Genomic DNA, 72,089 nt, shown 5'->3' with positions numbered 1-72,089 from the left:
AAGAGAACCAGGTTCAAGTCAGAATATGTTGGTTAGTTATTTGCCACACATCCATTAATGTACTAGAGCTCACTAGTCAATGCAGAAGTAAATCAATCTTCTCCATCAAAATCTTGGATGATAAATACCTCCATCAAAGAAACAGCACCAATTGCAGCAGTAACAGCTGCTGAATATCCAAGCGGAGATAAGAATCCACCATTTCGTTCTTTCTCATATTTGATAGCTTCATAGTACACTCTCCTTCTGGAAATTATACCAAGAAGAAGGGCAGAACCAAATAGCACTTGAAATGAAGCTCCTTCACGTTTTTCAGCTTGGCGTAGCTTTGCATGTACCCTGCACCATAAAACTTCGGTATGAGATAGTTAATTTCTGAAGCCAAAACATGATGTAACTTAGTGAATAACCTCAGTAATTTTAGCAGGAACCAATAAAAAAGGTGTTAGAGTCTCAATTTTTGTTGTAATATGTACCCACTCTCTGCTCAAGCCTCGAGATAGGGATAAAATAAACCAAGTTCACGTTAAGAAAGAGACATACTCCTGAAAGTCATCCCGAGAAGTTCCTTCCAGATATCGCAAATATGCAGCCAAAGCATTCAACACAAGAGTTGCCCCACCCCCCACTAGGTTGCCTTGCTGTGTTATAAATGCTGATTTTTCTGGTCTCTTTCTTTGGGTAGTCTGGTAACTCAACATCGTCTGTTTGTTTTTTAGCAGTTCGGCTTGCCCTGGCTCCACAAATTTCCCTCTTATATTCTCCCTTTGCAACATATCTTTAGCAGAAAACTTCTTAACTGCAGTCCATTCTTTTCTCAACCTACCAGCAACAGTGTCATCATCCACAATTTTTTTCACCTCGTCTAGTGTTGGCAGATCACCTAGAGGAGAAGGAATTTTTTTTATATTTCTGGCTCAACATGTGCCAAAAAAATAATTTCAAGCGAAGTAGAAAAATCGACGAGATGTGATGCAACCTACCCCAGGACAAATTCATCTCGGGCAAAGATAATTTTGGGGGCAAAATCGGAGAACCGACGGTTAATTTTAACCTTTTGAAGTCAGCATATGAAGCCGGAAATTCTTTCACGCTCTGGGATCAATATATGAACCAACAAAATAATTTACATAAACTAATTGTATGCATGGAAAAAGTGGGGCCGGGCCAAACCAGAGGAAAGCCAAAAACCTTTGTATCATAAAATGGAGTGTTCCATGTCATAACTCCAGGGTTCCATTCATCACAAGATACAGAAGACAACGTTTTCTTAACAATATCCACCATTGTGCACAATCCATACTCCAACTCCTCTTCCATAAAGATGCTTGAAGCCTTGACCTGTTATAGTTCTTTGCAACAAATGCCAAAGAATAAGTAAAAGGACCCCTGAAATAGTTCCGTATTGATGGAAAGTCAAAATATCAGATCTCACAGAGTGAACTAAATGCGGTAACCACCTCTTCGACAAGATGTCTTATGACATTCTCTGCATTTCCAGTCCTAATCATCAGATTGGACCCCTGTTCCTTCAGCAATTTCCTCAAATCCTCCAAAGCAAAGAGCAGAAGTTCTAGCATTTCATCTGAAAATCCTGCATTTAAGTCCTAAAGTTAATTGAAGAAATACTACTGACACCTCACAGCTTCATCGTATCCCATCAAATTTGTAACTGGATAATGATATAGACAAAGAAAACATCATTCAGAGAAAACAGCCCGGGCAGTTTTACAAGCGTAAAGGTCTTGGCTATCTAATGGGAAGGTTCTACCCAAGATAAGAAAGGTGGTTCTCAGGGCTCCGAAAACATCGACATAGGAGCAGAAGGCCAGTCTACTGACGGTGGCCTCTAAATCTATTAAATTAACCTATCATGTTTCAGAGAAAACAACCCGTGAGTTTTGTAAAAATGCTGTTGGTGTACTACTTCTAGTGTGACTGGAATCAGAGTAACCCTGAAGTGTAGAGTCAAGTTAACAACCAGCCAGATATATCTGATTCAAGAAACAGGTTAATGCAATTGCACAGCCCCCCAACCCCCAGTTTATGCTGTTTCACGAATCACGAACCACTTTGTTATTTACATTTCCTTTTTTAAATTTCCATGCAGTTAACCCTCATCTTGGTATAACATGCGCATTACTTTTGACTTCACATCGCAACCAACTGTATCACGTTAGCATAATTCGGTCCTAAGTCTCCAAGCGTAGCATGAAAAAATTATTCCACTAAGAATATGTTCAGCTTCTAGTAATCAAGGTCAACATGAAGTAAAGAAAAGACAAAATTTTGCGTTAGCATTAACTCTGTCAAAATACTTCAAGTGCATTTATGTTCAAAGCAACTCATCACTTTCCAAATAAGGGAAAAAACAAGAAGAAGAATGTTACGGGAGAGAATGCGGCGATCAATGATGTAAAGAGGTACAACACAGCGATGCTTGGCAGCAGCGACTAGGCCAGCATGATCCTCAACTCGAAGGTCATGCTTGTACCACACAATGGCTGCACCATTTCTCTCCGCCGCACCGGACTCCGCTCCCATTCTCACGGCTGAGCCACAGAATCGCCACCTCCTTGCACAGGAAAATACGCGATTTTGGGATTCTGAAACGGGCAAAGCACGAGCGGGAAAGATAAGCTCCATGATGAAATTGTGGGTCTTGTTTGGGAATCGAATTCCATCAATTACAAGGGAAACGGGATTAGGGTTTATGATTTTATAAAAAGGGGATTAAAAAAATATCAAAGAATGGCAGAGATTGTGGTGGAGAAAGCAAGTTGATATTTTGTGCAAGTGAAGACTGAAGATGTTACTGCTCCGGCCATGCGACGTCGTACTTCAAATGAAAAGAAATTTTATTGCTTCATATAAACTAGCATCCAAGAACTAAAGTGTGTGATGTAATATATAAGTCTTACATATCTATCTATATATATATATATATATATATTAATATGGTTTATTTTTCACTATTATAAAAAAAGTGGTTAAGAAATAATATGAGGAAGAATGTGAGAAAGTGAGATAGTTATATGCTATATTTAGTGAATAATAGTAGAGGTAATTTGGTACAAACATTAAAATCACCAAAAATGGTTACTCTAACACCCTCCTGCATTATAATATTGTATAGATAATTATCAATAGAAATTTAATTTTTTTAAAACAAAAAAAAATTAACTCAAAAGTACCAACTAATCAATTACATCATGTTTTTTTTAAAAAAAAAAATACATCATGGTTATAATAACTCAAAAATTTTTGTAAAATTGTCTCAACCATCAATTTTGCAAAACGAGTGTCTTACTTGAGTCAACCAATAAAAAAGTATTATTTTTCGCGCCTAAAGTATTACATTGTATATAAGATTGACACGTTCCATGGATGAAAATTCATTAAACCGTCTCACAAAAGACTTACTAATTAATTAACTAAGGCACCGTTTGGCTCGAGTATAAATAATTCATGTATAACTTATCATATACAATCACTAGTTTTTTTCATCATATTATTTATTTATATATTAATTATTTATTTTACATCAATCAAATCATTAATAATTTATCTTATATCAATCAAATCATTAAATATAAATTACTATATTACCCCTATAAATAATATTATTCATATTTTATTTATTTTTAAAAGGACAAATAGTAATTTATCATTCTTATATAAAATTTAATCAATCAAATCAAATCAATTATAATCTATTAATCAAATCAATTACTTTATTTACTATCATTTTTTATTTATTTTTTATTACATTTTATTATTTATCCAGATATTAATTATCCTATCACACGAACCAAATAGTACCTAAGAAGAACAATATCATAATAAGAATAAAAATTCAACCTTTTCATTTATATCAGTGTCTTATACACCAACTAAAAAAAATCAGTGTCTTCTACACTTATAATATTCAAATTTAAAATAAAAATAATTAAATTTAAATCCTCAAACAGTTGATAAACGTGAAGAAGTGAGTTGTTTTAAAACTTTAAAATCAACGAGTTGCTAAAATTTGTAGCAAACTAATATGAAATAAACGGAATTAAGAGCCGTCAAAGTGGGCTGGATTCGTTGGGTTGGTTCGCTCCGCCCTGCTATATAAGCAGGTTAGATTGAAAAATTTTCAACCAGTCAAAATAATGGGCCGCCCCGCCCCGCCAAGCGGTGGTTGTGGTGGGTTGCGGGCCAACCCGCCTCAACCCACCAAATATAATTAAAACTTGGTGGGTCGGCCCACCCCGTACCACCAAATAAGCGAGTTGGGTTGATAATTTTTTAACTCACCTACATAGTGAGGCTCGTCCCGTCAACTAGTAGGTTTTGGTGGATCGTGATTTGGCACGTCCGTTGAATAGACTGATTGCATGTTTTATTTATTTTTGTCTTAATTGAGTTAGGGATTAAAGTTGAAATTTTAATTAAATGCACAAAAAATAGTTCTTATACCACTCATTCTTCTAATTAACTCAATAAATTAGAAAAATGTAATAGATTTTAGCCACTCATAAGGGTAACCGCAACTCTGAACTCAAAAACTCAACTTCATCGTGGGACCTACTATAACACATCATTCATATCTCAAAACAAAATTTTTATAACTTCTAAATTTTAATTTTAATTTTTTATCTAATTAATTAAAAAACAAATTATATTTATATAATATATATAATATATAAACAATTGCAAAAGGGGTGCGTTCCAACGACTAAATAAAATATTAAAAAAAATTAAATATAAAATGAAGGCTGAAGTTGGCGTTCAAATTGAGACGCCAACTTCAGCATCATACATTGAACTTGCAGGCTGCAACGCAGGCAACCTGCAGGTTCAACTTTTTTATATTTTTAAAATTAGCGTTGCAACCACTCTAATAGTAGTAGATTTTAGCGTGCCACACGACCCACACCCTAAATTCTCCCATTTCTATTATTCTCGCGCTCATTTACCAACATTACTCATGTTTCATAACCAGTTAACTATCTATTTATATTTCTTAAAACTAAATATAAAAAATATAATTGCATACATCATGTTTATGAAGTCCCGAAATTGTTAAACTTGTAACGTCTTGAAATATTGAATCCTCGTGATTTTAAATATTGAGTATGTGCATGATTGTTCGTGTGTTTTTTTTTTACCCCGCATGTTTACTAACGCAGATCATTATGCTTTCAGCGATAATAAATATCTAAAATATCCTCAAATTCCATTATATAGAAATCGTTGTCTTCTTCATTTGACAAATTTCTCTTTCTCGACTTGGAATCTTCGATCGAAGAATGATGTCTTGCAAAAAAAAAAAAAAAAAACCTACAAGATACAAGTAGCGAAGCAGGAGAAATTTCTACTTTACATAATTTTTAGAGTTTTTGTACTTAAAATTTTGACATCGCGGAAAGTTAATAGCTCGAGATTTTTCAGTGAGATTTCCAACGATCTTTAATTATGATTTGTTTTTTTAATTGTGATTTTTAAACTAAATTACAAATATCACGGGATGATGTATGAAATTGTCTTTACTATCTTATAAAACTTCAGTCACCTTTAAAAATCATTTTGGTATTTTTGATGTTACACATGTATATTTTCCATTTAACCCTTGACAATGAATTTAATTTTTATATGTAATTAACAAAAAATATGTTACAAATGGGTGAAAAACAAAAACGAATAAAAACTACTTTGCATCTCGAAATCTATCACGTAATTAATAACTACACTCACTTCTCCTATATTAAGACAAAGAATAATTAGTCCTCGTTTAACTTATAAAATAAATTTGTTGTCTAGGTGCTCGTGTTAACGAGAACATTCTTTAGAATGAAACTACGACACATACCATAAGGTATTTGTATTTGGTATCATTTAGTTTGAGTGATGAGATAAACAATACAAAAATAAGTAATATAATGTAATAAAAAATAGATAAAAAATGATAGTTAATATAATAAATGATTTAATTTATATATTATAGTTTATTTAATTTGATTGATTAAATTTTATATAAAAATGAGAAATTATAATTTTGTTTTTTTATAATTAATAAAATATGAATAATATTATTTATAAAAAGTAATATAATAATTTAAATTCAATGATTTGATTGATAAGAGATAAATAATTAATTATTTTAATAATGTAAGATCAATAATTAATAGAAGGACAAAAAATATGACAAAAAGAACGTGAGATTGGATTAGGTAAGTAATACATAAATTAATAATATCTCAAACCAAACGGTATCAATGGTCAATATGAAATGTGGAGTCTGTGGACCCCACGTAAAAAAAATATAGGGCTAATAATCCACATAAAACGAATGAAGATTGGCATGTTGTATTCAGACCTTCAGAACGTATCCAACTCATTTCAACTGTAGCTAGAGATGTCAACACGGACCAGCGGGACAGATCAACCTATAACTTGCAGCAACCATCATTAGGTAGGGCGAGTTAGCTCACTTTTTATGTGGGTTGAGAAAACTAGGAGTGCAAACGAACCGAATCGAGTCGAATAATAGTAAAAATTTAAGGCTCGAGCTCGGCTCGAATTAAGTAAGTTCGAGTTCGAGTTCTAGTTTAGCTCGAAATATTCGAAATTATTCGTGAACTATTCGAACTATTGCTCGGATATTATGGTTCGAAAAACTCGAAATGTCCAAAAATGTTAGAAATGTATATATATTTATTATATCATTATATTACATTAATAAAATATTAATTGGCTTGCGAACTATCAAACAAAATAATTTTGACTCGAGCTCGGCTCAAAAAAAAAAAGTTCACGCACTTTTGAATTTGGCTCGAGTTTGTTAAGTTCGAATAGAAATCTAATATTGCCAAAGTTGGCCTTAACTTGGTGTACAGCTATAGTAATATGCCAAATTTGATGTAGGAATGTAGCTATGTTATTTTTTAAAATAATTTTTTTTCCTGCCTTTAAGTTTAATAGTATGAAAGTGTAGTTTATAATTTAGGTACATGGGTTACTAACTTAGTTAATGATAATTTACATTATTTCATAATTTAAAATTTATGAAAATCTTATTGCATGGTTGATGGTCTAATACATGTACTATATTCTAGTATTCATAATCTTTAAAAATAAGTGCGTATTGGATTTATAAAAAAAAAAGAATTTGGAATTTGAATTGAAATTTCATTCGGTAAAATTTTAAAATATAACATTATAAATTGATAATATTTTTTTAGATAAATGATATTTTGTAAAATTTGCAAAGAATATTTGAAATTTACGAATAAGTTATATAAATATAATTTTAAAATTTTATCATAATTCTTAAAACTCAAATCATATGCAATCTTACGAAATCCGACTAATCTAATAAGAATTCTATTTAGTTGAAAAATACTATGAAGTTCCATCAAATTTCAATTTAATTTCGAAATCTTATTTTTATCAAACACTAAAATGATATTTGTAGTTCCAAATCCATCAAACATTGAAATCCTCGTACCAAACACAACGTTACTAAATTTGTTAGAAAAAATTTATAATCATTTATGTTTAAAGGTTGCAAATACTACCTATATCTATGTATGGTCTACCTATAACTTCTAGCACTTCCTGACTTATTTAAATGGAGCACAATCTAGAACCAGTTAGTATAGTTGCATTATTATTTTCAATTTAACTAACCATAAAAATAATCAAAAGATTTATTTAACAACTCCAATACAAAGATACGACGAATTGAGTGACATGGGGCCTTGTATTGTTTCAAAACTTCAAGCCTTGAAACAATTAAAATCACAAATCTCTATGCTATATTAAATCGAAACATGCCCCTCCACCGCTTATGTTAACCAACAAACTTTATGAAAGTTACTTTGGATTTCATTTTATTTTCTCAATAAATTTCTCAACACACATAAAAAAAACACACACAAATAAATCAATAGAAAGAAAGTATGAATTGTAGCAGAAAAAGCAAAAGAAGTGAAGTAAAAAGGAAAAGAAAAAGAAAAAAGAAAAAGAAAAAGAGCAATTTAATAATTGCGCATGTGGTAGGAAATGTGTCTAGTTAGTCAAAATTAATGACTAACGAGCCCAAAACCAGCTTTTAAAAAAATATTTAAATTTACGAATATATATATATATATATTTATAAATGACTTAAAAACGCGTGATTTTTTAGACACTACAAAATATTATACAAAAATTTCAAATTTGGTATGAAATATCAAATTTGAGGGTCGGCTTATGTTGGCAAACGGGGTACCCGTCTGCCAGGATCAATGGATTAGATCATCTTTGTAAATCAAATCGATTGATCTGCAAAGAGATCTGATATGTTCGATTTTTCTTCGGGTATCTGGACACTCGAAGGGCAGCATAGACAGGTTTCAATTCCAAATTCGGATCTAATTTAACAAAATGTTCGCATAACTTGCTCGATTAATTGGAAATTGGAATGTGATGATCTAAACGTAACTCCATCACAAATCAGAATCAACTCAAGTGTGACACCAAAATGTATGTCCGAATTTAAATTATAGCGGTCAAAACGGGCCGGCGGGACGTAGCAACCCACCAAAACTCGTCGATTGATGGGGCGGAGCGGGCTAGCCCACTATTTAGGCGGGTTGGAAAATTAGCAACCTAACCCACCTATTTGATAGTGCGGGACGGGTTAACCCATAAATTTTTAGTTATATACGGCGGATTAGTGCAGGTTGGCCCGCAACTCACCACAACCCACTACTTGATGGGTCGGATCGACCCACTATTTAGATGAATTAGAAATTTGTTAACTCAATCCGTTTATATAGCGGGGTGGATCAACCTGCGGACCCAACCTACTTTGACAACTCTAATTTAAATCACACATATTGATATTAGATTTTGCAACCGCTTAATTAAATGCACAAAATTATATATAAAAAATAACATCCATAATCCGATAATTTATTTGAACTTTACGGTGTGTGTTATGCTCCAAAATTGAAAATGAAATAAATTGACATTTCATGATGTATGTGTTTATTTTTTCATTTGGCATTTATATTAATTATATACATCAGCATATTTCACTCGAAAGGACTAAATAACATTTTTTTATTTAGGATCTTAGGGTTGTGCTTGGATGAAATGCTTTCAAATATATTTAAATATTTATTTGTTTAGATAAATAAGAGCATAAATTTCAAATCAACTCATTTCATGTTTATATAATATTTCATGTAAAATAAGATGACATTCAACTGAATAATGTTGTCATTTTGAATTTAATCTATTTATATAACTAATGTGTAAATAAATAATTCACGGGGTTGCGGTTATTCATGGTTATCGTGAAGGTAACGGCGTCGCACATTTCTTGGCTCACCTTGGATTTTCTTTTGGAAATCAGTTGGAATTTGTTTCGTTTGTTCCTTCGTGGTTGAAACCTCATGTTTTAAGGGACATGTCTGTTTAATTTATATTAGTGTTGTTTGGCTTTAAAAAAAAATCATTACATCCAATTGCAACCTAGACGAATTAGTTTTGACGTGAAAAAATATACATGTAATGTAAATGAAATAATGAGATTTGAGTTGAAAAATATTATTATTAATAATATTATGTTGAATATTGAATGTTGAATATTGAGTTGTAAAATGTGGAAAATTAGTGTGTGATGATGTAGATGATGATGTATTTATTTTTGGACTAATCTCAAATGTGGATCTATAAATAGGTCTTCATTTGTGATGAAAAATACTATTGAGTTGAGAGAAAAATATTATAAAGTGTAGAGTTTGATATATTTTGAGTTTTGGAGTATTTACTTTTTACCGTAAATTTTTACTTTTTCACAACACGTTATCAGCACGATCGCTCGAAGGTTCTCTATAAGTTCCGACGCTCCAAAATACAAAAAGAAGTCAAAAATAATCAACAAGTAAGAATATTCACTTTTACTGTTTATATATTTTTATTGTGTATAATATCATGTTATGAATTTCAAAAACTTGTTATAAATCCTGGGAGGATGTTAAGACGACATCCCACACTCCCGGTAAGGGATACGACACGTATAAAAGCCTCTAAGATTTTTAAACAATATAATCATATTTGTATAATTTCATGTTATTATATAAAAGGCTGTCTATGACACCGATCTTATAATAATGTGATATGATATATTATACCTAACTTTATACTAACTATATTAGTATAATTTCACAATATTATATAAAAAGCTGTCTACGACACCGACCTTATAATAATGTGATATGATATACATAATTATTTAATTATGATTATCATTATATGCATTGCATCATTATCACAAATTTTTATTCAACACATACTCGATTTTTTTTCTTTACCCCCAACGGTCACAAACGGCTAATTTTTGCCCTATAAATATGTTCACTCAAATTCATTTTCAATCACACCAAATTCACTCTTTCTCTCAAAATATTTTCTCCTCGGTTTTTTTTCGAAAAAGAAGAAGATGGAGTTTTTGACCTTTCTAAGGCTATTTTTCATAACGACTATGATCATCATGCTCACGAGTTTTGTACTCACCGGCGATTTTTCACCACAGATTTTTTATCTATTTATATACGCACTTGTAATTTTCGTCCTTCCATTATTTTGTATTATCATACTAATAGAAATTAACTAATAAAATGCATTGTTATTTTTCTAGTACCACCATGTCAAATTTGGCAAAGATTGAATTCGTTGCGCTCGATATCACTGGAAAAAATTATATGTCATGAACTCTCGATGTAGAGATGCATCTTGAGTCATTGGGTCTAAGTGATACCATCAAAGAAATCAATATATCAACCTCACAAAATAAAGCAAAGGCAATGATTTTCTTACGTCGACATTTTGATGAAGGGTTGAAATGTGAGTATCTCACAGAAAAAGACCCAATGATTTTATGAAAAGAGTTGAAAGAAAGATTTGAGCATATAAGGGAAGTGATACTTCCGACCCCCCGTGATGAATGAAATTCATTGAGAATCCAAGACTTTAAAAAAGTCAGTGATTATAATTCTGCGATGTATCGAATAGTCTCGCAATTAAAATTCTGTGAACTTGAAGTCACAGAGATGGAAATGCTTGAGAAAACATTTTCCACTTTTCACGCATCAAATATAACTCTACAGAAACAGTATAGAGTGCGTGGTTTTACGAGATATTCTGAACTCATTGCATGTCTTCTTGTGGCGGAAAATGACAACGAATTGTTAATAAGAAATCATCAATCCCGACCCACTGGATCAACGGCATTTCCTGAAACAAATGTCGTAATGAAAAATAAAAACCAAAATCAAAGACATATACCAGAATTTGGTCGTGGACGAGGTCGAGGAAATGGGCGTGGGCGTGGACGTGGACGTAAAAATTATCGCGGTCGTGGTCGTGGCCGTGGATATGAAAATAATCGAGATACTTATTTCAATAACTCATCTCAAAAGAACGTCACAAACCACCCACCAAAAAGGCAGCATGAAAATACGAGTGAAAATGAAAATCACTCAAAAAGATCTGAGAGTGTTTGTTATAGATGTGGCACTCCAGGACATTGGTCACATATTTTTTGAACCCCTGAGCACCTATGTAAGCTCTATAAAAAATCGACAAAGGAGAAAGGAAAAGAGACCAATTTTGTTGAAAATAGTGACCATTTAATTGGTTCAACTAGTTTCAATGCTGCAGATTTTTTGAATGATTTCGAAGACATTGATTAAAAGATTAGTGGGATTAGATTGTAACAAATTTGTATTTTTATACATTCTTGTATTATAAAGCATGTTATATTTTGCATTTGTATTGTACTTAATTTTTTTTTATTGCATTTTTGTGAAGTTTGATATGGAAAATGTTATGAGCAAACATGGAAATAATATCATGGAAATTTGCATACCGGATAGTGGTACAACACACACTATTATGCGAGATGAAAGATATTTCTTGGAAATAAAACCAATAAAAACAATGGTGAATACAATATCAGGTCCTGTAGACTTGATTGAAGGTTGTGGAAAATCACATTTTTTGTTACCTAATGGTACAAAATTTTTGATAAATGATGCTTTATATTCACCACAATCGAAAAGAAATTTGTTGAGTTTTAATGACATATATTCTCATGGATATGATACTGAGACGATAACTGATGGAAATCAGAAATATATGTGTCTTACCACATATAAATCAAGAAAGAAATATGTGGTTGAAAAATTATCAATGCTCCCTACTGGATTGCATTATACACATATAAGGTAAATCGAATCAAATATGGTGGTTAATAGTTCTTTAATATTAATCAATTTGCATGATCGATTGGGACGTCCTGGTTCAATAATGATGCGAAGAATTATTGAAAATACGCATGGTCATCCATTGAAAGACCAGAAGATCTTTCAGAATAATAAGTTTCAATGTAAATCATGTTCTCTTGGAAAATTTATTATAAGACCATCACCAGCTAAAATCCAAACAAAATCACCCATATTTCTTGAACGTATTCAGGGTGATATTTGTGGGCCAATTCATCCACCATGTGGACCATTTCGATATTTTATGGTATTGATCGATGTCTCTAGCAGATGGTCACATGTATGCTTATTGTCAACTCAAAATGTGGCATTTGCAAAACTAATGGCTCAAATAATAAAATTGCGAAATCAATTTCTCGATTATACAATCAAGAAAATAAGACTTGATAATGCTGGAGAATTTACTTCCCAAACTTTCAATGACTATTGTATGTCAATGGAAATTACTGTTGAACATCATGTTGCTCATGTTCATACACAGAATAGATTAGCCGAATCATTGATTAAACATCTACAACTGATTGCTAGACCAATGATTATGAGAACAAAACTCCCTATTTCTATATGTGGACATGCAATTTTACATGTTGCGGCATTAATTCGTATCAGACCAAGTGCATATCATAAATTCTCCCCATTGCAGCTTGCATTTGGTAAAGAACCAAATATTTCTCATCTGAGAATTTTTGGATGTATGGTGTATGTGCCTATTGCACCACCTTAACGATCAAAAATGGGTCCTCAAAAAAAATCGGTATTTATATTGGTTATGATAGCCCATCAATCATTCGATATCTTGAGCCTCGGACAGACGATGTGTTTACAGCACGTTTTGCTGATTGTCATTTTAATGAAAAAATCTTCCCAATGTTAGGAGGAGAAAAGAAACACATCGAAAAAGAAATCACATGGAATGTACTATCATTGTTACATTTGGATCCAAGGACCAAACAATGTGAGAAAGATGTACAACAAATTGTGCACTTGCAAAAAATTGCAAATCAAATGCCAGATGCATTTGCAGACACAAAAGGGGTAACAAAATCATATATACATGCTGTAAATGCCCCTGCTCGAATTGAAATTCCAAAGAAACAAATTGAAGACACTCATGATGTCATAAAACGTTTGAAGTGTGGAAGGTCAGTCGGTTCCAAGGATAAAAATCCTCGGAAATGAAAAGGCATAGAGAAACACGATGATCATAAAATAGAAAATGGTGTTCCAGAAAAAACACCTGATGATGAAAATGTTCTGTCAGAACCACAAACTGACGAGAATCGTGAAATCTCTATCAATTATATTAATACTGGAAAAATATGAAACCGAAAAGGTATAAAAGATATTGATGAGATATTTTCTTATAATGTGGCATGTGACATCATAAATGAAAACGATGATCATGAACCAAAGACCTTTGGTGAATGTAAAACTCGTCATGATTGGGCAAAATGGAAAGATGCCATCCAGGTTGAATTGGATTCGCTGAATAAACGTAATATTTTTGGACCTATAGTCCTCACACCTGAAGGTGTAAAACCTGTTGGATACAAATGGATTTTTATTCGAAAGCGAAATGAGAAAAATGAAATAGTCAGATATAAAGCTAGACTTGTTGCACAAGGTTTTTCTCAAAGGCCTGAAATTGATTATGAAGAAACGTATTTTCCTGTTATGGATGCAATTAAGTTTCGATATTTAATTAGTTTGGCAGTGTCTGAAAATTTGAAAATATGTCTTATGGATGTTGTTACAGCTTACTTATACGGATCACTTGATAGTGATATATACATGAAAATTCCCGAAGGATTTAAGATGCCTGAAGCACAAAGTTCAAAACCCAGCGAATTTTATTCTGTAAAATTGCAAAGATCATTATATGGGTTAAAGCAATCCGGCCGAATGTGGTATAATCGGCTAAGTGAGAACTTGATGAAAAAGGGATATGTAAATGATCCAATATGCCCTTGTGTTTTCATCAAGAAAACAACATTCGGATGTGTAATTATTGCTGTATATGTTGATGATTTAAACATCATTGGAACGAATTAAGAAATTCAAGAAGTTATGATGTACTTGAAGGAAGAATTCGAAATGAAGGATCTTGGAAAAACTAAGTATTGTTTGGGTTTGCAAATCGAACAACAAGAATATGAAATTTTTGTTCACCAGACAAATTATACAGAAAAGATCCTTAAACGTTTTAATATGGATAAATCAAATCCATTAAATACTCCAATGGTTGTAAGATCATTAAACATAGAAAAGGATCCATTCCGTTCATGTGAAGATGATGAAATTATTCTTGGTCCAGAAGTACCATATCTAAGTGTCATTGGTGCCCTTATGTATCTTGCAAATTGCACTAGACCTGATATATCTTTTGCTGTAAATTTATTGGCAAGATTTAGTTCATATCCAACAAAGAGGCACTGGAACGGAATTAAACATATATTTCGTTATCTACGAGGAACGACAGATTTGGGACTTTTGTACTCAAAAGACACCAATCAAAGTATCATTGGTATGCCGATGCTGGATATTTATCTGATCCACATAAGGCACGTTCCCAAACCGGATATGTATTTACTCGTGGAGGCACCGCAATTTCTTGACGTTCATAAAAACAAACACTCGTAACAACTTCATCAAATCACGCTGAGATTATTGCGCTACATGAAGCAAGCCGTGAATGTGTTTGGCTAAAATCAATGACACAACATATCCAAACTTCTTATGGATTATCAGTAGACAAGAAGCCTGTGACGTTGTATGAAGACAATGCTGCATGTATTGCTCAAATGAAAGAATGATACATCAAAAGTAACAGAACAAAACATATACCCCCAAAGTTCTTTGCCTACACTCAAGAGCTTGAGAAGAATAAAAATATTGATATCTGTTATATTCAATCAAGTGAGAACTCATCAGATCTCTTCACAAAGGCACTTCCCACGACGATATTCAGAAAGCATATATACAACATTGGGATGCGCAATCTGCGGAATATGTGAAGAATCACTCATGTTAACATGAGGGGGAGTTTACGTGGCTGCACTTTTTTTCCTTACTATGATTTTTATCCCACTGGGTTTTTCCTAGTAAGGTTTTTAACGAGCCAGTATAAAACACGTAATGAAGACAGTCATCATATCACGATCATCATCACAAGGGGGAGTGTTGAAAAATATTATTATTATTAATATTATGTTGAATATTGAATGTTGAATGTTGAATATTGAGTTGTAAAATGTGAAAAATTAGTGTGTGATGATGTAGATGATGATGTATTTATTTTTGGACTAATCTCAAATGTGGATCTATAAATAGGTCTTCATTTGTGATGAAAAATATAATTGAGTTGAGAGAAAAATATTATAAAGTGTAGAGTTTGATATATTTTGAGTTTTTGAGTATTTACTTTTTATCATAAATTTTTATTTTTTCACAACAATTTGAAAGATTTCTGTAACACATTAATTTTTATTTTTGGTTGATGAACTTTTTGTTTTTGTTTTTTTGTTTTTGTTTTTTGAAAACTTCTTTTGTTTTTTTAGATATATAGTTAATTTGAAAAAGTGTGTGTGTGTGTGTGTTTTTTGCTACACGACTACATCTAAAAAAAAATTGAAATGTAATTGTTTGATTTTTGTGGAGTAGTTTCTGAAAATTTATACACAAATACTCGATTAATAAAGAAGAAACTTGCGAATTGATTCATCTCGCAGTATATTCGTGACGAGTGGACCCCGACAGAATTATTGCACTTTGCAGCAAGTGGCCTTGCAGTATATTCGAAAAAAAATATCTAATTTCAAAGAAATTTCCCAGGTTAAATTTTTTTTGTGTTTTACTCAAAATTTTTTTTTTTTTAAAAGATCTCAATTTTAAAAAAAATTAGGTGATATTTATTCAATTCATGTAATAAAATTTATTAATTAATTGTTAAGTTATATAAATTATAATTATAAAAATGCAATGTATATTAATATTATCCTATTTTAAATGTATATTAGAATGGAAATAATATTTTTGGATCATGCTATCTCGTCTGTAGAACGAACACTTAATTTATATGATTGTAATTTGATTTAAATTTATTTTAAAAATAAATTAAAAAAATTGGGTCGGGTTAATGGAATACTTCCCAAAAAATGGGTGAGGCCCGAGAAAAGAAAGAAAAGCAACCTTGGGATGTGCTAATTGTCCTGCATAGAGTGGGGCAAAGGGGGGCTACTGATTTGACATTTTCGTACTTTTATTAATAAAATAATAAATAAATAAATGAAGTTGTTTATTTCGTTTTATTTTCTTTTACAAAATTGATAATCATCTTTTTAAAAAATAAATATAACATATTGTTTTAATATTAAATGGCTTTGTATATTTAAATTTCACTCCAGTTTTAAAAATTATTCGAGTCATATATATTACTTTGTTAGCTGTATATATTAATTGATGATAACATTTATAATGATTAATGAGTGTATCTATACTATTAATTAAAGTTAAATATCTTATCCTAACAAACTTTTGATGCATGTATATGCAACCAACTTTTGCTCTAGTTTATATCCATGTTATGGTTATGGTCATATGTAGGTAGAGGTCTATCAAACCTCTGTCGTACTCACGATTTTTATTATTAAAATAAACTTTTCATATGTTTGAAATTTTGTTTTTCATAATTTAATATTTTATAATCTTGTATATCCTGTTATTTCAATTTCAATCGATACGTTTTGATATTAATTTTTTCAAAAAATAAAAATAAAAATCGATCCTTCTTTCATTTCACATACCTAATATATGTCCTTCAATTTAATCTGTTTAAATATAAAATATTATGTATCTATATTAATCTTTGTAAAGATATTATAATAATTACTTAAAATCGTTATAAAATATGAAAATATTATATATGAATGACTACAATAATTGGTTCAATGTGCTTTCGCTTTCAAAAGACACTCTCGTTTTCCCTTTTTCAAAATTTTGAAACTACGTAGATTCCTCGACACTCCAAAAAATATAAATTTGGTTCAAAATTTCAAAATCAACGAACAGTTAATTATAAACTTAAAAAAAATAAAAAAAAATCCCACGCAGAAATTATTAAATATAATAATAAATACTAATAAAAACTAGTAATTAATTTACTGATCAAGTGCATTAGGGCCAGTGCAGTAATTGACCAGATGATTCCAAACCCATTGAACCAAGAACCGCCGTCGGATGCCGTTCATGTTGAACGTGGCACCATCTTCGCCGTTCAACATCTGTCCGGTGTAGGATCCTCCGCCTCCAGTTCCGTAAATACCCTCGCACAAATCGGCTATTTCCACCGGGAAAACCGGGTCCTCACCCGCATACCAGGCGTTGATAAACGGGTTGGTGGATAGCTCCGCCAGCTCATGGGCTATCACGCTAATCATACCGTCCACCCCTACGTCGTCGTTTGGAGGCTTCACCGCCTTCAGCGTCGGAATGTACGCCGGCACGGCGAATGGGTAGGCGCACACTCCGGGACAGAGCTTCGCGGAGTTTCCCACCCAGGCGTACGGCAGCGTGTAGCCGACGATCGAGGGGAAGGTGAAGTAATGAAAGCCGCAGACATTGTTGCAGAAATCCTGGACGTACACGTCACTCGACGTCAGCAGGAGGTAAACGCCGCTCTTGGGGTTGATCGGTAGCGGGCGGGTGGAGGCGGTGACGGCGGATTTTATCACCGATTGGACGGAGAGGCGCGTGAGAGATTTGCCGTGGGAGCAGAGCCGGTCGTTCTTCTCTTCTCCGAGGCGGACGTTCCGCGAGATGTTGGCTCCGGTCTGGTCAGTGTACATTCGGACGGTCTTCCACCAGCCGTAGACGGAGGGCGCGGTGGAGTCCTCGGCGGAGATGGAGGAGATGAACTCCCGGATGATTCGCTTCTGGGAGCTCTGCCAATTAGCGCCGTACCAGATGGGGTAGATTGTGATATTGGCGGTGAGGACGGGACCCATGTGGTATTTGAGCTGAACGAATTCCGATGAGCCCTCGTACTTTTTTGACCCAACGAAGAGAGAATCTGTGCTGTTGGGACGAATGCTGGGCCATGGGCGCCAACAGGTGGCGGGCCCGGCGAGGAAGAAGAAGAAGAGAATGAAGGATCTAAGAGACAACGCCGCCGCCGGGAGTGGTGGTGCCGGCGTCATTACAGATTGTGAGCGGTGGTAGCTAGTGCGGGAGCAGTGGGGTGTGGGAACTGTTATATAGTACCAGCTCTCGTATAACTCGGATTAATTTCCAGTGACCATTTTTCCAATTATATACAATATATATATATATATTTAATGTTTGGAAGTTACAAATTTATTTTTTCATCTAATTTACGTATTCGAAGCCTTGAGATGGTCACTTGCTTTTATTTTGGTGTACTATTTTAGAATACCCTTTTTCTTTTTATTTTATTTATTTGAATAGTTTTTATTTATTTATTTTTTACTCGTAAACTTTATTTTGCTTTTTATGTTGTGTTTTTAACGTTTGGGTTGTGGATTTTTTGGGTTTGAGGGATCTTTTTTCAGGGCAATAAAGAAAAAAGCTGGAGCATAAATATTATCTACACTTATTAATGATTTTTTAGAATCGTTTTACATCTTGCTATAAGCTTAAAAATACACGCAATACCTTACATAAAATTAAAATTTCTTAGAACAATTTGTTACGACTGGTCTCGAATTGGAAATATCATATCAAATTTAAAATATTAACCTCAAATAAATTGCAAGTAATTCGATATGTACATATTTTCAACAAGGAAAATGCTATGTGTACATAGTGTTGTACACATAGTCTTACACACAACTATTAAATATTATTTTTATCTCAAAATTTAAAATATTAACCTCAAATAAATTGCAAGTCATTCGATATGTGCATATTTTCAACAAAAGCTTGTATGAATTTTCGCATAGCATTAAATTGAATGCGACCCTTATTTGTTTGTTTTTTACTTGGCCCATTATTTTCCTTAAATGGTGAGAAATACTTAGCTTCCTAACTACACTTGTATTAGCTGATTGTCTTTTTTCCGTACTTGTCATATCTATTAATCTATATTTTCGAAGATTTCGCACTTCACTTATCATTTTATCATATATTACTTATCTTAGCTTTAAGACTCCATATCGATAATCAGTTTAAGTTAAGTGGTAAACTTCAACGCATCGGCGGACCGCGAATTCATAAATCACTATCAATGTGATTGATATTAACATTATTTTTTACATTAACAACTGATTGTCATGTGTATCAATTGTAATCGTGTTTCTAACTAAATAATATTTATAAAATTTTAAAAACATATAGAAACTTTAATCATGAAAATTAATTATTAATGTAACACGAAATGTTGCCCTATATTTTTTTTGAATAATGCTATAGGTACAACCAATATATCGTACAACGATATTTACAACAACTATGTCGTGATATTTTGCTATTATCTCGTGAGATTTTGATATGATATCGTGAGATTTTGCATTCAATGTATCGTGAAATTTGATAAATTAAAATTTTGTATTGAATTCTCTGTGGTATAAAAATTATTATACAAATATAGTTGTACATGTAGCATTGCTCATTTTTTTCCCACGAAATTAAATGCAAAAGCATTAAAAGTCACGTGATTACGGAAACATCTTTTGAGAAAACAATACCATAAAGTCACGTGATTATTTCATGGTGGTAAAGCCCCAGTTGGTTAAAAAAAGGTTCGTTAGTGTCTCGGGAAATATATGTTCTAAAAAGTATAAATAATAATAATAATAAAATAAATATCATAAATTTATTAATCCTTTATATGATATATTTTTCATAATTACCTTGTATATTTAAATTATATATAAATCTAAATATTTTTGAAACTATTGACGCGATCATAGTTATTTACGGTTGAGTCGATGTTACCCGCAGGATAGTGCCCTGCAGGTGACGTGGTGGTTCATGATTGGTTAAAATCAATGGGCCCTACGTGGGACCCACTAACTTTTACTAATCATGGGATTACACGTCACCCGCAGAGTAGTGCCCTGCGGACGGCATATACTAAGCCGTTATTTACACTGTGACCACAAAATTGACAAAAATCAAATTACGAACAAACATAGACGGACTCTAGAGATATCAAAATGGCTAGCAGGACATGATCGGCCAACTCATAACCCCTCGTAACCTATGATTATACGGGGCGACCTTCTTTTTAGACGAGTTGAGAAAATACCAACACAACTACTTATTTTAGGTAGCGAAACAGACCAAGTGACCAACTTCACCGAGTTATATGTTATTTGACGGGTTGACCCGCAACCCCTCATTACGCGGGCCGGGACCGTGGTTGGGAAATTGTCAACCCAATCAACTTATTTTACACGGCGAGCGGCTAACTCGATGAACTTAGTCAGTTTTGACACTTCTAACGAGTCAACGGGCCACGTTTGCATCGGTCTCCTTTCAACTTTTTCTAGTGGTAGTATGATATCCTTTAAATTTGCAATAACAATTTTTTTTTCTGAACGATTTTAGCTTTCCTGAATTGAATCTTCGGCTTCGTAACCAAAACTCGAGATCTATTGCCATATAATAAAAATTAATGATAATCTAAATTAGCATTGTACAAAATTTTATAATTTTTGTTTTACTTTATCAATGTTTCCTAAAATTATTGTTTGGAAAATTTTAAATAATTTATGGTGAAAAAACATATTAATCTTAACGCAAATTTTTTTTATGCATGCATGTACAGATTAATTTTATTTTAATTTACTGATTAAATTCGTGAATTTTAAAAAAAGAAATATAAATTTTAAAAATATAATTTGTGCATATAATATATCGACTGAGAAGAAGACGGCCCCGTCTCCATGGTCTCTCTCTGCTGTCGTATCCCGAATTGCAGCTGAAGTTTTTGGCGGGAAAAAAGCGAGAGAAAGGATAGGGGTAATTATGTAATTTCACTTCCTACAGACCGCTGTTCTTTACTTTGAAAAATTGAATAGCTGGTACGTGTGAACAACAAACTTTATGATATTTAATGTTACATAATTAATTGTGCGAATCGAATTCAACCAACAAAATATTACTTTGATCACAATAAAAATTATAAAATTACAATGAACTAATCAATATATAAACAATTGGTAAAATGCATAAATTTGGTTATAAGTTATAACATATTTCTTATACCTCTTGCATCAATATTTTTGTATACGTAATATATAATATATGTATCGAGAAAAATATGTTTCTTATGCATGACATTGGTAAAAAAATATTCTAATCTAGAAAATTTTAAATGAAATGAATATTTTGCGGAATAAATAAATTATCTTGCCAACGACATAGGTTTTTTTTTTTAAAACAGAAAACTCAAATTTAAAATAAAATATCAAGAGATAATTTTGCACATTGAAATATGTAGGAATTAATAGCTCTATTTTTGGTTACACAAAAACTCTTTAGACGATATTGTGTGTGAATTTTGTCAAATAAATCTTCTTTCTGTCTTAATTATAAAAAAATTATTTTTTATATCGAAAATATTTTCATTGTAAATATTTGTAGATCAAACTATATCAAAGATAAATTCATATAAGGACGTTTGACAAAAAACATTTTTTTTTTAATAAAGCGGATCGTTGCTCGGCAAATATATGGTCACTAAAACTTGAAAAAACAAATTCAAATAAAATAAATATTGATTAATACACATTATATTTGGTGAACAAAATATTTCGAGAGAAGGACGAAAGAAGAAGTAATTATAATTTATGAGAATATAAATAAATATAGGAAGTAAGTTAATCACGGAGTGAATGGCGCTGCCCCTCAATTATGCTGAGATGAGACAAATGGACCCACCTGCACAGCTCAGTGCGATAGTGATTTGTGGGCCCACTAATAAACCCAATCTAAAAGTCATAAGCTCTCCTTATTGGGCTCTCTACAATGGCCCACATGTCTCCTTACGCATTTTGTGTTCACTTTATGTGAGGAGTTGTTTTATCTTTGGCTGGACATGTGTCAGAATGAACCACGCGCGCAACGCAACCGGATGGTTTACCTCGTTTGGCACGCGCTACCAATCATTTTGGAGATAGAGCCGTCGAAATAGATTTGAGTTGATCAAATAGCGGACCGTCCCACCAAGTGATTGACTGTGGGCCAACTCGCTTCGACCAGCGTAATATAACAAAAAATTGAAGAGGTCCGTAAAGTTGGTTTGTCACAAAGGGTACAACCTAATAAATGGTTTGAGTCGATAAATTCTTGTCTCACTCAAATAGCTGATCAGCCTGTCTAGCACCGTCAAGGATGGGTTGATGTAGGTTGCAGGACGGCTCACCGAGCCAATCCGTTTTGTCAAGTCTAGGTGGTCTTCTTGAACCAAAGAAGCTGAGGTTTAAAAAAAACCCATCATTTCGTTTCACTACATGACATTTTTCCTAGAGGAGAAAGAGGTAGAGGGGAAGACACATTTTATGTTCGAGCGTGTGAGGGTGTGGGCCTCACCGCCTCACACTCTTGTTGTTGGCCAGCGACATTTTTTTTTAAATGATATTTTCTTATTTGGTGGGATAAAAAAAAAGTTTGTATTTTGTTTATGCTATGCGAAAATGTTTATAGAAGTCGTGAGTTTTTTACTTTCAGTGCGGTATATTAGGTCTCATGAAGTGTTTAAGGTTTATTGTTGTCGTCACCTTTTTACGCTAAATCTAAATGTCTTGAAGTATTTGAGGTCGTGGGATCCTTGTCTAAATATATTAACCATTTGTCCCCAAATGAATCGAGGCTTTCGGATCTCAACCGGCAATGCCCTTGTGTTAATATCGACTTATCCAAATCACGTTATATGTGTTTTTAAATTTATACAATTATAAGCTATAGGTTGATTACCATAATGTGAGAGTTTTATTAAGAGTCGTTTAGAAGCAGTAGATAATTTAGGAAAAATATTTATTTATTTTTTTTAAAAAAGAGCAATTTTGTGATTATGTTAGTGTTTGGATGGACTTCTAATTGCTTTAAAAAGCACTTAATTAAGCTATAATTAGGGCTTTTTTAGAAGCCCAAAAATGTGACTTTTTTAAGTGCTTTTATAATTTTTATTTCTACTATTAACCTTAACATCCAATATTTCATCCGGCACAAAATTTTTCTTCTTCTAATCTGCCGATCAAAAGTACCAAGAAAAAAACAAGGTAAATTCTATACTTCAATTTTTTTATATTCATTCATTCGAATTGTTGTTTTCGTTTTGATGTTTCTTGGATTTTCAATATTTATGAATAATTGTTATGATTTATCGATTTATTGTGTTATTCTTAATTTTATTATATTTTTAGATTGTTTATAAATTTAATATAAATATATATTAGTAAAAAAGCTCTACAAATAGTATTCATCCAAACACATTCATCAATTAAATAAGTGTTTTTCACTTGTTTACCCAAACACAAAAATACTACAACTTTTATTAAAAAAAACACTTTTAAAAGCAAATTTAAAAAAACATTTTTTAAAATAAAAATCTACTGTTCCCAAACGTGATCTAGTCATGACCTATAATAGACAACTAGACCCGGACGCACGCGATGCCTTCTATTGTTCATTTTTTAATTTGAAAATAAAAAAAGTAATAATAAACAGTCAATAAAAAAAATGACATTTTTGTAAATAAATATCTATAAAAGAACAAAAAAATATAGTGAAAGTGACATTTGTGTAATTAATAGTTATCAAAGAACAAAAAACATAAAGGAGGTCATACCAACGTACCAAATCCTCCCTCATATTTAATATAATAATAGTCATCTCAGCACACGTGTTGCGTGTATAATATAATATATATATATATATATATATATATATATATATATATATATATATATATATATAGATAAAACTTGTGGATCGAAAATCCAATTTTATAAAATAATTATGTATTTTTTTTATTTTTTTACGGTTGTTGAGTTTTTTTTAGTGGACAAGTTTTGTATAAATTTGCTTAAGAGAAGGGAAAAATGGGAAAGAATTTTTGGTATGTTCATTCCACACCAAAAACAGTTTTTCTAATACCCTCAACTATTATAAAATAGTAGAGATATAATATGTAATATAGAGAGAGAAGTTTTAAGCTGTCCAACAATTCCTGTCCACCTCGTCCGAACCACTAAAACTCGGTACTGGGTTTTAGTTGTGTCTTTTTATATTTTTCGCATCACTAAAATACGGCACCGGATTCTTGTGGTCGAGAACGAGTTGGACATCATTGGTAACAGCTGAAAATTTTTAAATATAGAAATATGTCGAAATATTAGTACGTGTGTTTTGTATATACTTCGAATATGAATTTTCGGATTGATATGATAAAAAGTATTTAAAACATATACTCTAAAACTGATCATCGTCGGACACATTTGAAACCATTGTCTATTTCAAAATAAGAAAAATATAATGTGGCACAATCAACCTTAAATTCACACGAAAATTATAATGAGACTTTCTTATGAATTAATTTAGTAAGATGTATCTCTGATTCTATCCGACTAATGAAAAATCATTAAATTTTATATTGATATTGACACATATCATGAATATAAATTTGTGACACTATATATCTCACAAGATACTTGTTTTTAAACGAATGAGTTTACAAAGTTTGTTATATTAAATCATTGATGCGGATTAAATCATATTTCAATATTTTTTTAAAAAAATAATCGCTAGTCTTTCATTTATATCCATATATTTGGATCCTTAATCCTTATGATAATTCAAAACTCATTAAGGATATAAAGTCATAAATAAATGACACACAAAGAAGTTAAAAATGGTATGTAATAAGCATGTTTGAAAACCAATTTTAGTTCAAATAACATTTTGTCAGTACATTTGTAATTGGTCTAACTTGCAATGTTATTTCAATCCAACTTTTAGTTCGAATTTAAAAATATACAAGCGATTGTAGGCCAACAATATAAGGGAGTGTTTGCAATAGATTGTGCTTTTGTAAAAGTAATTAATTTATATATTATAAAAAAGTTAAGAAAAATCAAAAGTTGGTAGTGTTTGGAAACAAATGTGAAAATCTAAAAATCAAAGTTTGGTAATGTTTGATAAATAAATGATTAGAGTGATTTTAACAATGACCTTCTTATTAGAATTACTTTTGGAGAATCATAATCACCACATGACTAGCTTTTGAATTTCAATTAAGTTAAGCATAAGCTAACACACAATCTAGGTTTCAGAAACATACAAAAATGATTTGTTTAAGCCAAAATCTAACAATCATATTTTTTAATGATTGCAAACACTCCATAAATCTCACAATCGAAAATTAAAACAGATTAAAGGATTATATAATAATTAGTCAATCAAAATATTGTATAAAAAATAAAAAAATAAAAAAATGTTATTCCGAGCTTGTCATGATAGATGATTTTACTCTCAATATGTTTTTTTTATAAGACGTTCACACAAACATTTATACAAAACAAAAGTTGGAAGTCACCATAAAATATATTTCCAAAAAAAAATAAAAAATAATCACCATAAATGGTTGCGCGTGGTTACACGCGCCACCACATTATTTTTTGGCTGAATATAATGTGGAATTCCATATATGTCAGAAATGGGCTTTTAATGTAAATAAATAATTGGGACGAATGGAATTGTGGGCTCAAATTAGGGTCACAGGGCGCAAATGGGCTAAGTCTACAATATTACACCGAAGACACACGAGCGAAAGATCTATAGAATTATTTAAAAAAAAACTTAAACGAACGTGCAGTTTAATAATTAAAAAAAAATTCGATAATAGAACGTGAATAACTTCTTTAAAATTCGTTTAATTTTAATTCGATAAAATTTTATTATTGAATAGAATAATGAAATCACATTCTACGTAAACAAAGAAAGAAAGAAAAATGATTTGAAATAAAATAGTGGACATAAAATTGATGTGAAGCAGAATTTAATGCCAATATTCTTCAATCAAAAATATTTTTTGAATATCTCCCTTAGCTCTGACATCAATGGTAGGAATAGACATTTACCCTACATCGTCATATATTTCAATCGCTCTCTCAAACATAATTATTGCTATAAAAATATATATATATATATATATATATATATATATATATATATATATATATATATATATATAAGTACAAAAGCGATTAGATGTTAGATAATCGCATAAATTAAACGAAATGTTTTGATGCTGCAAAAAAATTGAGAGACCTTACAAGTGTATGCAAGCACAGAGCTTGTTAACGGGCACGTGTATATTCCTTCTTATCCAAAATTTCCTCATTTGGAGGAAATAGTTGGGTTACTTGTACCAATTGGCCTCAATATAAATCCATAATTCATTATTTTTCAAATTATTATTATTTTTAATGTAAAAGCAAACAAGAGCATGATATATTTGAAACAATGATAAGTGATAACTATCAAATTTGTAAGTAATACCCGTATCATAGGATGTCAATAACCGATTAAGCCTCCATGATAGTGTGAATTTAAATATCCATTAATCTACCACGTTCTTTTTTGTATAATAGTTTTACACATGAATCTATAAATGGTTTCATTAGACACAAATCGCAATTATGCTATATTGTGTCATATAGTATATGCATAATACACGTTGTTAATCATAAAATTTAAGACATTGTTTGATTCGTAAGATGAGATGATTAAATGATATATATGTATAATATCACTATGAGTGATAATATATATATATATATATATATATATATATATATATATATATATATATAAAAGGTTTATATAGTGAAGTTACTACTTATACTTAGTATCTAGTGTTTTAGTCAACATGCAACTCCAAAGAGAACCTAAACATATCATATATATATATATATATACTGTCATTTTGTAAACCGACAAAGAGCTAGCCTCATCTCTCTATTTTGGAATCGATTATTATAAATTATAAAAAAATTTCAAAAAATTACACGCGTCGTATTGCATAGTAAAGACACATATATGATACGCACGCCCACACGCACACACATACTTATACGCGTCGTATTGCATAGTAAAAACACATATATGATACGCACGCCCACACGCACACACATACTTATATATTGATCCTTTGCCTTTATTGACGTCTTCAATTCCATCTCCTGATTTACCCAAAGAAGAATCGCAATTCCTTCATGAAATCGTATGTTAATCCCTGTGATTCCCTTGTGAACCTTTTTATAAACATTACATGCATGTTTATATGAGAGGTCTTAAAATCGTCTACCCCAACAATTGCATGTATGACACGTCCATTTATTTATTATAAATAAACTCCATATCCTAATTTTGCTTTTCAATTCGAAAATAATATAAATAATATTCACACTAACACATAAACACACACACACACACACACCCAATATATATATACACACACACGAAATTCATTTTGAGAAATACAAAGATAATCACAAAGCCATTTTTTTTTGCGCTCGTTTGCTCTTTACTCTCTTCGCATCATCAACCGCCGTCTCCTCAGCCACCTCCTCAGCCGCCGCCACCATTCTTCATTCTGAAATCTTGAATCGACACTTTGCCATGAAAGCTGACTTCCAATAACAAATCCAAGAAATCAGCACTGAAATTAAGATGGTAGACAGGCTCCCATCTCTTCACCGCAGATTGCCAAGATACTCTGTCAGGAAGTACGTTTCTTGGGCAACACTCTTCGCCGCATTAATCATCTTCTTGAGCACCCGCGGTTCGCGATTTTCGGGACATATCTCCGGCGAAATTCGAATCGGCAACCGTTGGGGTGGCCGGAAATGGGTAGAAAGGGTGAGAATGTCGGCCAAACCACTCCAAGAAACCGGCCATTTCACCGTCCTCGTGACCGGCGCCGCCGGGTTCATCGGATCCCACGTCTCCGCCGCGCTGAAGCTACGTGGAGACGGCGTCGTGGGACTCGACAACTTCAATCATTACTACGATCCTTCGCTCAAAAGAGCTCGCCAAGAAAGACTAGTCGACATGGGAATCTTCGTTGTAGAAGGAGACATCAACGATTCAAATCTGTTGAAAAGACTCTTGGAAACAGTGGAATTCACGCACGTCATGCATCTGGCTGCTCAAGCTGGGGTTCGTTATGGCTTGGAGAATCCAACCTCGTACATCCACAGCAATGTCGCTGGATTCGTGGCCATTCTCGAAGCCTGCAAATCAGCGAATCCTCAACCGGCGATCATCTGGGCTTCATCAAGTTCGGTTTATGGGCTAAATTCCAAGAAACCATTCGCAGAAACCGATAGGACGGATCAACCCGCGAGCTTATACGCGGCGACAAAGAAATCCGGGGAAGAAATCGCACACGCGTATAACCATATCTACGGCCTTTCTATTACTGGACTCAGATTCTTCACAGTTTATGGACCATGGGGGCGTCCGGACATGGCTTACTTCTTCTTCACAAAGGACATACTAGAAAGGACTCCCATAACAATATTCGAAGGGCGGAATCAAGAAACTGTGGCAAGAGATTTCACCTACATTGATGATATAGTAAAGGGTTGTTTGGCTGCATTGGATACTGCAGAAAAGAGTACAGGGAGCGGAGGGAAGAAGAAGGGGAAGGCACAACTACGCGTGTTTAATCTCGGGAACACGTCTCCAGTTACTGTCAAGAAGCTAGTTCGGACATTGGAGAGATTGTTGAAGGTTAAGGCAAAGAAGAAGGTTCAGCCATTGCCGGTAAACGGCGACATTTCGTTCACACATGCTGATATCAGTTATGCCAGGAGGGAGCTTGGGTATAGACCGAAAACGGATTTGGAGTCGGGGCTGAAGAAGTTTGTTGATTGGTACCTGGAATATTATGATTCTGGGTACGGGAAGGAGCTGCATTCTTGATGATTTTTGGAAGAATTAGTTGTAGATACTCGATGGTACAGATTTTACCTCACTTGGAATGTTATGTGGCTGCATCAGTTTCTTCCCTTTAAGAATGTTTTTGTTTGTGTATTGGTAAAGAAACAAGAATGCAATTACTGGGGGAATTTGATAGGACACTTATAATAAAGATTTGGGTTTTATACATGATCTCGTGTTACAATAATTGATTTAACTTTCGCAATGCATTTCATATCAATAATACCGTTTAAAAAGGATTTCGTGTCATTGAGATAAATTCAACATAGAAAATTGAAGTCATTCAAGTTAATGACTGATGATAGGAATTACTATTATTATTAAAGATGAAATCCCTAAAGTATCTTCTCGCCTTTTCAGGAATTGCTAGTTTTTTTTGCTATAAATAGAATTCTTCAAGTCAATTTTGATCATAATTTCTGTTGTAAAGTGTTGATAAAGAAAACAGAAAGAATAAAGGGGAACATACAAAGATAACCGGTAACTTAACACGAGCTATTATTCGCATTTTCGATATTATCAGCTAGGTTCCTCGGACGTGTTTAAAGAAAAACAAGACGAGTGATTTCAACATTAGAGCAATTATTCGACATTTTCCAAGTTTAGAAAACTTACAAAGCGAGGAATTCGATATCCCGACAATTTGTGCACCAAAGTTCATTACTCATAAGCTAGAAACTATTCAAGACAAATTGGGAAATTATCACATTCCATGTCATCAATAGTTGGACATCCAAAATTGAAATAGTGAAAAAAAGAAACCATGCTACATATCTTAAGTCGTCATACCCAAACATGGTTTAAAGTTTTTAAAATCTGAACGAATAAACCAGTACTGATTGCATGTATTAAAAACAGAATTGGCAAAATGGTACAGGCCATGGGAGGTGTCTAAGAATCAGCAATGGTAACCTCAACCTCTACACCAGGTTCGATGGTTATTGAGGTGATCTGCTTAACAACATCTGGGGAGCTGAAAAGGTCGATTACTCGCTTGTGAACCCGGAGCTCAAATCTATCCCATGTATTGGTACCTAAGTAACAATATTCAGATAGGAAAAGATATCAAAACAGTACATCAGTTTCGGGAAATATATGTTGAAGTAACTAAATGGCAATGTATTGAAAGAGTAAAATATCAAACAAACAGTCTACATCATACAAATGGTTCAATATTTCTTGGCTGCCCAGACCCAGTGAAGATATTTACATTTTACGAATACACAAAAATTGAATAAATCAACTTATGTTCCTTTGGAAAAAGTGAGACAATAAAACCTTCCTGCAAACTATTGTAGAAATAACATCTTGGAACATAGTTTAACCATATTTTAATAACAAACTATTTCAATATCATGAATACAAAAAAGAAATACCCACATAAAAGAATTTGAAAAGATTAAACTCTTGTGAAAAATTTAATACCTTCACCACATGGAGACTTCCTAGTTGTGATATGAAGAACCTTGGTGGGCATTCTAACAGGTCCCTTGACCCGGAGCTTTTTGTCCTTGGCGCCGCGCACCAAATCAGCACAAACTGTTACACGAGGCTCAAGTCAACAATACTGAAACTAACACCGGAAAGCCACATAATCTTTTCTCAGTCCTAGAGCCAACTAAAATCAGTAATACTCATATAATCACACAGTATAAAACTCCCAGCGAGAAAACAAAATGTTTTTCACTTCCGTGACATAGCAAGGTAAGAATTAGAAAGAACATTCTGTAAATAAAAATTATGTATGCAGGTTGCTCAGCTAATGTAAAACCAATTCTTTTCTTGATCAACAAGAAGCACACACAATAACACAATAATACAAACATAATACACCAATGCCATTCAAATAGCAACATTACAGCGTCTACCTCGATCAACTCCACGTCAATAACAATTTTCATCCCAAAATAGAGCATACGACACATTGTCTCACGTAATTTTCTAAAGAAAGTTTTTTTTTTAATCTGATTTCATCTTTCCCACCATAATCATTACTTTTATTCAAGTTATCATTACCCAAAATTCTCTGTTATTAAAAGCTCGAGTGCTTTTCTTTGTGCCTTAGATATAGAGAGAATAAATGATAAATCCAAGGTGAAAAGCAAGATAGGAGTATTTCCTTTTCACCATCAACCTTGAAAGTATTTTATTACAATCATTTACTAATTTGAAGGGTATATATTTAGTTATATGCATGAAATTTTCTCAAAATATTTACATCACATCATATTATCCTTTAAAACAACCTTTAGCTTTTCATAATTATGATCACATTACATTTCGATAATATTATAGGCATAACAAAGCATAGCAAACATCATGGTACATCATCGACCAAACAAATCCTCACAACACATGATATGATATCCAATCTAGTCTAAAGTAACAAAATATATCATTCAGAGAATAAACACATTCTCCAAAAACACTTACACACACCGGCAAACACTGCTAAATTGCATGCTTTAACGTTAACAACGAAAAAACAAATTAATTTTAAGAACAAAACACGTCACACAAAAAGAATAACCAATTAAAACTGATGTGTTCAATAGGAAAAAAGGTCACAATACAACACGCTACCATACAAAACGTTTGAGAATAGACAGTATACCTTTCTCCAGATTCTTCACGTTTTTGGAAGACAGGGTGATACGGATCCTGTGAATCTGCTCCAGAGGCTCTTCCAGCCCTGGCTTCGTCGGTTTCATAGCTGCGTACGCCATGTTTTCGCCGATTAAAACCTGTGCAGATACAGACACGAGAAAAAAAAAACATATCAATTTACATTATTACAAACGAAATCACAAATTCAACTCAATGATAGAATAAATCAAAGTTTGTTGAAGCGATTGCAGCTCAGAGATCACCTGATGGGGAAAACCGAAGCTCGAGACGGCGGCGAAGCTGAGAAATCCGAAGAGTTTTAGGTGGCAACAGTTTGGTTCCTTTATAAAAGCTAGGGTTTAGGCGAAATGGACCGAATGGGCCTAGACCATTCACATTTGTTTTAATTGAGGAGCGTTGTGCCCAACCCAATTTACTGTCATTTCGAGGCCTACCCTTGACATTCCAGTTATTAAACATGTTATTTTTATTATTTATTATTATTATATATTTTCCAGCATTTCTTTTTCTTTTCTTTTTTTTTTTTCTTTTGGTAGAATTTCATGAGTTGAATATACTTAAATATATGTTGTACCAAACAATAAAAGATATAAGCGATGTAAAAACTAATCAATTTTAATTGAATTTAGTAATTTAAATAATGAACATAGGTATCAATATATATATATTATTTTGAAGAAGTGTTTTAATTTTTTTTTGTTGCCAAACGTGGGAAATTATTTTTGAAACAAAGATAATATGCACACATTTGAAGTCCCAAGTACATCTAAACATCAAACCACATCTTTTGATGGCATAATCGTAAGCAGAAATATGGGTGGAATAGGGTCGGGACCCGTCCCATAAACCCTCTACTCAACTCTTGTCCTGAAAAGAATCGGGAAATTTTTTTTCTCCCGATCCCGTACCCGAAACATTTCGGGACCCGAATGTTTGGGATCCCGTCGAGTAGGGAGAGAAAATCCCGAATTTTTTTTTTCATGTTAACGATTTCGTTCAAAAAATAAAAAAAAAATGTGATAATTTTATTAAATATACTATTTAGAAACTTATATTTATAAATAAAAATAAATATTCAACTTAAAACATATAATATTAAAATATTTCGGATAATGTTTCAAAGTTTTGTTAAGAGAAAAAATATAACGGATAATTATTAATAAAATGTTCGGATACAATTACTAAATAAATTTTGTTAAATAGATTGTCAAATTAATCTCATGAGTCTTGTTCTACATATTTGTTATAATTAGATAATTGTAAATATGAATTAATTAAATTATTAATTTATTTTTTAAAAAAAAAACACAAAAATAAAATGACATTTCGTGATTTTACAATTTGATTGTCTCAACAATAAAAATTATGCGAATTAAATCCACAATTAAGTGAATTAAATCCACAATTAAGTGTTATATGAGTTGAAACCTAATACTATTTAACTTATTATATTATTTCGAAACGGGTCAGAAATCTCGTCGGGATAGGGTTTTATTCCCGATCCCGCTCCCGATATTAATCGGGATGGAAAAAATCCCGAAAGTTCGGGTTGAGATTTTTTCGGGACGGGAATGGGATTCGGGAAGGGTCGGGATTTCGGGAATTTTTGCCACCCCTAAACAAAAAGACGTTTATATAAATATTTGTCAACTTTTAACGTCTCTGAAACTTGAACTAATGCAAATGGTTTTCTCAAAATCTAGATCATAAAAATAATGATACACCATTGTTTCTGTTTTCAACGTTATACAATAATTAAAAAAAAAAAAAGGATCTAAGATGAAAGGTAGGAGATCAATGATGGCCATTTTTATCACTTTGTTCCGATTCCTCTGCATCCTCAAACCGGTGATCGTTTATCTGAAGCTGCACGTAATAAGTTAAACATTGAATTATACATCAGTGTGCCGCACATGCAATATTTCTCGAAAGAACGCACCCCTACAGGATGAGTATGAATTACACGATTCCATGACAATTATGTGCATAGCTTACGAAAGAAATCATCCACATATAGTTTCTGTGAGATGCGCAGACAGTAATTTAATTTAGAGGCGTGTAATTATGCCAAAGAAGGATTTGTGTAGTAATGCAAAAAAACAACATGCTATCCCATATCCTTGTACCTTTTAGAGTGATAACTATGAAAGTAGTAAATTGGTAATCCCAAATTTGAAAGTATTTTCCATGCTGCATCAACTCAACATTATATATACCTGAACGACAGAATGGGATAAATCGTCATTTCCATTAGCTCCAATTGTGTGTGTTGAATTGTGGGAGATATGCCATTCAGAATCCTCATCTTCTGCACTCATAAAGCAAGAACGGGTTAAAAGCACAAAAAGATTCAAACTAAAAAATTTAACAAGGGCGTTTGAATATATCATATATGCGCACCTGAACCGTCATTTTCCAACTGATCAGCACTGAAATTCCAGTTGTGTCCTTCATCGTCTTCATCTGAAAGCACAAAAAAAAATTAGCAAACTTTCGTAAGAACAATATTTTCTTAGCTTTGTTCCAAGAGACGATAGATCACCTTCAATGGGGTCAGGATTCAGCTCAGCACATTCACAGAATATCGCGAACAATGTATCTACTGTTTAATATGTTGACAGAAGATTATTATCCGCCAGATAGAAAAACGTGTGTACAACATTAAAAGGGATTGCATACTTCTCCTTAAGAGACAAGAAACCGGCCAAACATACCTTGGTTAGGATCCGAGGGCACGAGTCTCATCTCAGTAATCTTTGATAAATCTAAATCATCGTTACTCTCGGAATCTGAATTGTCCATCTCATCATCCTCCGCTCCAGTCTCAATCTTCACAAGTAATAGCAAATTATAATGCATCATAATGATTACATTGATTGTTTCTTACTAAAAAAATGATTACATTGAGCATAATTATAATGCATCATAAAGTACATTGAGGATTGGAGTGTAAATGTACAAGCATGCAAAGAAAGTGAAGAACAAAAACATGGCTTCAATTCTAGTCCGGACGCTGGTGATTTTAGCCTTCAGGTGAGGAAAAACGGAAATTACGATGCCTCGTGATAATATGCAGTACAAGACCACAACTTATTGATTCAAAGAAAATACATTGTTTTAACTGCTGACAGTTTTCTACATAAGACACGTATTACCCGGCACAATTTAGTCATGGGAAAATATTCATGTGCAGTCCACAAGTAATTACAAGCTTAAGAACTACTTTCAAGGATGCATCTGGACAGAAATTAATAAACGAATTATACACATATCATATCGTATATTATACTGAAGTAGGATGCCTTAAAACTACCTTTTGATCTAATATTAACTAAATAACCGCTACCATATTGTTTACCTTCACTCTCAATCCAACCAGTTTTTTGCATTTTGCACTCAAAAAAATAATATTACTTTAATGCTAGAAAACTATTAAATTAGTCGGTTTTCAAACATGATTAGCACCTAATTCAACATCCATGTGTTTTATCGTGGCATTCTCACAACCCAAGTCACAAGTATAAAAATATCCACTATAGCATTATATGATGCCTGGAATCAAAAATTGCCCACACCCTGATTTTCATGCATTTCTCTTCATATCTGAAAAAATTCATGCTCTTGGAAATGAGAGAGAAATAAATGGTAATTGAACTGTAGATGTCTTATGATATTTACAGCTCTAATGGATAGCAATGTATCTGCTGTGCTGATAAGTGATATCATACAGCAAATTAAATTTCTAATGTAAATGATAAAGTCTCAAGAACAAGGGAAAAACAAAAACAAAAAAAAACAAAGGCCAAAACGTTAATTTAGACATTCATTGACCCACTAAACCGATGGTCACGAGCGCATAGTGAAGTCCCTATTTTTAAAAAAGAGATGCACTGGAAAGCACATTAATCCAATAAACATGTAATGTAAGTATGAAGTATCCCACAAAACAGAAACTCAACAGAGACAATAAATTCTCGAACAAACATACAAAATCAACAAATGGCGAGCTCGATTGGGGAAAACATGTTTACCTGAGCATAAATACAAGGAGAAGGGTAAGCCTCTGGGTCTCTCGATACCGCATGAAGAGACACCGACACGATGTCCACAGCGTAACCTTTAGCCATGTTCGTGTCACTCAACCAAACAACTTGCCTTCGCCCAAGCAACAAAAAACAATCACACAAACAGAAACTAAAATTTCGGAATCTTGCATAAAAAAAAAAAAAAGAAAAGAATTGAACACGCAAATGAATCATACTTAGTGGAGATGTAGAGAGTGCCGGGGAACTCAGGAGGTCGGTCGCCGAGAACGATAGAGACTCCAGGCTGCATGTGCATCAGTTCCTCGCCATTGTCTCCGTCAAAAACTGGTTGATTGGCGTCTCCGCCGGCTCTTTCAGTCACTAAACGAAGCCCCGAGGCCATCCAATTTCCGGTGTCTGATTCTCTTAGCTGGATTTGGAGTGGTTGCAAGAGGAATTAGGGTTTATTCGGGGTTTTAAGTTTTGCCAATGAGGAAATATATTTATTTATTAAATTGGTCTCTAGATCATTATTATTATTATTATCATTATCATTTTATTATTATTTTTTTTGGACTTCGTGCTGCTGCTGCTGTCCTAATTTCTTAATTTAATTTTAGCTCAAAATCAATTCAATTGGTATATTTTTGAAACGATAATAATAAGTCGAGTAACATCAGTCCCAAAATTGAGTATTGACTAGAGTCGGCCTCCCAATCCATGTCTTAAAAGGAAAAAAGAAAAAAAAAAGTATCGAAAAATTATATTAGTATTTGTATTTTATCGAGCTAACATAAAGGCCAAAGAAAACTCTGCGTGATTCCAGTCAGGGTGAGCATTCGCTCGTGCGGTTGAATTTCGAATAACCGAACCGAAATTTGTTTGCATAATCAAACCGACGGATTTATGTAAAAATCGAACCGAATAAAAACTAACCGATTTTTTTAAAAAAATAAAAGAAAACCAGAAACTTTATATCTAAAATATTACACTTGAGCAGCATCAAGAGCGTTCAATTGTTATCACAAATCTCATACTTAGGCCTTAGCATGAAAATAAGTCATTGTTTACGAGCAAAAGCACAAGAGTTTTTGTAGTTTCAAATTAGCATCGTAATATTATATTATTGCAAACAGAGCGAAATTAATGGGGTATAGTGAACTCACAGTAGAAATTCGACTTTTTGGGAGATGAACAATAAAGCTACCACAGAAGTGTCACGACCACGAACACGAACACGAACACGACGATGACCAACGATTAGCGCAGCAGCCGCAGAGGGATGAATGAGAGAAGAGAATGCAGATGGATGAACCGTGAACGCAACAATTTAGGGATTGATGTTTCTGGGCTGTGGGCTTTTTGGTGTTAGAATTTTTCAAGCCCATCACCCTTATTTAAATCTATATAAAAAAATATATATTTACCGTGAAATTTCGTCTCCTTTCTTCTCTTTTAACCGATTTTTTAAAACCAAAAAACCGAAAATTGAACCGATTTCTTTTGAAATAAAAACCGTATTTCCATATCAAATCGGTTCAGTACGTTAATGCAGTTAGAGGTGAGCATAATTTGGTTAAAACTTAAAACCGATCGAACCGAAAAATTCGGTTTATTTGGTTCGGAGTTCTCGGTTTTTCGGCCGGTTTTGGTTTTATATTTTATTGAATTCGGTTATTCGGTTCGGTTTGCGGCTTTAGTTCCCCAAATAACCACATAAACCGAACCGGCCGGATTGTAGTTAAAACAATATATTTATAGATATTGGGCCATACAAATTACAATTGGGCCTAAAGACCTCAGTTTTCTTACTGGGCATAATAGTTTTAAACGAGAGTCAAGCCGGTATTTTAATTAGTTTATTTGAATTAGGGATTTTTTGGAACTCATTAATCGCCGCTTTCTTCCTTACCCTGAAATAGCCGATTTCTTCCTTAGTCCTTACCGGTAGGCGAAATTGTATGTTTGTTGAAAACATATGTCAACCTCCTCGCTCGTGATTGCATTTCAAATTGTTAATCATATACATATTTTGATTTATTTATTCTCCGTAATGCATTGTATGCATGCCAAAATTTTAATATTAACCTTTTTTATATTTTGGGTTTTACTTTTTAATTTTAAATTCATGATTATTTTAATCAATTAGTTTTTTTTTTCTTTGTTTATGTACTAATATTTGCATTTGCTTAAAATCAATTTAATTCATTACTTAAACCGCATATAACCGGCTAATCAAATCGGACCTTATTACAAAAAAAATCGGACCGAACCGTAATAACATGGTTTGATTTCGGACCAGAGATTTTTAAAACCGAAATCGAAAAAACCGACCAAACCGGCCGATGCCCACTCATAAATGCAGTTAACCAAATTAACGCTCTACCGGTTATAAAAGTTTGAAAGAGAAATTATTTATTTTATTATATCTACTATTTTATAATATAGTAAAATGTATTTTATTACATGAACTATTGGAAAAATTTTATATTGGTACACGAACTATTGAAAATGACTTAATTGATACATGATCTAATTAAAATGTCAATTTTATCCTTAATATGAATTAATATTATATTGATTAATTTTAAAATATCATATTTATTAAAAATTAATTATATATATAATGATAAACAACTGTCAAGTCAAATCAACAAATATTGCAATATATTGATATGATAAAAATATATATCACCAGAGTCTGTTGATCTTGTGTTTAAATGATTGAAACAAAAATGATCACTATTTTAGTTTTTCAAATTTTGGTATAAAAATTTTCAACATTATATATTAGATCATTAAAAAACAAATCTCATAGAAATAATATCTCATTGTCTAGTTCTAATAACCCAAAATTTCTCCACTTGATTTAATAATTTGTAAGTTTATATTATTTACTCGCATTTGAATTAAATATAAATAAATAAATATTTATTTAATTATATTTATCGTTATTAAATATATCTTAGTCCTGAATATAATTTATTTATTGATTTTTTTGTTTTATTAATATATATTTTATATCAATTTTTTAAATGGATAATTATTTACATAGATTGCAAAAAACACCATTTTATTATATATTATTAATATTTTAAAAATATAAATAATTTATTAATGAGTACAATATAAATATATTATAAAAATATTAAGATACTCATTTCTTATAATTTTTAAATTAATATAAATTTTAATTGACAATCAATAAAAATTACTTTAAAAATAAAATGTGCACTTAGTTGAATTTATTATTAAAAATAATTGAACTTAAAATCATTACTAAAGGATAAATTAGACTTTTTAGTTGAATCATGTATCAATTTAACCATTTTCACTAGTTCGTGTATCAATTTGACATTTTACATATATTTTATGTAACAAAATATATTTTACTCTTTTATAATAGTTGAGCATGCTAGAAAAACTGTAGGCTAATTATTTTATTATCTTTCTCATTTTACCCCTCTTTTCTCTGGTTAACTATCCACTTTCCCCACTACAAGAGGTAGAGGACACCATCTTTTTTTTTTTTTTTTAATCATTCTACCTAGGGGTGCAAACGAACCGAACGTGTTCGTGAGCTTTACGAGCCCGCTCGATAAATATTTGATTCGTATTCGAGCTTATCGAACTCGAGCCGAATTCGAACATGTTCGAACTTTTTTTCGAATCGAGCTCGAGCCGAAATTACTATGTTCGATAGTTCGCGAATAGTTCGCGAGTCTTAATATTTAATTAATATAATATAATTATATAATAATATATATACATTTCGAGCTTTCGAACCATAATATCCGAATAGTTCACGAATAGGTTCGAATATTTCGAACCGAACTCGAACTTCATTTCGAGCCGAACTCGAGCCAAAATATTTGAAATTATCGAACTTCGAATCGAGCTCGAACTCGAATATACTCTTATCGAGCCGAATTCGAACCTTAAAATTTTACCATTATTCGGCTCGATTCGGTTCATTTGCACCCCTATTATTCTACCCCTTTTTCTCATTTCTTTTTTCATATGTAGGCTAACTATTCATTTTCCCCATTAAATATAATTTTTGTCATCAACTTCTCTCATAAAATCATATTTGTTATTGTGCACTTCTCCGCTAAATATAACTTCTCTAATCTAAAATATAACTTCTCACATAAAATCATGTTGATTGTACACACACAAGGCGAATGCATCATTTTACTAGTATTTATAAAAATTCCAGTTTAAGTAAATTGTCATTTATTAATTAATTTTATTATTAAATTATATATAATATACAAACATATTAGACCGATTAAATTCCATGTTTCCAACATATATTTTTAAAATGGCGGCCTAATTTCGTATTATAAAAACCATTAAGTAGAAAAACAAGGTGATAATTTTTTCGTCAAAGTTCAAACACCATTAAGTTAAATAATAAATACTCGGTGCATTGGCTCGTACATATCCAAAACAAACTTAAACACGACAAAAAAACCGAAAGATTCAAAATTGTCATTAATCTTGAAGTTAAACATAATACCATTGACCATTGTCAAACGAAACAACTCGACCTATAAGAACACATCGTGCCATTTGCCCCAGCATATATCCTGGCTGAAGTTGTAACCATCTCGAATTTTCGCCCAAGCCACTCCAGGCGACCACCTGATTTATGCGACAAGTGTGCTTGCTGTGGTTGACTCGCTGCATCATAGAGTTTCATCGATAATTTGCAAAAAAATTAGAAAAAAACTACATAACGAAGAAGACATACTAGGAAATGCAAATAGTTGAGCAGAAAGAGAAATACAACTTTGTCAAGAATCATCTCAGGCACGCAGAAACCTCTGGAACTCATACTACTTCAACATAGCAATGGCAGTTGGCAAATATACGTGTGTGCACAAATAGAACAGAACAAATCTACAGTCCTTCACTTGTTGAGTTTCACACAAAGCTTGCTATTTACAAGTAACCGCAAAATATATGATATCTATTACATAATGAATTAATGAATACTTTCCAATTCACTTTTCCTCTAAAGTTTCAACAGCACTAAAAGTATTGACTAGCTTTGCTTAACTAGCTCTCCACGCAAAAATATTTTCCTGTATCTGAAAAAAACAGCTTAATAATTCTAGATTGCCAGTCACAGCACAAGGCTTTGCATAAAAAGATAATATAAGGTAATGCCACAGTCACAAGTCACAACACAATTACACAAGCCTTGCATAAAAAATCAATCTACCACATCGCTCATAGCACTTAAACCAGTCCACGACCCACAATATGCAGAAAACAAACATGTCAACCACAATAAATTCCTTTAATCAGTTACTGAGTAAGCCGTGACACAATTTATTAAGTCGAAAGCAGATTAAAATATATCGCAATCACAATCTGCCGCCCAAAACTAGTCTTGAAATTAACAGACAAACATCAGTTTCATACAAACTCCAATAAAATGGAAGAAATTATACAAATGACCTACTGTTTCCAGAAAAGCAGTGATAGATTCAAGGATTATTCTTTTAGAATAATAATAACCTCCAATGGCTTCAGAATTACACAAACAATACACAATAATATTTCTAGTAAATTACTGCATCGAAAAGCAACACAGAGATAAGGGTATGGGCATATTACTATTTCCAGACGGGCGGTAGCTTCTTGGTCTTCTTGTAGTATCGAGCAAGGCGATGAATCCTGCTCTCCACCAAAATCAACCTGAATTTGGAATCCTTATCCTTCCTGTTCCTCTCCAGATGCTTCCTGATTGCCACCGCCTTCTTAATCAAGTGGTACAAATCCTCTGGAATCTCCGGAGCAAGACCTATACGTTATCGATCAACCAAACTCATCGGTAAATGAACCACCATTTTATTCAGAAGATGATCAATTCTCGCAGACAAGCAGTTAAAATTAAATAATACCGTGGGCCTTGAGAATACGAAGGATCTTGCTGCCAGTGACGCTCTTCACCTGAGCAATACCATTAGAATCACGAAGAATCACACCAATCTGAGAAGGCGTCATTCCTTTCTTCGCAAATTTACAGATATTATCTTCAACCTTTGAATGAACCGATAAACAAACACATCCAGTTAATTCACAAAATGAACAGGCTTGTAATGGGCACGAATGTGACATTATAATTAAACCCTTTTTTTTTAACAAACTCACATCTTGCGAGGAGATTTTGAGCCAGCTGGGAGGAGTTCTCTTGTATGGAAGAGCTGAAGCGGAGATACCCTTACTGAAATCAAATAAAAAGTCGGAAAAAACCTAAACAAAGCGTGGTTCTCACAAAAAAAAATAGCAGGCTTATATCAGTGAATCGAAATAAAAGAGAGAAAGCTGGGAGAAGAATACCCGCGGCTGTGCATACGACCCATTGTGGCGGAGGAGACGGCGGCGACGCTGCAGCGTTCACTAAAGAAAATTCGGTTGCCTCTGAACTTAACAAAACGCCTACATTGCAGACGATTAGGGTTTTATCACTAAGTGAAACGGGCCGATACTATCTATAAATGGGCCATAAAAAAAGGCCTGGTCCAAAATAACTAATCCTAAGATCCATAATTCGGAATTCCACCACTTGCATAAAGATTAGGCTCTTACTGCGATGTCTGATGAAATGGCTCGGCCCATTTAGTTATTTAGACATGGTCAATTTTTTTTTAATTTTGAAACCCACGTTTTTAGTGTAAATTTCAATACAGTTGAAGAAATAATAATAAAAAAAGGTCGACCAAGTTTAAATAACTAAATATCTTGTTTGGGCTCATGATTTGGATACAAATGTCGTAATGTAAACGAAAATAAAGAAACGCCGTCAAGAATAAGCATAGAGGAAAATCTTTAGTACCGTAAGATAAAAGACTAAACTGATTTGATATTAAAATCATGGCTTGGTTTCTTTGGTAGCTCAGCTTAATTTTATAAAATAAAAATATATGATATGTTGGTGTTTCGTCAAGAAAATTTATGGGTTTTCTCAAAATATAAATGCATCAATGAAATCCGCGGAATATTAGATTTCAACCTTTTGGATTTACTATAAAATAAAAGTTGTTTGCAGTAAAAGCAGGATGCTTTGGTGCTCTTTGTTCATTATATATCTAACGTAGCAACAACTTGCAACATCGTACCTGAAACGACCCTAACTCTATAATAAATAAATATGCGGAAATTTTTTTTTTTTTTTTTTTATACTACTAAATAAAATATATGTACATATATGCCCATACATATATGCACTAAATAAAATGCTTAAAATAAAAGGCATTCTTTAAATTAAATAAATATCTGAGTCAACCCTATAATTTAAAATATACTGCATAAATAAAATAAATAAAAATTGTGTGCATGCACTAAAAATACTTAATAAAATATTCAAACATCTCAACCCATAAAAATATTAAAAATGTATCATAACATCATGCACGGTGACTCAGAAGCTGTCACGGTCACGGGGCTACTGCAGCACGGCTCATACATCCTCACCCCCGGTAGGAGTAACCTGTTCCTCTACGTACTCACCTGCACCATATCAGTGTAGTGAGCCTAGAGGCCCAACATGCATACTAACAAGGGTTTAAAATAATTTAAATTAATTTAATACTAATACATACATATACATGAATGAGCATGCTTAAAAATTACTTAACATAAATTACATAATTAAACATACATAACATACATAATATCATACATACATAAGTTGTTGAGCATTTATTTTCTGAACATCGAATGGTCCTATCCGTAAGTGTAACCCATAGTGCGACTGATCAGTCTAAGAAACCATCGTACGAGGCTGGTGGCGAACCACCCATACATAAATGGCAGAAAACTGCCCATACATAAATGGCAGAAAACTGCCCATACATAAATGGCCACACTACTTCAATTTCCACCTAAAATATTTTATTTGCTCAACCATAGAAATTAAATCATAGCATAAAAATTGATTTCATGAATGCATGTACTTAAATAAATTGTGTGTCCTTCATTTATATTTAATTTATTTTCTAATATCATATAAATATTCAAATAACTTTTCATGCATAAAAATAATTAAATATAAACTCAGGACACATGCAAATTTCTCATGGTTTGATACAGCTGCTGGCCCTAGACATGCAAGCCCATTAACTTAAGACTTGGCCCATAAATCAACCAAAGCCCATTAAGACTAAATTAGGCCCAATAACACTGTCCCTGGCCCAATGGGCCCAAAAGCCCAATAATAGGCCCAATAACTTTCATGGGCTCCCAAGCCCATAAAAATTTCTGGCCAACTTAAAAACTTAAATAAAATTATTAAAAGCCCAAAAATAACTAAAATAACCCAAAATAATTTAATGGAACCCAAATAAATTAAATGGTACTAATTAAATTTTTTGGGAGTTTAATTAGTCCATTTAATTCCTAATTAACTTAAAGACTTAAAAATAAAAATACCCGAGCCCAAATAAAATAACCCGGACCCGGACCCACTTAACTTAACCCATATTATTTTAGACCCGACCCGGACCACTTGACCCGACCCGGACCCACCATAAACCCTAGAACCCGAACCTAGCCTATCTTTCCCCTTCTCGGCCGCTCGAGCAGCAGGCCCTCCCGGCCTGCTGCAGCCCAGCTCCGGCCGCCGTGGCCGGAGCCCCGCCGGCAAGACCTCCCCAGGGTCCTGCCGGTTCGAACCCCCCCTGGTCCGAACCCCATGCTGCCTAGCCAAGGAAGCCGACGCCGCCTTCCACCAAGCCCTAAGCTGTGCAGAAAATCGGGCAGACATGGTTCAGTCTGAACCAGGCCGAACCTAGCCCCTTCCAGTCCATGTCCGACCCCACCCTTCGATCCTAGGGACCCCAAGGTACCCCTCTAACCGTGGACCAGCAGCCCACCTAGCCATGGACATGAAAACGTGAGCATGCAAACACCAATGTCAAAATCGAGAGCAATTTTGGAGGAAAAATCGAAAAGCTTGTTGTCAAAAATATCGATTCTGATGATACACACCCACACACATACATACACTGATATAGGTTTGAAAAGTGAAGAAAATCATGCCTTAATACCGTAGAAGACGATTAGCACACGCGTAGGACGTTTCCGGGACGACGGGGCGACGACGGGATGCCTTGGCTTGCTTGGAACCTTCGAAAAATGGCTATGGAGTCTTGAAGGTTGCTAGGTCGAAGATGATGAAGACTTTCTGTGAGAGTGGCGGCTGATGGGGGTGGGAAGATCGGCTAAGGGGTTTGGGTAGAATAGGTTTAAATTTTAGGTTAATTAGAATATAGGTTAAATAATTAAATAAAAAGGTTTTAAAATAATTAAAATACAACTTAACTCTTAAATAAACATTTAAAAATCTGATCACCTAAATAAAATCTCGAAATAATAATTTAGGGAAATTTTAAAAATACTAAAAAGTCAATATTTTGACTAATTTTGGATAAAAATGACCCCTAAAATTAAATAAAATTAAAAACCTAAAATTTTGAGATAATAAAACTCAAAATAATATTTTAAGGCTCCAAAAAGGCTCATAAAATAATTTGGCTAGAAAGTCGTCATCTCGTCCGTCCACGGTCCCGTCTACGCGATTAAATAATAAAAATACTAAAAATCATAAAAACCACTAATTATGGGTTAAATTCTAAAAAAATAAATTAAATCATGCATAAATAATTCACATAATTATTTAACCCATAAATCATAAATTTAAATAATTAAATATCCTAATTATGCAGGCGGATTTATGTAATTAAAAATACCGGGTGTTACAATTCTCCCCCCCCTTAAATTAAATTTCGTCCTCGAAATTAAAGTACTTACCCGAACATCTCCGGGTAGCGAGTCCTCATATCCTCCTCGGTCTCCCAAGTAGCTTCCTCCTCCGAGTGATTCAGCCACTGGACTCTGACCATCGGTATGACCCGCGTCCTAAGCCTCCGCTCCTCTCTAGCCAAGATTCGCACTGGTCTCTCCTCGTATACAAGATCTGGTGGCAACTGTAAGGGCTCGAAATCCAACACATGCGACGGATTGGAGACATATCTCCGAAGCATGGATACATGGAAAACGTTGTGCACTGCCGCTAGCCCTGGAGGTAGAGCTAAACGATAGGCCAACGTGCCAACTCGCTCCAAGATCTCGAATGACCCTATATATCTCGGATTAAGCTTGCCACTCCGTCCAAAACGCGCTACTCCCTTCATAGGTGACACCTTCAGAAATACGTGATCACCGACTGCGAACTCCAAATCGCGTCGTCTGGCATCTGCATAACTCTTCTGCCGACTCTGCGCAGTCCTCATCCTATCTCGAATCTGCGTCACGATGTCAGCTGTCTGCTGCACAATCTCTGGACCCAACAAAATCCTCTCACCAACCTCATCCCAATGCACAGGAGATCTGCATCTCCTTCCATAAAGTGCTGCATAAGGAGCCATACCTATAGACGACTGAAAGCTGTTGTTATAGGTAAACTCCACTAATGGCAGTCTAGTCTCCCAAGATCCTCGAAAATCGATGACACAAGCTCTCAAAAGATCCTCGAGAACCTGGATCACTCTCTCGGACTGACCATCTGTCTGGGGATGAAATGCTGTACTGAACAAAAGTCTAGTCCCCAAAGCTGTGTGCAGACTCTTCCAAAACGCTGAGGTGAACCTCGGATCCCTGTCTGACACGATAGACACTGGTATGCCATGCAGTCTAACAATCTCTCTGACGTAAAGCTCTGCATACTGTGTCAAAGTGTAAGTAGTTCTTACCGGCAAGAAATGAGCTGACTTGGTGAGTCTATCCACAATCACCCAAATCGCTGTACACCCTCTGGTACTCCTCGGTAAGCCAACCACAAAGTCCATCGTAATATTCTCCCACTTCCATTCCGGAATAGGGAGAGGTCTAAGAAGTCCTGCTGGACGCTGATGCTCTGCTTTGACTTGCTGACAAGTCAAGCACTCTGACACCACTCTCCCGATGTCACTCTTCATCCCGGGCCACCAATATGATAACTGTAAGTCTCGGTACATCTTCGTACTTCCGGGGTGAATGGAGTACGGAGATGCATGAGCCTCTGCTAGAATCTCGGCTCTCAACTGATCAACGTTCGGTACCCACATCCTCCCACGGTACTGAACGATGCCATCCTCCACTGTATACAAGAGACTACCTCTGGCCTCATCTCTCTGTCTCCATCGCTGTAGCTCCTCATCAGTGGACTGTCCCTCTCTAATCCGATCTCGCAGAACTGGCTGCACCGTCAACACTGACAAGCTCGGTGCATGGCCACTCGGATAGCACTCCAAACCAAATCTCTGAATCTCGGTCTGTAGTGGTAACTGCACAGTCAAACATGATACCACTGACGACTTCCGACTCAAAGCATCTGCCACTACATTAGCCTTACCCGGATGATAGCTAATGTCACAATCATAATCCTTAACAAGCTCAAGCCATTTGCGCTGCCTCATGTTCAACTCCTTCTGGGTGAAGAAGTACTTGAGGCTCTTGTGGTCGGTGAAAATCTTGCACTTCTCGCCGTAAAGATAGTGCCTCCAGATTTTCAACGCAAATACCACTGCTGCAAGCTCCAAATCATGCGTCGGATAGTTCTGCTCATGAATCTTCAACTGTCGCGACGCATATGCGATAACTCTGCCACTCTGCATAAGTACTGCGCCCAAACCAAGCTTGGACGCGTCGGTGTACACCACTAACTCCTCATGTGGCACTGTCATAGCTAACACAGGTGCTGAAGTAAGTGCATCCTTCAGCTGATCAAAACTCCTCTGACAATCTGGACTCCAACTATACTTCGCGTTCTTCTTGGTTAAGGAAGTCAAGGGTACTGCAATAGAGGAAAAACCCTTGATGAACTTCCTATAGTATCCTGCTAAACCCAAGAAGCTACGAATCTCCGAAGCATTATTTGGAATCCCCCAATCCTTCACTGCCTGCACCTTGGACTGATCCACTGCAATCCCATCTCTAGAAATAATGTGGCCTAAAAACGCCACCTGCTCCAACCAAAACTCACACTTACTGAACTTTGCAAACAGTCGATGCTCCCTCAAAGTCTGCAAGGCTGTATGCAAATGCTGTGTATGCTCCTCAATGCTCCTCGAGTATATCAATATGTCATCAATAAATACAATGACAAACTGATCTAGATACGGCTGGAAGACACGATGCATGAGATCCATAAAAACTGCTGGAGCATTGGTCAACCCAAAGGGCATCACCAAAAACTCATAGTGTCCATACCGTGTCCTAAAGGCAGTCTTAGACACGTCTGAATCTCTGACTCTCAGCTGATGGTAACCAGATCGCAGATCGATCTTGGAGAATACCGAAGCTCCCTGCAACTGATCGAATAAATCCTCTATCCTCGGTAGTGGATACTTATTCTTCACTGTGACTCTGTTGAGCTCTCGGTAGTCAATGCACAATCTCATGCTGCCGTCCTTCTTCTTCACAAACAACACTGGAGCTCCCCATGGAGAAAAACTAGGGCGAACAAAGCCCTTCTCCAACAGCTCCTGAATCTGCTCCTTCAACTCTCTCATCTCTGTAGGAGCAAGTCGATACGGTGCCTTAGAGATAGGCACAGTATCCGGCAACAACTCAATACTGAACTCCACCTCCCTCACTGGTGGAACTCCTGCAACATCGTCAGGAAAAACATCTGGATAGTCACGTACCACCTCTATATCTGATAACGATCTGCTAGAAACATCTGAGGTAGTGACCACACTAGCCAGAAAACCCTGACATCCACTGCGCAACAGTTTCCTCGCACGAACAAGTGATATCATCTGAGGAATACTGCTAGACTGAGATGCAAAGAAAGTAAACATCTCACCTTCTGCTGGCTTCACTGATACTGTCCTACGTCGGAAATCAATCGAAGCTCCATTAACTGATAGCCAGTCCATACCCAAAATCAAGTCAAACTCAGTCAATGGAAGAACCACTAGATCTGCTCGAATGGAGTGTCCCTGCAGCTCCAATGCCAGATCCCTGATGACACTAGTGGTAGTGATAATCTGTCCGGATGGCATGGTAACATCGTAACCACTGTCTACAACCTCTGGTGTAATGCCTATCCGTCTGATAAAATCCCGGGAGATAAACGAATGCGTGGCTCCTGAATCTAGCAACGCATACGTGGAGTTGCCTCCAACTAGAATTCTCCCTGCACGCAGAAATTCCCAACAATTCATCCCACTACGCTCCCAAGGTTAAAACACTACAATCCTTAATTCTAATCACAAAGAAACAAAATTCTTATTCTAGGATGCTGATAATTAAACTCATGAAACAGGCATTCAGATATGATCGCAATTAAACATAAGCAAAGAATTGAAAAAGTTCTATGGGTTAGATATACCGGTGATCAAGGAGGTATCTGGATCTGCCTCCTCAGCCTGCATCACGTAAACTCGCCCACTGACATTCTGCCTCTGCGGGCAGTTGGCAATCTGATGCCCTGGCTCCTTGCAGCGATAGCAAACTCCTGCTCCCAAAAGACACTGCCCGGAATGCATCTTCTGGCACTTCGGACACATTGGATATCTCCCTGGAGTAGGGGCCCCGCCCCTAGTCTGCTGCTGTGGCTTCCCCTGAGGCCTCTGCTGATTCGGGCCCTTAGATGGCCCTGTAGACTGCTTCTTCGCAGGTGGCTGCGAAGGTGGTCGCTGATACCCTGTCTGCACAAACTGCCTCTTACCCTGCTGCTCTCTCTGTATCTCCCTCCGTCCCTCCTCGGAACGCAAGGCCCTGCTGACTGCAGACTCATATGTGAAGACGTCTGCCATACGCACGTCGTGCCTGATCTCAGCCTTCAGGCCCTCCACAAACTGACGCAGCTTCTCATGCGGGCTCTCAGCAATCATGGGCACAAAACGACAGCCCCTCTCAAACTGGCTCACATACTCCAACACAGACCTGTCCCCCTGACGGAGACTCATGAACTCACGGATCATGCGGCTGCGCACGTCCTCAGTGAAATACTTGGCGTAGAAGATACGCCTGAACTCAGCCCACGTCAGTGTAGGTAGATGGACTCCTCTGACTGCACCCTCCCACCAAAGGGCTGCATCGCCTCGCATCATATACGTAGCACAGCTCACCCTGTCGGCGTCTGTGATCCCCATATAGTCGAAGATGGACTCAAGAGAGCGAATCCATCCCTCAGCCACCAACGGATCGGTGGTCCCCAAGAACTCCTTAGGCCCCTTCTTCTGGAACCTCTCTGCGACGTCCTCCTCGTGGGAGAGTCTGGGACGGGCTGCCTGCTGCTCCAGCAAGGCAGTAATACCCGCCATCATCGTGGCACTGGCCTGCTCCAGTGCTGTCATGGGGTGCTGCTGAGGTGGCGGTGGAGGTGGAGGTGGATGTGGAGGTCTCCCACGTCGGTTCACTTGTCTGGGAGGCATTCTGCACCACCACATATTTATTTACGTAAATCGCCATGCATAACTAAGTGTTTAAAATTAAGGCTAACTTTAAATTCTAGAAATTAAATCATACTATAAACATTAAAACTTACAGACCGGTAGCGTGGATTTCTGAGCTAGCATAGCAGTAGTGACCCCTCCAAGGACCGTGCTCTGATACCAACTGAAACGACCCTAACTCTATAATAAATAAATATGCGGAATTTTTTTTTTTTTTTTTTTTATACTACTAAATAAAATATATGTACATATATGCCCATACATATATGCACTAAATAAAATGCTTAAAATAAAATGCATTCTTTAAATTAAATAAATATCTGAGTCAACCCTATAATTTAAAATATACTGCATAAATAAAATAAATAAAAATTGTGTGCATGCACTAAAAATACTTAATAAAATATTCAAACATCTCAACCCATAAAAATATTAAAAATGTATCATAACATCATGCACGGTGACTCAGAAGCTGTCACGGTCACGGGGCTACTGCAGCACGGCTCATACATCCTCACCCCCGGTAGGAGTAACCTGTTCCTCTACGTACTCACCTGCACCATATCAGTGTAGTGAGCCTAGAGGCCCAACATGCATACTAACAAGGGTTTAAAATAATTTAAATCAATTTAATACTAATACATACATATACATGAATGAGCATGCTTAAAAATTACTTAACATAAATTACATAATTAAACATACATAACATACATAATATCATACATACATAAGTTGTTGAGCATTTATTTTCTGAACATCGAATGGTCCTATCCGTAAGTGTAACCCATAGTGCGACTGATCAGTCTAAGAAACCATCGTACGAGGCTGGTGGCGAACCACCCATACATAAATGGCAGAAAACTGCCCATACATAAATGGCAGAAAACTGCCCATACATAAATGGCCACACTACTTCAATTTCCACCTAAAATATTTTATTTGCTCAACCATAGACATTAAATCATAGCATAAAAATTGATTTCATGAATGCATGTACTTAAATAAATTGTGTGTCCTTCATTTATATTTAATTTATTTTCTAATATCATATAAATATTCAAATAACTTTTCATGCATAAAAATAATTAAATATAAACTCAGGACACATGCAAATTTCTCATGGTTTGATACAGCTGCTGGCCCTAGACATGCAAGCCCATTAACTTAAGACTTGGCCCATAAATCAACCAAAGCCCATTAAGACTAAATTAGGCCCAATAACACTGTCCCTGGCCCAATGGGCCCAAAAGCCCAATAATAGGCCCAATAACTTTCATGGGCTCCCAAGCCCATAAAAATTTCTGGCCAACTTAAAAACTTAAATAAAAATTATTAAAAGCCCAAAAATAACTAAAATAACCCAAAATAATTTAATGGAACCCAAATAAATTAAATGGTACTAATTAAATTTTTTGGGAGTTTAATTAGTCCATTTAATTCCTAATTAACTTAAAGACTTAAAAATAAAAATACCCGAGCCCAAATAAAATAACCCGGACCCGGACCCACTTAACTTAACCCATATTATTTTAGACCCGACCCGGACCACTTGACCCGACCCGGACCCACCATAAACCCTAGAACCCGAACCAAGCCTATCTTTCCCCTTCTCGGCCGCTCGAGCAGCAGGCCCTCCCGGCCTGCTGCAGCCCAGCTCCGGCCGCCGTGGCCGGAGCCCCGCCGGCAGGACCTCCCCAGGGTCCTGCCGGTTCGAACCCCCCCCTGGTCCGAACCCCATGCTGCCTAGCCAAGGAAGCCGACGCCGCCTTCCACCAAGCCCTAAGCTGTGCAGAAAATCGGGCAGACATGGTTCAGTCTGAACCAGGCCGAACCTAGCCCCTTCCAGTCCATGTCCGACCCCACCCTTCGATCCTAGGGACCCCAAGGTACCCCTCTAACCGTGGACCAGCAGCCCACCTAGCCATGGACATGAAAACGTGAGCATGCAAACACCAATGTCAAAACCGAGAGCAATTTTGGAGGAAAAATCGAAAAGCTTGTTGTCAAAAATATCGATTCTGATGATACACACCCACACACATACATACACTGATATAGGTTTGAAAAGTGAAGAAAATCATGCCTTAATACCGTAGAAGACGATTAGCACACGCGTAGGACGTTTCCGGGACGACGGGGCGACGACGGGATGCCTTGGCTTGCTTGGAACCTTCGAAAAATGGCTATGGAGTCTTGAAGGTTGCTAGGTCGAAGATGATGAAGACTTTCTGTGAGAGTGGCGGCTGATGGGGGTGGGAAGATCGGCTAAGGGGTTTGGGTAGAATAGGTTTAAATTTTAGGTTAATTAGAATATAGGTTAAATAATTAAATAAAAAGGTTTTAAAATAATTAAAATACAACTTAACTCTTAAATAAACATTTAAAAATCTGATCACCTAAATAAAATCTCGAAATAATAATTTAGGGGAATTTTAAAAATACTAAAAAGTCAATATTTTGACTAATTTTGGATAAAAATGACCCCTAAAATTAAATAAAATTAAATACCTAAAATTTTGAGATAATAAAACTCAAAATAATATTTTAAGGCTCCAAAAAGGCTCATAAAATAATTTGGCTAGAAAGTCGTCATCTCGTCCGTCCACGGTCCCGTCTACGCGATTAAATAATAAAAATACTAAAAATCATAAAAACCACTAATTATGGGTTAAATGCTAAAAAAATAAATTAAATCATGCATAAATAATTCACATAATTATTTAACCCATAAATCATAAATTTAAATAATTAAATATCCTAATTATGCAGGCGGATTTATGTAATTAAAAATACCGGGTGTTACAGTACCGAACTTTGTTGAACACATATATAATAATCCCACATGAATGTATCTCAATGTGTAACACCCGGAAATTTTAATACGTAAATTCGCATGCATAATTAGGGAAAATAATTATTTAAAAATTTATATTTGGGTTAAATGACATTTATGTGTTATTATGTGAATTATATGCATGATTTAAATTTATTTTATCATTTAACCCGCAGTTATGATATTTTTTTGGATTTTTGAGAATATTTATTATTTTGATCGCGTAGACGGGACTGTGGACGGACGAGATACCAATATTTTTTAGCCAAAAATATTTTATGAGTTTTATGAGGCTTAAAATATTATTTTAATGTATTTTGTCAAGAAAATTTTAGTATTTAGTTATATATTTATTTAATAATTGATTTTTGGCCAAAATAAGTCATTTTATTGACTTTTATTAATATTTAAAAATCCCTCAAGTCTTAATTTCGGGATAATGGTTTTTAGTATCAGATTATTATTATTTTTAAGAGTTTTAAAGATTTTGCTTAAGGTATAATATCTTTATTTTGAGTAATATCTACTATTAATATATTATCTACCCAAAATTTAAACCTAAAACACTCCCTAATCTATTCCAAACCCCATCAGCCATCTCCCTCCCCCATTCTCACGATCCAAAAACCCCCAAGATCCCATAGACGTTCCTTCAAGAAATTTAGAAGTTTGGTCGCTCGTTCTTCGTCCCGGTGCTCCCGCAATCGCGTGTTATTCAAGGAAAATTACGAAAGGCATGTTTAATTCTTTTCTCAACACCATATAAGCTATTATTTTGGTTTTTATAGCAGAAAGTTTGTGGTATATATGTTTGTTGTTCAGACTTATATGCAGATGGTATTTTTCTTTCCTTTTTCTCACGTTTTACTTGATCTTTCATGAGTATGATCACGTTTTTTATGCATGGTAAAGGTCCAGGCGGCTAATCCACATCTGAGGGCATGTCTTAGGGTCCTTGTGGTTGAGTGGTCCTGTTGGTTTTGTCCATGGATGGTCTGAAACGAAGCACTTCTCCTCTAGTGCACCAGATCGCGCAGATTTGGGTTCTGAGGGAGAAGGCTTCGTTCTCCCTCCTCAGTACATGGTTTGGGGTGAGGTCTAAAGGGTTTGAACCCCCTAGATGTTGGCTAGGATTGAGAAGTGGTTTCACGGAAAAATATGGCCGGAGTAGGGAGAACGATCGAATTTACGGCAGCCGCTCAGGGCTGGGCGCGAGCTGGGGGACAGCCTATTGCAAGGCTTCGTTCTCCTTCCTCGGACCACCGTTTGGGCTGATTCTTGTCTTGTTTGAACTGCCTAGGAGTAGGTTAGATGTGTGTGGTAATACTTCGGCCAGTGGTGGCCGGAGTTGGCCGGCCAATCGCCGGAAGTAACTGCTGCTCGCCCAGCCGAGAAGAGAAGGAGTGGGGTGATCGGGTTTGGGGTTTGGGGGGTTGCTGGGTCGGGTTATGGGTCAGGGTTGAGTGCTGGGTCGGGTCAAGTAGTCATGGGTCGGGTTAAGTCGGTCCGGGTCCGGGTTAGGTGGGCCGGGCTTGAGTATTTTAATTTTTAAATGTTTAATGTTTTAATTGGTTTTTGGGCCAATTAATTAGAAATAAAATTATTTAGACCTCCAAATAATTTTATTTGAGCCTTAAATAATTTATTTAAGTTAGCACAATGATTTTTATGGGCTTGGGAGTCCATGAGAATTTTTGGGCCAGTCTATAGTTTTATTGGGCTTAAGTTAAGTAATTGGGCTTAAATATTTTATTTAGGTCAAGTTAAGTTTAATTAAGTTATTTGGGCTAAAATATGATTATTGGATTTTATTTAAGTTTAATGGGCTTAGAGTGAGTGATCAGCAGTCTGGACCAACCCATGAAAATAAACTAAGTCCGGAATATATATTTAATTATTTTTATGCATGAAGTCTATTTTAAGTAAAAGTATATTTATTATTAAAATTAATTAAATATATATTACGGAAATATTTTAAGTGCATGCATACATGAAATATTTTATGATGTGTTTATGATTAAGAATTGAGCATGAAAAATATTTTTATGGAAATTGAAGTGATGTGACAGCATAGAAGTGGTTTTACCACTGACACAGAGGTAGTTCTACTACCGGCATAGAAGTGGTTTTACCACTGGCACAGAGGTAGTTTACTACCAGCATAGAGGTGGATTTATCCACCGCCACGTACGATGGTTCTTTAGACTGATCAGTCGGCACAGTTATTAGTCACATTCATGGATATGACCATACTCAGTTTTTATGTTTATGACATGCTCAATTATGTTATGTATGATGAAAAAAGTTATGTTATGTTTAAGATTTATGATTCAGCATTTATGTTATGAAAAATGTTTCCATGCATGCTCATGTACATGTATATGTATTAGTATCTACGTGATGCATTATTTTTAACCTTGTTATAAAGGATTAGACATGTTGAGCCCCTAGGCTCACTACGCTTATATGGTGCAGGTGAGCATGATGACTTTTATGTAGCTCCTATCGGTGGTGAGGACGTATGAGCTCACGGAGCAGTGGACCCCGTGACCGTCGCAGTTATTTAGTCTATTATGATGGAATTTTGAAACATGTTTTATTTTAATATTATTCCGCATATGAGATTTTTCAGCAGCATTGTTTATCATTTTAAATTGATGCATGAAACATTTTTAAGGATTTATTTATTTATTTAATATTTTTCAGGTTATTTAAGAAATATATGTTATTTTTATATACATATATGTATGGGCGTATATGTATAGTATTATTAAAAAAAAAAAAAAAGTTTTTCCGCATTTTATTAGTAGTAGGTGTTTCAAATGGTATCAGAGCCGACCTCTCTTAGTACGGTATGGTTCGGGGACGAACCAAGCGGAAGCTGGTGGGCATGTGACGCCCGGGGCTGAAGAGGCAGAGAGTGATCGCCGGTGCCAAGAGGTTGCACGGACAATGAGCGGCTCCTGGTAGGCTTCTAGGCGGAGGGAGACATGAATGAACTGATCCCATGCCGGAATGAGAGGGATTCTGAGACTGTGTAGGTATGGGACTACATGGTTGAGGAGGGTTTAAAAGATTTCATATGTACTATTCATATCAAGAAGGTGCATCTTCTTTTCGGAAGCTCATCACATAAGAACTCCAAAGTTAAGCGTGCTTGACTTGGGGCAATTATAGGATGGGTGATCCCCTGGGAAGTTTCTCAGGGTGCGTGTGAGTGAGGACATAAGCACGCTGAAAAGACCGTCTTGATACAGTGGGGTGTTACACAATGACACTTCTAATACCGGATCGATGTATTTGTTGTTTTGCCATAGCTTCCATTTAGCCTGAAACCAGACAATTCAGAGCTAAAATTTTGTATTTTCTGGAGGTGAACTAACATACGGTGAAGGGACTTGAATGGAAATATATTATATAACTCACATGGCCAATAAGAATAAAATACTCTATATCAGAAACGTAAAACCCATTTGTAGAATCTCAAGCAATACAAAACTCCAAATGCAAAAACATCGATCGGACTAATTAAATGGAAAAAGTCATTACGTAGTGTTTGAGAAAAGTTATAACAAACACTTCTCACCTTTTTTTTTTTATAAAATTTCTACCTAAATTCTTTAGGCACATATTATAAGAAGTAATTCTCAAATTTTTCTTTAACTTGAAAAATTTTCATCACGGTCTAGTATTGGTTTTTAGGGGAAAAAATTTCATCAGTTTGTATCTCTTGCAACAGACTCCATGAATATGAGTCCTCCCAAGATTTAGACTTGATGCATGTTGTTTCACTTACTAAGTGTCAACGTGATTTTTTTAAGTGTTTCAAAATATCTTTATCTATATATAAAATTTCAAATATATATATATTTAAATTTTTTAGACAATAATTTCACTCCTAATAAAAAAATATATGAAAAAAAATATTAATTTAAAAATAAAAAAATAATGTCTGGATAATTATTCAAATTTCAAACTATAAAAACACGCTACGGTTCGTGGGCTTAGTACATGCCGCTCGCAGGACAGTACCCTACAGATAGCGTCGACTCAACCCGGCTCGTGATTGCTGTGAAGATAATTTATCCAATATTTTGGAATTTGTAAAATATGGCAAATGATGGAGAATAATTCTTGTTAAATGGAAGGCAGTGAGACTTATAATTCATAAGCATGAATCGGAACCAGAAGTTTCAAAAGCAAAACAATAGCAAAAAAAATGATTGTGGAGTCTGTCAGACAACCGCAAGACCACCTCGACCCACAGAGTAGATCGAGAACGATCCTCTACTGATCCAATGGCTCAGATGGGACATGGACTTGTTAATCACGCTCTGATCTTGCGGTCATAACTCATCCACCAGACTTGGTTTCCTGTCTCCTTAGAACTCAAGGACACAGAGGTACGAGCCTATAGAACAGATCCTGTTCAAGTAAGGTCGTGACCTGAGAGGTTGGCTTACGGACATATGATAAGTTTATCTGCTTCATGATTGACCGATGTGGGACTAATTTGGTTCGTATGTACGTTAACGCGGGACGAATGAATTGCTAATGACACGTGCTTAGGGAAATTTCAATCAGATTGTTTATAACCTATATTTATTTTCAAGTTGATTTAAAATAATTACTTGAAACTAAGAAAATTATGTAAATTTGTTTTTGATAAGTTCAAGTTCTTTCGAATTTAACTCCTTCTATACGACGTTCTGGGTTTACAAAATTTTCATTTAATTAAATATAATTAAATTTCAAAATTATGTATATAAATGTGATTATTTATCTTGTTATTTATTTCAAAAACATGCCAAATAATTATAAAAAATTTATTTTTTTAAAAAAAACAAAGCCATCAAGGATGTTTTCCAACAAATTATGTAGTTAAATTTTAGTTTGTGGATGTCCGATTTAAAATTTCGTTAAAAATACGAGGATTGAATATCACCTCATCCATGTATCGATATAATTAACTAATTTAACAATTTGATATACTGATTATTTTAGAAAATAATTAGTGTTACGAAATAACAAAGCCTATTGTTATATACAGTTTTATCTAGGAACGTAGCCAAAAATATTTTAATACGAGCTGATTGATTCGGTAAATATTTAAAATAATGTAAAATAAATATTTTAAAATAAAAAAATAAAAATACTATATAAAAAAACATTTTCAAAACTTTTAATGGTAAAAAATATAAACCACTAATGTACCGTTTGGTTCGGGTGATAGGATAAATAGTATCTGAATAAGCAATGTAATGTAATAAAAAAAAAATAAAAAATGATAGTTAATATAATATTTGATTTGATTGATAGATTATGGTTTTTTTGATTTGATTGATTAAATTTTATATATAAATGATAAATTACCATTTTGTTCTTTTAACAATAAATAAAATATGAATAATATTATTTATAAGGGGTAATATAGTAATTTAAATTCGATGATTGGATTGATGTGAAATAAATAATTAATGATTTGATTGATTTATAATAAATAATTAATAGATGAATAAATAATATGACGAGAAAAACATGAGATTGAACATAATAACTAGTACCGAGACTATTAGTAAAGTAACCAAACGAGCCCTAAAGACATGATGATTCAAGTGAAATCACTCCAAAAAAGTCTTGATTGTTGTAAAAAATATGAATTTCGCATATATAATATATAAATTTTTTTTTTCAATCGATAAGGATATACTCATCATAAAGAAAAATATGATTTTTCAAGTAATAGATATTAGTGCACATCATGAAAAAATTAATACGTGAATTACTCCAAAAATACCACATCCATTCATTATTATAAAAGAATGAAGAAAATTTAAAGTGCAAAAATTTTCTAAATGAATCCAACAAAATTTATAAATCCTACAAGAAATATCTTGAAAACACACGTTAATTTCGTTTTTACAACAAAAAAAATGCAAAAAATGACATAGAAAATAATAAAAACTAAATGAAATCATATTTAAAAAATATCAAAAAGCATACTTCACAATTATTTTCTAATAAACTCATAATCACACACATCAATTAAATCAATCAGTTAAAAAAATGAAATCTAATTTAATGAAACAAAAAAAAGTGATAAAATTTGAACATTCAAAGCAAGTGAGAAGGAACTTGAATATAAAAATGACATGAAGAAGAGGGTGTGCTTCATTTACTAAATCAAACACACAAATTCCACAAATATATTTCAAAAAATAGGATTAAAAATATGTATCAAAAAATATGTTGGACTAAGTATTGTGCTAAATAAAAATTTAACATGGGCTAAAATTACTTTTAACTTTAAATAATTAAATATATATTATAATTAATACATTTTGTTTTAAAGCATGGGCTCTCTTTTAGGATGGCTCGGTTTCTAGTTTTAAATATATATCTTAAACCCAAGACATATATAAGCCCTTGGTATTATATAAGCCCGGGAGGTTCAAGACCCCGACACCCATCTTAAGCCCAAGACATATATAAGCCCTTGACATTATATAAGCCCGAGAGGTTCCAGACTCCGGCACTCATCTTAAAGCCCAAGGCATATATAAGCCCTTGACATTATATAAGCCCGGGAGGTTCCAGACCCCCGGCACCCATCTTAAAGCCCAAGACATATATAAGCTCTTGGCATTATCTAAGCCCGGAAGGTTCCAGACCCCGACACCCATCTTAAGCCCAAGACATATATAAGCCCGGGAGGTTCCAGGCCCCGGCACCCATCTTAAGCCCAAGGCATATATAAGCCCTTGGCATTATCTAAGTCCGGGAGGTTCCAGGCCCCGACACCCATCTTAAGCCCAAGGCATATATAAGCCATTGGCATTATATAAGCCCGGAAGGTTCCAGGCCCCGGCACCCATCTTAAGCCCAAGGCATATATAAGCCCTTGGTATTATATAAGCCCGGGAGGTTCCAGGCCCCGGCACCCATCTTAAGCCCAAGGCATATATAAGCCCTTGGCATTATATAAGCCCGGGAGGTTCCAGACTCCGGCACCCATCTTAAAGCCCAAGGCATATATAAGCCCTTGACATTATATAAGCCCGGGAGGTTCCAGACCCCGGCACCCATCTTAAAGCCCAAGGCATATATAAGCCCTTGGCATTATCTAAGCCCGAAAGGTTCCAGACCCCGGCACCCATCTTAAGCCCAAGACATATATAAGCCCTTGACATTATATAAGACCGAAAGGTTCCAGGCCCCGGCACCCATCTTAAGCCCAAGGCATATATAAGCCCTTGACATTATATAAGCCCGGGAGGTTCCAGGCCCCGGCACCCATCTTAAGCCCAAGACATATATAAGCCATTGGCATTATATAAGCCCGGGAGGTTCCAGGCCCCGACATCCATCTTAAGCCCAAGGCATATATAAGCCCTTGACATTATATAAGCCCGGGAGGTTCCAGGCCCTAGCACCCATCTTAAGCCCAAGGAATATATAAGCCCTTGACATTATATAAGCCCGGGAGGTTCCAGACCCCGACACCCATTTTTAGCCCAAGACATATATAAGCCTGGGAGGTTCCAGGTCCTGGCACCCAGTGGAACCCAAAGAAAGACAAGCTTTGTTCTGTTATGGTGGGGAAGGATTCAAATATTCAATACATCACACAATGAAGAAGTTGTGAATAGCATTAATAATAAAGGATTACAAGAGGTGGGGTTCTTACGGCCCAATTACAAAAAATATTTCAAACTGCGGGGTTATCAGAAGGGCTCCCGTCTTCCGTTGTCAGAGCTCCTTTAGCCGGGGCCGTCTCTGCATCTTCAGCTCCTTTCCTTGTCCAAATCCGGGAAATCCCTTTTATCAGAAGGCCACAGGCCGACCTCTTCAAATTGATCTCGGCACTTGTAAAAGTCGGTCTGGAAAAAGGAGTATGACTTGTCCACTACCGCTTCTTGGAATTTGGCAGATGAAAGGAAAGAGGCCTTCAGCTCTTCTTCTGATTTCAGGCGGCTTTCCAGCGCGGACACAGCCTTCTCAGCCTTGTCCTTCACAAGAGCCGCCTCAGTTTGAGCTTATGTAGCTTGGCTCTCCGCCACGATCAGAGCATCTCGGGTTTGCCCCAGATCGGTCTCAGCACGTTCAAGATTCACTTGAGCAGAGTGAAGAGCTTGTTCAGCCGTCCCTAGAGCAGACTGGAGGGTGGAAACCACTTGATCATGAGTCTGCCTCATCATCAACAGCTCTTGCTCCAGTTTTTTATTTTCCTCCGCAGCAGCACGGGACCTCTCAGCCTCCACATGTGCCCGATCTGTTTCGATCCGACCAAATCGGGTTGCATCTTCGTAGCTGTCCACCAGCATATGCAGACCCTGAAAGCATAGGTGTCAGAAAGGAAAAACGAAATACCATTAAACTTAGAAATATAAAACTTACGGATAGAATACGGTTGGTGCCTTCAAAATATTTAGCATTGGGGCCCCGATGGTAGAGATGGTTTTTCTCCGCAGGAGTCATGAGGTCTTTTAGTAACCTCACTCCTCGACCAGAGGCGCCGGCCTGAAATATACTTTCCTTGGCACCTGGAGCCCGGCGCGGCCTGGTAAAATGGGGCCAAGGGCTGGAAGGAGGGGGAAAGGGGAGCCACCTCTTCCGGATCACTGAGAATGGCCATTTCTGGCTCCTCTATAGCCTTCCTCTTCCGCGTCAACGGAGATGAAGGACCCGCAGTAAAAAGGGCCTGATCATTCGCCACCCCGGTCTCCACAAGTGGGACCAGAAAGGGATCATCAGAGGGTGAAGGAGCGGAGGCTACGGGGATGGTAGCAGTAGTAGCAATCTCCTGATCCTGAGCTTGCTGGGCCCTGCGTTCCTCCGCCAATTGAAGGATTCTGGCTTTCCTAGCCGCATCCGCAGCCTGGGCCCCTTATTTCTCTTAGGCAGCTGCCTTCTCGGTTGCCCATTTTTGAGCGAAAGCCTGCTTCATTAGTCGGGATTTTTTCTTCTTCGGGGCTGGTTCGGCTGTACAAAACATCAAGGGAAAAAGTTGAAATATTAGAAACAACATGTAAGAGAAGCAAGTACATGATAACGGTAAAGCATACCAGAGACCGGGGCCGAGTCATCATACTCATCAATAATTCGGTCTATCGGATCACCTACCCGGGGACCCAACCCGTAATCATTCAAACTTTTCTCCTCCAGGAGAGGGGCTGAAGGAAACTTTTGGTTTTCCACTAGCTCTTGAGATCGGAGATAGGGTTCTTCCAGTTTATAATTCTTAGGGAGTTCGGGCTGAAGAGGAAGGGCTGTCAAGAATTGGGTAGGTCTGGTTTGGGCGCCAGGAAGCTGAACATAAAAGAACCTTTCGCTTGCGAGCCTTCCTCTCCCTGGGTACTTACCTTGCCAGACATAACTCTGATTTACCTCCCTTCACGCCGGGGCTTGGGGCGGCTTTGTGTGGGGCCCTTGGGGGTGGGGCTCACCCTTTATAAAAGAACCTTTCTTTCCATCCCTTCCAAGAGGAAGGGGTGTCATCTAGAAAGCGGGCATTTTGCCGGGCATTCAAAGAAAAGGCCATTTCAGTGAAACGACAGGCATAATAATAGTGAAAGACGAGAGGGGTGATGGCCAAATTGTTTGCTTTGAAAAGGACGTAAGTGGCAGCCATCATGCGAAAAGCATTTGGATGAAATTGGTTCATAGGAACCTTGTAAAAACCAGCAATTTTATAGTAGAAAGGATGAACAGGGAAATGAAGCCTATTCTTGAGCTGTTCCCTGAAGAAGGTATAAAACCCCTCGGGCGGCTGGTCAGCCCGGCCCAGGGGCCCGGGAATGAGAATAGAAAACGCAGGAGGGATGTTACCCATAACTCGAAGCTCCTCTATGGATTCTGGGCGTAGGGTACTGGTAAATTGGGAGAACCAGGGACCTTCAGGGTTTGGTTTGGGTAAAGGAAGAAGAGGGTTAGAAGCAGAAGCTTTAGCTTTGCCTTTATCCTTAGAAGTCCCAGTTTGGGTCTTCTTTGGACGAGAGGAGGAAGGGGCTAATCTCGGTTGGACACCGGAAGTGACAGGGGGTGGAGAATCATGGCGTAGGGCCGCGGACTCTACACTAGCAGAGCCACGAGCATTGGCACCAGATGTAGAAGAGGCAGATTCCGACATTTTTTAGGAAGACGACAAGGTAAAAGAAGGGGACACTGAGTATAAGGTAGAGTAAAAACTTACAGAAAAAGGATGGAGCACGAACAAGGGCTGTAAGAAATAAGCTTGAAATGCAGAATCGCCGGACCCGGAGAAACTTAGAAGCAGGGAAGGAATGCGTGAACAGAGAAAGTAAAAAATGAAGGAAGGGGTTTAGTATTTATAGGTGAAGAACTTACATCCAGGCCGTAGATTTAAAGATGATCGGAGGGTAAGGATGAGCTTGGGAAGTTGAATCGGGCAGCGTAATGATCATGCGGGCAGTTGAAAGGACAAGTAACGTCCACTGACACCTGCCCGTCACTTCAAATTCTAGGGCTGACGTCAGCCCTACAGCATTTAACAAAATTTCACAATTTGTTTAAAGCCCCACGGAATGGTGATACCCCGGAAAGTCAGGGGTATCAGGGCTAAGAAGAAAAGCATCAAGGATGCTAGTCAGGACAGCGAACAGGGTTCTAGTCCGACTATTTTTAGGGAGGAGTGGTGATATCCCGGGAAGTCAGGGGTATCAGGGCTAAGGAGAAACAGAAGCATCAGGGATGCTAGTCAGGGCAGCGAACATGGTTCTAGCCCGACTATTTTTAGGGAGGAGTGGTGATATCCCGGGAAGTCAAGGATATCAGGGCTAAGAAGAAGCAGAAGCATCAGGGATGCTAGTCAGGGCAGTGAACAGAGCTATACCAAGTCAGGGGTGTCAGGGCTGTATTAAAGCAAGGGTAGCAGGGCTGTTAGTCAAGACAGCGAGTAAGACTCTAGCCCGACTATTTGTGGGAGGAGTAGTGATACCCTGGTAAGCCAGGGGTGGCAGGGCCAGGAAAGGCCAGGGGTGTCAGGGCTGTATTAAAGCAGGCTAGGAGTTTCAGGATCCCGGTAGACCAGATCTGCATGACTTAGACAAAGCCCATGTCTCAAGGGCATGATCCCCACGACTGCCATAATCCCGAGCCTTCCGGCTCCATCGTGCGTCACAGGTAAACGTGGGTAACTCCTGCACCCACGATCCAGATCGTGGCCACTACCCTGGAAATGCGGAGTGACTCTCTCACTCCAAGGCCTATAAATACCTGGCCACAGACATTTGTAGATGTATGTTCATCTAAAATCCCAAAGCATTATACTCATTTTTCCTAAAAGCCCATTCTATTTCTAAGTCTGACTTAAGCTTCGGAGTGGCCCCGCCGGAAAACCTTCCGGCGCCCCACTAACGTGCTTTCATTCTTTTCTCTTATGTGCAGATCATCCCGATCCAGGAGGGACAAACCACATTTTACACCTACTAGCCCAGTCATCACGTCAGGCCCACTTCACTACCCTGACAACCCGGGCCCCGGTTTGATAAACCATCATCATTCCCCGTGGACACGAGGGCGTCATTTTCTAAAATAATGATTTCTCAATATTTTCATATGCTCACGAGGATCAACTAATTAAAAGCTTGAATCAAGTTCAATTTTGATTGGACTTAAGGAAGGAGTCAGAAAATTCAATTTAAGGATGCGAAAATGAGTTTTTTTTTTTTTATCAGATGAGTGGACAGTGTAGATAAATCGTTTCGAAAAAAAGTTGTTATCGTAAATTTAGCAGGTATCATATTGAGTTTTTCAAAAAGTATTTGAGTCGAACTCGAGCATGAAAACCTTTTATTCAAAAAGCTCCGGTTGAAGCTGAAATATAAATTTTTTGTTCGTACATATTCAACACCCCTTGAAGATAAGGTGTATCATCACTCATCAGTATTATAATTTATATTGGGCCGTTTGTCAAACCCAACAATTATTGGGCTGGTCTTATTGTTTGGAAGTCATTTCGGGCGACCTTTATAAATTGACAGGTTATATCTATAATAACATTTATATCAATTAACTTTTAATTTTAATAGATTTGTTGAAATTTTATTTCAAATTATAATTATATCCCCATTTCATAGTTCATTAATTTTTATTTTTTAAAGATATTTCAATTTTATCTTTAATTATATTTTAAACAAATAATATCTTTACTATAATTTTAAAATTTTTAGATTATTCTAATATTCATAATTAAAAATTATGAAATCTTATTAATTTTAAAATAACAAAAAATATAATGTTTAGATATGTATTAAACTGCAAGTACATAACGCTTTTTTTTTGGGTTTTGTACATAACGCTTTCAAATGGATACTATATATGTCATATGTGTGTAAGTCTCTGTGAGATTATTCCATCAATATCATATTTGCAGTGGAAAATAATAATTTTTTGACATAAAAGTAATATTTTTATTAGTTAATTTGGATTAGAAATCCATTATAAAGTTGACCAATGAGACGGTATGATAAATGTTTGTGTGTCAAACACCCACAATCCACAGTTGGAGTTATTGGAATAATTTTTTTTTTTAAAAAAAAAAGTGATAGTAAATAATTCAAATTTATAGATCTGGAAAATATAAAACATCTTGAGTTGATTTTTTTTAATTGAAATCAATTTTTAAATGATGTTTGGACGTAGACGGTGTTTTAAAAATTGCTCAAAAACACATTCGCAAATCAGAAAGAAATAAATTATATTTTTTGTCCTATATTTAGTTTTACACTTTTACTCACTAATTTGAATTTTTTTCCCCAGTTTTTAATCATTTTTTATCGGAGATTGACACATAATTATCTTTCGACTCCACATAAATACTCTGATAGAAGGAGACAAAAATTGGAAAAAAAAAAAAAAAGAAACTAATGGACGAGTTTATTGATGGATTTATAAAAAAACGTGTAAATTATATGACCAACGTCTCTTTTTTTTTTTTCCTTTTTTTTTTATCTGCAGGTGGCGCCTGAGGAGGCGCGAGGGGCCCTGAGTATAGGCGCCCTTGCGCTTCTGCTTCGCACAGGCATGCAGGAGACGCCTTAGGCGTTCCGAGGCTCTGATTCTTGAAAAAGTGTTTATTTCTTTCGATTTTTCTCATTTAATTAATTTAATTTGAATCATGTTTTTTGTGCTTTTGTTCAATTTTTTTGGATAAAAAGACATACCACAAGTTGAAATAACGTGTTTCTGCATCTTTTAAACATTAAATAGAATATCAAAAAAAATTTAAAATACTTTCATATTCAAATTCACCTACATACACATTAGATTTCAAACAAAAACAATCACCATACACATTGTATATATGTTTATTGATGATTGAATCTTTACATCCTCATCAATAACTATATATGATTATATGATGTCAATTTCTCACCAAATAATCACATATATATGAGCTTAGAATTTGGTGACAACCAAATGATTCATGGTTGATGTCACTTTCTTTCTCACCATTTTCATCAATTTTCTACTCTCATTTTCTCCAAAATCAATTAATTATCTTCTTTTGTTTTAATTATGACACTAAATAATATAATACCCTTCCGTCTCGTTTTCAGTTACGAGTAATTATTAAAAGAGGATGATTTTTAACTCATGTAAACAACGATTACTCTTATTAATCTACATTCGTGGCAGCAAATTGGAATTTGTATCAATATTTTATTTCGTTTTAATTATGACCCTACGTAATAAAATATTAAACAATTTTAAAGTCTTGTAAAAGCAATTTCCCAAATACAAAAAGTTACGGTTTGAGGTTCGTTAATCTTCATATTCTCTTCGAATTTCTTATTCATATTTTGAAAAAAATAATTTATTTTCATCTTCAAATGTGAACATAAAAACTGTTTCTTAATTTTGTTTTTAAGCCGTGACTTCTACATCAAAACTGATCCAAAATAAATGTCATTATGTACGTTGTGAGTAGCATTCAATCTAAAAACAACATATCCAAAGATTATACTTACCACTAAACATAATGTTAGGAGCAGTAAGTACATCTATCAGGATGAGATGATAATTAGGGATGAAAATTTTTCCTATTGTAAAAAATTGAAATGAGCTGGGTTCGGGGATGAATATTTGGGGAAAATTCAAAATGGAGCGGGTTCAGGGGTGAATATTCGAATATGGATTCGGGTTCGGGGATAATAATAATAATAATAATAATGATGATGATGATGATGTGTATGAATATTTTATTTATAAAATTTTATTAAATCTAAAATTTTATAAAATATAATTAAAAGAATTACTATTCTTTAATTTATATATTTTTTATGTATTATATATAATATATACGCTTGTGATAATTTGCTTTTTTTATAACATAAAACTATTATTTGAATCTCATTCATGTTACTTAGATATATAAACTATTAATATTAATCTATGCATACATTTTATTATTTATTTAGATAAATTTAGAAAAAATACATATTCTTAATAAATTTTTGATATATAGTATTTTATTTAAAATAATTTTTATTGGTAGCGATATTTGTTATTTAAAATATTTTGATTAATTTTAAAAGTTAATATTATAATCAAAATTTTTATCCAAAATATTTAATGTATTTTATCATAAAATTGAATAATATTTTTTTATTCTTATATAATAAAATTTACTAATATCATATATATATATATATATATATATATATTATAATAAAATTTATTAATAATATATATATTTTCGGGTATGAGGACGGGGATGAAGACGTGGAATCCACGATAAGAAATTATGGAGATCAGGGCGAGAATGGGGACAATGTTAGGGATGACAATGGGTCGGGTCTAAACCCGACCCCACATTGAACCGGCCCGATGGGGCGGGGTTTAGACCCGGCCAAGTAGGGATGACAATTTTCCCCGCGGGTTCGGGTACCCGCGGGGAAAAATCGAAACGGGACGGGTTTGAGGGATATTTTCGGGTATCATGAGTTCGAGTTCGAGAATTTTTAAAAATCCCCGAAATATATTGGGGCGGGTATGAGGATGTTATCCCCATCCCCGAACCCACCCCGATAATAATAATACACTACAAGAAATATGATAATTGGCGACACAAAATTGTGTCGCGGAATGTAAGCAAAACGAATCGCAGATAATTCCGCGACGCAGGATTGCGTAGGCAAAGGTCAATTTGGTCTGTGGTGACGCGTAAAAAACGCGCCCCATAGGAGTAGGCATTTGGTGCAGTAGTGTGCGTCGCGAAATAAATTTTACGGTAAGTATTTGGTTATGATATTAATCATTTCGTGACACACGTAATGCGTCGCTGTAAGTGTTGACCTTTTGGTGACGAGTAATTATGAGCCGCAAAATATATTTTATGGTGGATTTCTAATTGCAATAGTGATTATTTCGCGACACTTAAAACATGTCGCCAAAAATACTATTCATTTCACTACGCCTTTAGAGCATCGCCAAAGGTCCTAATTTTTTTTATTTTTCATTTTCCCGCATTCTTAAAGAATCGTAAAAAATGCATAATAATTTTTCTTACCTGTTAAATTTTATTATCACAAAAAATAATTAATCATAGTCAAATTTACTAGATCTAACAAATATTTTGTTTACAGAAGAATACCAATAGTTAAATAATATCCAAAACATATAGTTATAAGTCAAATACTATTTACATAACCTTAAAAAAAATCCTACATAGTCGTTTCCGGAGGTGGGGGAGGTGGTGGAGGGCATCTAGTCGAAGATCATGTCGGTGGTGACTGAAAAGAGAAAACTGAAATGATCTGTTGAAGGTGTTGAAATAATGCATCAATTTTTTGTTGGTGCTCACCTATAATCTTTTTCTGCTCATCGATCGTTTGTTGCATAATCACCATATTTTCATTATCATCATAACGTTTTGAGCTGATGTTTGTGGCCCTAGAACCACCCACCACAGATAGTTTAGGCAGCAGACCTAACCCCTTGACGTAGCGAGATCGTGAGCCTAAGACTTGCGCCATGATATCGACGTCTTTGGGCTGATGCACATCGTCAACAACAGAGATTGACATTTCACCTTCTGGTTGATTCGATCGAAGTTCTACCATTTCATCCTTCGAAAAAATAAAATATTAAATAAATGGCATTTGTTTATGTTGAATCCCTCTTTTTCGCCACAAAGGGGTTTTGGGAAGTATTTTTGTAGGGTGACTGACTAATGCCTGTTCTTTCTGGAATCCACCAAAATTTTCGTAAACAATCAACCCAAATACATCCAATTCTATAAGAGAACAAATCTTTAGAGACAGAGAAATACAGTAAAATGAAATTAACGAGAAATGAACTATTCAAAATAAAAATAAAATAACTCGTTCTTAATTGTGCAAGATGAACATGTTTACCTGTTTCAAGATCAGACACACACTTTAAGCTCTTAAATCATGTATGCCCATAGTGGAGCCCACTGATTTTAACCAATCATACTCTGTCATGCCACCCCAGGGCAGTGCCCTTTGGGTGACATAGAATTTTCCTAAAAATGGATAACTTCACATTTCTAACATGTTTTTCAAAGTCCATCGATCTCATGCATAAATTAAATGGCCAAAATGGTTTCTTTTCCAAATGTAAGACAAGAGGTTAATGTAATCACACGCCTATTTGCTCTCCAGGAATATGATTATATACGGGTTTTTATATTCAAGGGATCAAGAAAAATATTAGTAAATAGCTCAAATATATATGCTTTAGTCCTCCAATCAAGTCTGTTCTTACACTCATTGGCCCACTTCGAACTAAATTTTGCTAACAGAGCACATAGCATTGACGGCAAAAACAATGACCATTTGCTTTTTAATTTAAACATACGATTAATTTCAAAAATTTAATTTTTAATCTTTATATATTGATATTTCATTTACCAATATTGATTTCGAGAAATTAAATATACTGCAATATTTTATTGACAACAAACAAGATAGCTTGAAAAAAAATACACTTAACTAGCATATGAATTCGTGATTCATGATAAAATAGCTACTTGATTTCTACTAATATAAGTACTGGACCACAAGACCGCAAGAATGATATTTTAAACCACATATGGATCCCACTATAAATTAGGCTCTGTAAACCTTATTTTCAGAATAAACTACCTACATAAACTATTCCAAACTTAAACACTTAAATTTGTAAAGCATAAACTGTAAAAGATACATACATATTTTCGAGCAGCCCAGTCATTCTTTCATTGTCCTTTTTTGTGATAGAATTTTTCGAAGGTGTCAACCACGCTCGGAAGCTCTTTCGTCACAGGGTCAGCCTTAAAAATGAACACATTATTGTATTATAAATCACAAAAAAGAATGTATTTTTTGAATAAAACTTACACCATCATGATAATGTTGGACCAATGTCTTCGATCCATGGGCACCTTCAAGTGCTCTCATAAACCGATTATTTGTATTCTTCTCAGATATTTCCTACAACAAAGAATAATATTAGTGTAAGTAATATTGAAATATTTAACGATTACTTTAATTATTGTCAACCATTTGTTCGTTTGTGCCAAAATAATCACAAAAGAAATCCCAATCATTTTGGGGTAATCTCTTGTACGGCTTTCTCTTTGGTGCATCTTTATTTTGCAATCCTCCGAGTTGCTTCCAATGTCTCCTCATCTTACACCTTCCTTCTCGAATAGCTCTCATGACAAGCCTCTCTACCTCCCCTTCACCTTTTTCCGTCTTTGGATATATAAATTTGTTCTTAAAAAAGAACCAAAACTCATTAATACATATATAGATTATTGTATAATTAAAAAAAATATATTGACTTACAAATATAATGTAATTTCCAAACTTACATCAAGACGATCAAATATGAGCTGTTTTTCAACCAAAATCACATCCTCCCAAGCTGTAATACGAGGAGATATAGTATCTCTGACTATTTGAGCTATTAGGTTATTAAACCATTTTCCATTTTTCCCAAGATTGCGACCGGTATACTCTTCAAACCGAACCTCCAATTTATCAATTTTCCGCTTTCTTAATGTGTTCTCAAGAACTCTACTACAAGATTGATGTCTTCGTGTTGTTTGTTTGTTTCCTCCATCACCTCCTGGTCCATCCTCACCAACACCCGAGTCACTAACATCCAAACTAGACATCCTGTTTAAAAATGTGAAAAGTGAATAATACAAAATTTAATGGCATCATAAATCATGGAATAAATAGATGACACCCGAGTCACTAGCATCCAACTATTGTGACACCATTTTTATACTCCTGAGATATTCGATTCGTCACACTCATCCAGCTTTTGTCAATCATCATTTTGTAAACTGAAGCCAACATACATACATAAATATATATACATTAAATTCCATTAATTCCATGAATAAAGACATGTAGATCACACAAATCCAACACTTTCGGGTTAACATAGAAAAAAATGTATCTAATACATTGGCCTTAATAGCAAAAATTAAATAATTAGCAATAGAAATGTGTATGAACGAATTCCAAAAACCTGGATAAAATGCAAAGATACTGCTAGTTGTTGAGCACTTTGCAATCTCCAAGTAGCCAAAGTTAATAATGGCTGCATGACAATAAAGGAATATACATTGACATAGAGAAACTTACAACAGTATGATATTCTAAATATCGTTTTAGTTTATATGATGAAGTAAATGAATTTAACATGAATGAGAACGTAAAAGGCAGCAAGGCACATAGTAAAAGCAAGAAATTGAATATGGAATTTTGTTTTCACTCATTTAAACATAACTTCTCGTTAGTTTCGATTTAAAGGCATGGACCAAATCTATGAACATATCTTTAAAAACACAACTTCAAAATGCCTTCAC

At 35.0% G+C, this 72,089-nt stretch overlaps 6 protein-coding genes and 1 non-coding gene across 9 annotated transcripts in view; 1 reads left to right on the top strand and 6 right to left on the bottom strand.

Annotated features, from left to right (window-relative positions):
- Positions 1–2,855, bottom strand: part of LOC140864047 (uncharacterized) — a 6,718-nt gene extending 3,863 nt beyond the window's left edge. For both annotated transcript variants that reach the window (XM_073267943.1, XM_073267942.1), the window contains exons 1-6: positions 2,391–2,855; positions 1,461–1,594; positions 1,192–1,341; positions 984–1,095; positions 544–883; positions 129–339 (exon numbers count right to left, since the gene is read on the bottom strand). In XM_073267943.1, the coding sequence (XP_073124044.1) occupies positions 129–339; positions 544–883; positions 984–1,095; positions 1,192–1,341; positions 1,461–1,594; positions 2,391–2,646 (1,203 nt within the window). In that variant the 5' untranslated portion in view covers positions 2,647–2,855. The remainder of the gene's footprint in view (positions 1–128; positions 340–543; positions 884–983; positions 1,096–1,191; positions 1,342–1,460; positions 1,595–2,390) is intronic.
- A 14,466-nt stretch (positions 2,856–17,321) lies between these two features.
- LOC140865683 (protein EXORDIUM-like 3) lies at positions 17,322–18,658 on the bottom strand. Its single transcript, XM_073270400.1, has one exon. It carries the CDS (start codon positions 18,515–18,517, stop codon positions 17,480–17,482), a length of 1,038 nt encoding a protein of 345 aa, XP_073126501.1. The 5' UTR covers positions 18,518–18,658; the 3' UTR covers positions 17,322–17,479.
- Positions 18,659–27,842: 9,184 nt separating this feature from the next.
- Positions 27,843–29,433, top strand: LOC140894693 (UDP-glucuronate 4-epimerase 3-like). The gene has a single exon (XM_073303266.1). It carries the CDS (start codon positions 28,017–28,019, stop codon positions 29,271–29,273), a length of 1,257 nt encoding a protein of 418 aa, XP_073159367.1. The 5' UTR covers positions 27,843–28,016; the 3' UTR covers positions 29,274–29,433.
- A 548-nt stretch (positions 29,434–29,981) lies between these two features.
- Positions 29,982–32,312, bottom strand: LOC140894694 (small ribosomal subunit protein uS10y). Its single transcript, XM_073303267.1, has 4 exons — positions 32,162–32,312; positions 31,906–32,035; positions 30,717–30,830; positions 29,982–30,325 (listed from the first exon to the last, which is right to left on the bottom strand). The coding sequence occupies exons 2-4, from the start codon at positions 32,015–32,017 to the stop codon at positions 30,183–30,185; spliced, it is 369 nt and encodes a 122-aa protein (XP_073159368.1). The 5' UTR covers positions 32,018–32,035; positions 32,162–32,312; the 3' UTR covers positions 29,982–30,182.
- Positions 32,313–33,554: 1,242 nt separating this feature from the next.
- Positions 33,555–37,296, bottom strand: LOC140865054 (chloride conductance regulatory protein ICln). Of its 2 annotated transcripts, none has more exons than XM_073269552.1 (8): positions 37,111–37,296; positions 36,181–36,374; positions 35,951–36,074; positions 34,634–34,748; positions 34,462–34,518; positions 34,320–34,382; positions 34,136–34,227; positions 33,555–33,785 (listed from the first exon to the last, which is right to left on the bottom strand). In XM_073269552.1, the coding sequence occupies exons 2-8, from the start codon at positions 36,345–36,347 to the stop codon at positions 33,714–33,716; spliced, it is 690 nt and encodes a 229-aa protein (XP_073125653.1). In that variant the 5' UTR covers positions 36,348–36,374; positions 37,111–37,296; the 3' UTR covers positions 33,555–33,713. The 2 variants fall into 2 exon arrangements, with proteins under 2 accessions (XP_073125653.1, XP_073125652.1); XM_073269551.1 differs by having other exon boundaries at positions 33,556–33,785; positions 34,462–34,521; positions 37,111–37,294.
- Positions 37,297–40,348: 3,052 nt separating this feature from the next.
- On the bottom strand, positions 40,349–42,415 carry LOC140864405 (small ribosomal subunit protein uS15). The gene is made up of 5 exons (XM_073268575.1): positions 42,299–42,415; positions 42,110–42,182; positions 41,860–41,998; positions 41,573–41,759; positions 40,349–40,630 (listed from the first exon to the last, which is right to left on the bottom strand). The coding sequence occupies exons 1-5, from the start codon at positions 42,319–42,321 to the stop codon at positions 40,597–40,599; spliced, it is 456 nt and encodes a 151-aa protein (XP_073124676.1). The 5' UTR covers positions 42,322–42,415; the 3' UTR covers positions 40,349–40,596.
- A 15,053-nt stretch (positions 42,416–57,468) lies between these two features.
- On the bottom strand, positions 57,469–57,682 carry LOC140870254 (small nucleolar RNA U3). The gene has a single exon (XR_012147224.1). It is a non-coding gene; the product is annotated as a small nucleolar RNA U3 (small nucleolar RNA).
- Positions 57,683–72,089: the final 14,407 nt, after the last annotated feature.

This window comes from Henckelia pumila, chromosome 4 (genome assembly GCF_033568475.1).
Source record: "Henckelia pumila isolate YLH828 chromosome 4, ASM3356847v2, whole genome shotgun sequence".
Lineage (NCBI taxonomy): Eukaryota > Viridiplantae > Streptophyta > Magnoliopsida > Lamiales > Gesneriaceae > Henckelia > Henckelia pumila.
Note: the sequence above shows the minus strand (reverse complement) of the source record. Positions and strands in the feature narration are given on the sequence as shown.

What these genes read in the sequence shown, in the direction of transcription:
- LOC140865683 (XM_073270400.1), bottom strand. Translation starts at nt 18,517, where the DNA reads ATGACGCCGGCACCACCACTCCCGGCGGCGGCGTTGTCTCTTAGATCC.
- LOC140894693 (XM_073303266.1), top strand. Translation starts at nt 28,017, where the DNA reads ATGGTAGACAGGCTCCCATCTCTTCACCGCAGATTGCCAAGATACTCT.
- LOC140894694 (XM_073303267.1), bottom strand. Translation starts at nt 32,017, where the DNA reads ATGGCGTACGCAGCTATGAAACCGACGAAGCCAGGGCTGGAAGAGCCT. An exon ending in CGTGAAGAATCTGGAGAAAG is followed by an intron (nt 30,831 to 31,905) that starts GTATACTGTCTA and finishes CTCGTGTAACAG; the next exon opens with TTTGTGCTGATTTGGTGCGC. An exon ending in GAAGTCTCCATGTGGTGAAG is followed by an intron (nt 30,326 to 30,716) that starts GTATTAAATTTT and finishes ATTGTTACTTAG; the next exon opens with GTACCAATACATGGGATAGA.
- LOC140865054 (XM_073269551.1), bottom strand. Translation starts at nt 36,347, where the DNA reads ATGGCCTCGGGGCTTCGTTTAGTGACTGAAAGAGCCGGCGGAGACGCC. An exon ending in ACTCTCTACATCTCCACTAA is followed by an intron (nt 36,075 to 36,180) that starts GTATGATTCATT and finishes GCTTGGGCGAAG; the next exon opens with GCAAGTTGTTTGGTTGAGTG. An exon ending in TATCCCATTCTGTCGTTCAG is followed by an intron (nt 33,786 to 34,135) that starts GTATATATAATG and finishes TATTACGTGCAG; the next exon opens with CTTCAGATAAACGATCACCG.
- LOC140864405 (XM_073268575.1), bottom strand. Translation starts at nt 42,321, where the DNA reads ATGGGTCGTATGCACAGCCGCGG. An exon ending in TCAAAATCTCCTCGCAAGAT is followed by an intron (nt 41,999 to 42,109) that starts GTGAGTTTGTTA and finishes GTTCATTCAAAG; the next exon opens with GTTGAAGATAATATCTGTAA. An exon ending in CTACCGCCCGTCTGGAAATA is followed by an intron (nt 40,631 to 41,572) that starts GTAATATGCCCA and finishes TCTATGATGCAG; the next exon opens with CGAGTCAACCACAGCAAGCA.